General features: G+C 42.8%; 2 protein-coding genes across 2 annotated transcripts; both read left to right on the forward strand.

The window, feature by feature from the left end:
• The first annotated feature begins 20,738 nt into the window (after positions 1-20,738).
• On the forward strand, positions 20,739-53,646 carry LOC311137848 (protein mono-ADP-ribosyltransferase PARP3-like). The gene is given in 12 exon segments (XM_084172451.1): positions 20,739-20,782; positions 26,946-27,147; positions 38,887-39,012; positions 39,144-39,165; positions 39,168-39,313; positions 39,462-39,600; positions 40,344-40,570; positions 40,799-40,957; positions 41,184-41,270; positions 41,512-41,695; positions 51,569-51,712; positions 51,939-53,646. Coding segments are annotated over 11 exon segments (1,599 nt in total). The 5' UTR covers positions 20,739-20,782; positions 26,946-26,952; the 3' UTR covers positions 52,109-53,646.
• Positions 53,647-54,067: 421 nt separating this feature from the next.
• Positions 54,068-59,235, forward strand: LOC311138688 (putative G-protein coupled receptor). The gene is made up of 2 exons (XM_084173476.1): positions 54,068-54,453; positions 57,591-59,235. The coding sequence occupies exon 2, from the start codon at positions 57,669-57,671 to the stop codon at positions 58,962-58,964; it is 1,296 nt and encodes a 431-aa protein (XP_084029602.1). The 5' UTR covers positions 54,068-54,453; positions 57,591-57,668; the 3' UTR covers positions 58,965-59,235.
• Positions 59,236-72,089: the final 12,854 nt, after the last annotated feature.

The raw sequence follows: 72,089 nt of genomic DNA on the forward strand, positions 1-72,089 counted from the left end.
TGTTGTCTGGGGTTACACTCCTGACTCCGTATGTATTTCCCTGCCTTCACAACCGTCCATCTGGACCCGTAACGGATGTTCAAATTTACATACCCTGCACGCTTTGTATGAGCCAAAACATGATCCCAGGAGTTACATGGTGACATACAGACATATCGTCCCCAGGTTGTGAGACTCTTAGCCTGCCAATTGGCCAGATTCCCCACTTGGTCTATTAAGAACTTGAATGAGGCGTCCTTTCGTACAGTCACTAGTACTTCCCCTTTCCCTACGTCAAGCTGTCTTTTCTGCCTGTTTTTGCCTTCCCCGGGCATTACCTTCCTAAATTGAGTTAGGTTAACTACTACTTCTGGCGGGTCAGGAGGGGTGGGTGTGCTAGGAATATGGCTCCCACAATCAGACAGCCACCTACCGTCAGGAAACATGTAAATCCCCACCCTCATCCTGCGAACATGTCAGACACCAGAGGCCAACCCATTGCTTTACCTTCTATCGAATTCACACAGGGATGATCAGACAGGGTACGGGAATCTTCGTTAAGGAGCCAACCCCCGAGCCCTAGTGGTGATCGGTTCTTTCTCCTAACAAACTGTGTTTGTTCATCAGGTGTGGCTGTGTTTACCTTTTTGCAGTGTGTGACATGCACCCAGGTGGATCTTTCCGCAATTCTAACAGCAAAGGCCGTCACCAACAGGACCTGATATGGACCTTCCCAACGGGGCTGCTTCCAGTCTTTCTTCTTTAAGGATTGGATCCACACCCAATCAACTGGTTGGATAGAGTGGGTTACCTTTAGTTTTCCTGTGGGGCACAAAATCTTTGACATACGTGTTTGGTTAATGAACAATCTACTCATGTGTTCTGCCAATGTGTCTTCTGCCTCGATGTCTGCTTGTTCCAGTCTGCCTAACTCAAGCATTCTGTATGGTCTCCCAAATACCTTCTCAAAGGGGGATAACCCATCTTTATCTGGGGTTACTCTATTTTATTGTATTTATTATTTCACCTTTATTTAACCAGGTAAGCCAGTTGAGAACAAGTTCTCATTTACAACTGCGACCTGGCCAAGATAAAGCAAAGCAGTGCGATAAAAAACAACACAGAGTTACATATGTGATAAACAAAACATAAAGTGAAAAATACAACAGAAAATATATATATATACAGTGTGTGCAAATGTAGCAAGTTAGTTAGTTAGTGAGGGAGATAAGAGTCTCCAGCTTCAGAGATCTTTGCAGTTCGTTCCAGTCATTGGCAGCAGAGAACTGGAAGGAATGGCGGCCAAAGGAGGTGTTGGCTTTGGGGATGACCAGTGAGATATACCTGCTGGAGCGCATACTACGGGTGGGTGTTGCTATGGTGACCAATGAGCTAAGATAAGGCAGGGATTTGCCTAGCAGTGATTTATAGATGACCTGGAGCCAGTGGGTTTGGCGACGAATATGTAGTGAGGACCAGCCAACAAGAGCGTACAGGTCACAGTGGTGGGTAGTATATGGGGCTTTGGTGACAAAACGGATGGCACTGTGACTACATCCAATTTGCTGAGTAGAGTGTTGGAGGCTATTTCGTAAATGACATCGCCGAAGTCAAGGATCGGTAGGATAGTCAGTTTAACGAGGGCATGTTTGGCAGCATAAGTGAAGGAGGCTTTGTTGCGAAATAGGAAGACGATTCTAGATTAAACGTTGGATTGGAGATGCTTAATGTGAGTCTGGAAGGATAGTTTACAGTCTGACCAGACACCTAGGTATTTGTAGTTGTCCACATACTCTAGGTCAGACCCGCCGAGAGTAGTGATTCTAGTTGGGTGGGCGGGTGCCAGCAGCGTTCGATTGAAGAGCATGCATTTAGTTTTACTAGTGTTTAAGAGCAGTTGGAGGCTACGGAAGGAGTGTTGTATGGCATTGAAGCTTGTTTGGAGGTGTGTTAACACAGTGTCCAATGAAGGGCCAGATGTATACAAAATGGTGTCGTCTGCGTAGAGGTGGATCTGAGAGTCACCAGCAGCAAGCGCAACATCATTGATATACACAGAGAAAGGAGTGGGCCCGAGAATTGAACCCTGTGGCACCCCCATAGAGACTGCCATAGGTCCAGACAACAGGCCCTCCGATTTGACACATTGAACTCTATCTGAGAAGTAGTTGGTGAACCAGGCGAGGCAGTCATTTGAGAAACCAAGGCTATTTAGTCTGCCAATAAGAATGCGGTGGCACGCGTAGACAAGATGCCGTATTGAATAGAAATCGGTACAAAACACCTCAAGATAAAAACATAATATTCAAAATCAGTAAAATCAATATTAGCATTTCATATATTCGCAGTTAATATAATTCAATCTGGATAATAACACAAAACAGATCATAAGGCAAGAGAAACATATCGACAAATATTACAACAACACGCAACACCCAAACATGACTGAAGACAAGCGTGGAGAGCCAATCCCCAAAAGGAAACGCGACTCATCGACTGATACAGATGATATATGCTTTTCACCACTGGGTATGGTAAGTGTGGAAAGCGACCTGTTGAAGTCGATAAATGACAAATTGGGCATACTAGAATTGGTCAGTAAAGACGTAAAAGAGTTGAAAGCGAGTCTTCAAATGAGTGACGAAAAAGCTTTGGTAATGGAGAAAGAAACCAAAGAATTAAAAGTGACAGTCTCTAAAATGGAAACGGACGTTAGGGAACTAAAAAAGGAGAACAACCTTCTGAGAGAAGCCTTACTAGACATCCAAACTAGATTGATGAGGGAAAATCTAGTACTTACAGGTATTCAGGAAAAGGAGGGAGAAATAACAGAGAATATTATGAAGGACTTCCTGCATACAGCGCTACAAATCCCACTCGAGGCTGTTGATAAAATCCAACTCGAACGTGTACATCGTTTCGGAAAAAGAGGACAGAAATATGAGCGCCCAATCGTTGCCAAATTTGCTTTTTTTAAGGATAAAGCTATGGTGAAAAGCCTAGGAAAAAGACTTGCTGGCACGAAAATAGGCATGAATGATCAGTTCCCGAGGGAGATTGTAGAAAGGCGCAAAGTTCTGTATCCAATCTTCAAGGAAAACAGATTAAAAGGGAAACGTGTTGCACTAGTGGTCGATAAATTATATATTGACAACCAAATGTTCAGAGACACAAAGACTACTCCATGGCTATTCTAAAAGTTGTAATAGAGGAGTCAAATATTGGAGCACCTGATACTAGCAATGATAGGGATTGTAATATTAAATAACATTTATAGTAAGTATAGTCTTTTATAAAAGGATAAAACGATATAACAAGCAGAATAATACATCTTTAAATACAAATAATTAGAACATGGCTTTTTTGGTGGGAGGTTGTTGTTTTGGCGGATGGTTGTTGTGGTTGGTCCTGTGTTCTCTCTGGCGTCCTTTCCCCCTTGCGGCAGATGTGGATGCGGGTGCGTTTGCACGCTCGGCCCATTTCTTCCGCAGTCAACCATGTGGTGTGCATTTTTGTGTTTGAAAAGGTGTGGTGTTAAGTGAGTGAGAGGGGAAATGGTTGCATATCCCAGAGCCAACCGGGGGTCTATGAGCAGGGGTAGTGAGAGAGAGCATTCAATTTTGTGTAGATGAGGGATATACATTTTTTAATATAGTATACATCTAATCGAATTTTTCATTGTCCTATCATGATGGAAAGATCCCTAACCCTAACCCCAACCCTAACCTGGACACCCACCTGAGCGACCCATACACCAAAGAGAAGTTCCCATCTCTTTTATGGACCTGCTGTGAATATGCAGCCTAAACAGAGAAATAAATGCGGTCAGAGACCTACTTGAGCAGCACCGCCCCCTCAAGATTCTGAGCCTGCCTGGCAGGGTTGGTCCTACAAAGCCAGAGCCCCCTGATGGGAGAGCATAATATACAAGGAAATTCTCAAAGCTGCTAATGAGAACCTTGACGACCTTTTACCTAGCCGGTGGGGATTCCGGTGGGGTACGCCCACCCAGGTAGTGGCAGTGCTGGCAACACTGGCTGCAGTAACCCATGGGGAGGGGGTCACACTCGAACAATCAGAGAGGGGGTTTATCATTGTGGCCCAGGTGGCACAAAATAATCAAAGGTCTGACCGCATGGAGATGCTTGGGAAAATGGTTACAACAGGGGATCAGAGTGTTTGTGTCTCAGGTGAAGAGGGTGGATCTGATCTCCATCACCTAGGACTTGACATAGATTAAGTAGATTAATCAAATCTCACATTGTTATCAATTTCTGCTCAATCTGCATGCTTTCTCAATCAGCTTTAACTGTATGTGCACTCGTAAATCAAGTTATTTCTCGAGTTGGGCTCTGGGATATAACAGCCGTTGAGTGTCTGATTTTATGGTGGATTGTGGAGGAGGGGGGTTGAGTGTGTTGGAGTATGTGAGTGTGTGCTTGTCTGGCATCTGTTGTGGGGGGGTGGGGATGTTTGGGGGGAGGGGGGGTATGGGATGGACCACAGGAATTATTTGCTAGGATAATAATTGCTTGTCAATTAATTAAATGTAATACAATGGCAATCCGGGTTATATGTTAGAATCCTACGCGTGAACTGCCGACATTATTACGCATATTAATTGATAATGATGGAAAATAGGATATGCATAATAAAAAAAAAATAGTTATATAGATATATATACAGTGGGGAGAACAAGTATTTGATACACTGCCGATTTTGCAGGTTTTCCTACTTACAAAGCATGTAGAGGTCTGTAATTTTTATCATAGGTACACTTCAACTGTGAGAGACTGAATCTAAAACAAAAATCCAGAAAATCACATTGTATGATTTTTAAGTAATTAATTTGCATTTTATTGCATGACATAAGTATTTGATCACCTACCAACCAGTAAGAATTCCGGCTCTCACAGACCTGTTAGTTTTTCTTTAAGAAGCCCTCCTGTTCTCCACTCATTACCTGAATTAACTGCACCTGTTTGAACTCGTTACCTGTATAAAAGACACCTGTCCACACACTCAATCAAACAGACTCCAACCTCTCCACAATGGCTAAGACCAAAGAGCTGTGTAAGGACATCAGGGATAAAATTGTAGACCTGCACAAGCCTGGGATGGGCTACAGGACAATAGGCAAGCAGCTTGGTGAGAAGGCAACAACTGTTGGCGCAATTATTAGAAAATGGAAGAAGTTCAAGATGACGGTCAATCACCCTCGGTCTGGGGCTCCATGCAAGATCTCACCTCGTGGGGCATCAATGATCATGAGGAAGGTGAGGGATCAGCCCAGAACTACACGGCAGGACCTGGTCAATGACCTGAAGAGAGCTGGGACCACAGTCTCAAAGAAAACCATTAGTAACACACTACACCGTCATGGATTAAAATCCTGCAGTCCCCCTGCACAAGCCAGCGCATGTCCAGGCCCGTCTGAAGTTTGCCAATGACCATCTGGATGATCCAGAGGAGGAATGGGAGAAGGTCATGTGGTCTGATGAGATAAAAATAGAGCTTTTTGGTCTAAACTCCACTCGCCGTGTTTGGAGGAAGAAGAAGGATGAGTACAACCCCAAGAACACCATCCCAACCGTGAAGCATGGAGGTGGAAACATCATTCTTTGGGGATGCTTTTCTGCAAAGGGGACAGGACGACTTCACCGTATTGAGGGGAGGATGGATGGGGCCATGTATCGCGAGATCTTGGCCAACAACCTCCTTCCCTCAGTAAGAGCATTGAAGATGGGTCGTGGCTGGGTCTTCCAGCATGACAATAACCCGAAACACACAGCCAGGGAAACTAAGGAGTGGCTCCGTAAGAAGCATCTCAAGGTCCTGGAGTGGCCTAGCCAGTCTCCAGACCTGAACCCAATAGAAAATCTTTGGAGGGAGCTGAAAGTCCGTATTGCCCAGCGACAGCCCCAAAACCTGAAGGATCTGGAGAAGGTCTGTATGGAGGAGTGGGCCAAAATCCCTGCTGCAGTGTGTGCAAACCTGGTCAAGACCTACATGAAACATATGATCTCTGTAATTGCAAACAAAGGTTTCTGTACCAAATATTAAGTTCTGCTTTTCTGATGTATCAAATACTTATGTCATGCAATAAAATGCAAATTAATTACTTAAAAATCATACAATGTGATTTTCTGGATTTTTGTTTTAGATTCCGTCTCTCACAGTTGAAGTGTACCTATGATAAAAATTACAGACCTCTACATGCTTTGTAAGTAGGAAAACCTGCAAAATCGGCAGTGTATCAAATACTTGTTCTCCCCACTGTATAGAGGTGAAAGCATTGGAAATGCTTTTGGCGGTTAATCTGCTTCTGTTTTGTGGGTGGCACTGTGTGCTGTTTTCGATGGATGGGTCTTTGCCTCTCGGGGCCTTGGGGATACGGAGGGACGTGGGTGGGATGCTGATCACTGGGATGACGGCTCAACTTGGGATGGGGAGGGGCTTTAGCGGGGGAATTAGTGGAGAACAATTGAAGGGTTACTCCGTAGCAATGCAAATATCACGGTACAGCTATATGGACACTCAATCATTAAGCTATTTTTTATTGGTAAATTTACAAACATATATAATGATAAATAGACTTGAAACTTGTATCTCATTATGGTGTATGGTGAAATAAGTATAGCCAGTTATAATTGTAATGGCTTAGCTGATAATAACAAAAGAAGAACAATATTTACATGGCTCAAAGAGAAGGAATATAATATCTATTGTATACAGGAAACTCATTCAACAATTCGAGATGAAGTAGCATGGAAAAAAGAATTGTGGGGGGGGGGGGGGGGGGGGGGAATATACTTCTCCCATGGGCAAAGAAATTCAAAAGGGGTGATGATATTAATTAATAGTAATTTTGATCCGAATGTGCAAATCATCCAAATAGATACGCAAGGTAGATGGATTATTTTAAATATGTTATTGGACCATAAACAGATATGGCTCATTAACCTTTACGGACCAAATAATGATGATCCACAATTCTTTGACAATATATATAATAAATTATCAAGCCTGCAAGCAACTCAAGACAATATTATTATGGTGGGGGATTATAATACTGTTTTAAATAGCTCAATGGACCGTAAAGGAAATCACACCACAAACAATCACCCACATGCTCTTAAGGAAATTGTGAATGTCATGGATACATTAGAACTATTAGATATATGGAGGCTTAAATATATTGATCTAGTGAGATATAGATGGCGGAGACTGAATCAAGCTAGTCGTCTTGACTTCTTTCTTATCTCATTCTCGTTGGCACCAAAAGTAAAAAAAAGTGTTGATAGGGGACAGAATGCGGTCGGACCATCATATAATAGGCATATACATTACTCTTACTGAATTTCCACGTGGGCGAGGATATTGGAAATGTAATCAAAGCCTATTGGATGATAATTTATTTATAATTAGAACAAAGGAATTTATAACTGACTTTTTCCAACATAACATAGGTACAGCGAATCCCCTTATTGTATGGGACACCTTTAAATGTGCCTTTAGAGGCCATGCAATTCAGTACTCATCTCGAAAACAAAAGCAATTTAGGTCAAAAGAGTTTATACTAAGAAAGGAAATAGAAAGTCTAACAGAACAGATAAATGGCAATAAAAACTGTAACATAGAGGCTCAGAATAAATTAGAGGAAAAACAAAAAGAAATGGAGAAACTTATTCAAGAAAGATCAAGTGTAATATATTATAAAAATAAAGCAAACTGGATGGAATATGGGGAAAAATGCACAAAATTCTTTTTTAATCTTCAACATAGGAATGCTACCAAAAAGAACTTAATGAAACTGGTTACAATTGACGGAGTCACCCATAATTCACCAAATGATATTTTGAAGGAAGAAACAAAGTACTTTAAGCATATGTTTTCTTTTCAGTCGCCTCCATCTCCTCTAACTGAAGCTAATTGTAGAGAATTTTTTTCTATTGATAATGTCAAATTAACAGCCACACAGAAAGACTCATGTGAAGGTGAAATTACAGAGGAGGAACTTCTGGATGCAATTAAAGACTTTAAGTCCGGGAAAACTCCAGGGTTGGATGGCATACCAGTCGAGGTATACCAAACCTTTTTTGATATATTAAGAGGACCGTTATTAGCATGTTTTAACCACTCCTATGTAAATGGTAGATTATCTGACACTCAAGAAGAAGGTCTGATCTCATTATTACTGAAACAGGATACAAGTGGAAAATATAAAGATCCAGTCCATTTACAAAATTAGAGGCCCCTTACACTTCAGTGTTGTGATGCAAAAATCCTAGCAAAATGTATAGCGCATAGAATTAAAAAGGTATTGTCGGATATTATTCATTCTAATCAGACAGGCTTTTTACATGGAAGATACATTGGAGATAATATAAGGCAAGTATTGGAAACAATAGAACACTATGGAAAATATGGGAAACCAGGCCTGCTATTCATAGCAGACTTCGAAAAGGCATTTGATAAAGTTCGACTGGGGTTTATATATAAATGCCTGGAGCATTTCAATTTTGGAGAATCTCTTATAAAATGGGTCAAAATCATGTATTATAACCCTAGGTGTAAAATAGTAAATAATGGCTATTTCTCAGAAAGTTTTAAACTGTCAAGAGGAGTGAAACAAGGTTGTCCACTATCGGCATATCTATTTATTGTGGCCATTGAGATGTTAGCTATTAAAATCAGATCCAATAATAATATCAGAGGATTAGAAATACAGGGCTTAAAAACAAAGGTGTCATTGTACGCTGATGATTCATGTTTTCTTTTAAATCCACAACTAGAATCCCTCCACAGCCTCATAGAGGATTTAGATACATTTTCTAACCTCTCTGGATTACAACCAAATTATGACAAATGTACTATATTACGTATTGGATTTTACATTACCATGTAGTTTACCAATAAAATGGTCTGATGGTGATGTGGATATACTCGGAATACATATCCCAAATGAAATAAATGATCTCACTTCAATAAATTTTAATAGAAAGTTAGCAAAAATAGATAAGATCTTACTACCATGGAAAGGAAAATACCTGTCAATTTGTGGAAAAATCACCCTGATTAACTCTTTAGTATTATCCCAGTTTACCTATTTGCTTATGGTCTTGCCTACGCCTAGCGAACAGTTTTTTAAATTATATGAGAAAAAAATATTCAATTTTATTTGGAACGGCAAGCCAGACAAAATTAAAAGGGCATATTTATATAATGAATATGAATTCGGAGGACAGAAATGATTAAATATTAAAGTATTAGACCTATCACTAAAAGCTTCAGTCATACAAAAGTTATACTTAAATCCGAACTGGTTCTCAAGCAAATTAGTAAGATTGTCTCACCCAATGTTCAAGAAAGGCCTTTTTCCCTTTATTCAGATTACAACCTCTCACTTTCAGTTATTTGAAAAGGAAATAATCTCCCAAATATCACTATTTCTAAAACAAGCCATAGAAAGTAGGTTGCAATTTCAATGTAATCCTCCAGAAATGACAGAACAAATAATGCAACAAATATTGTGGTTAAATTCAAATATACTAATTGACAAAAAACCTTTATTTTTTGACAGAATGTTTAAAAAAGGTATAATCTTCATAAATGATATCATCGGTAGGACTGGTGGAGTTATGTCGCACATGCAGCTAACAAAAACATATGGAAATGTCTGCTCTACCCAAAATTACAACCAAATAATTGCAGCCTTACCGCAAAAGTGGAAGAGGAAAGTGGAAGGGGGAGAAAGTAAGGAACTTGTCTGTCGGCCTTGCATTAAAGAACATAATTGGTTAAGGAAAACTGTGATAAATAAAAAAGTATATAAGTTTCACTTAAGGACCAAAGGATTGACAGCCGTCCCATATAGATTGCAAAATAGTTGGGAAGAGATCTTTGACGTACCGATCCCATGGCATAGTGTTTATGAACTGACACGCAGAACGACACCGGATTCAAAAATTAGAATCTTTCAATTTAAATTATTATATAAAATTCTTGCTACCAATAGAATGTTATTTATATGGGGGATACAATCTTCCCAGCTCTGCAGATTTTGCTGTGAAGAGACAGAATCATTAGATCATTTGTTTTGGTTCTGTCCATTTGTAGCTTGTTTTTGGACACAGGTCCAGGAATGGCTAAAGGATTGCAATATTTACCTGGAGCTAACCTTGCAGATAGCATTACTGGGTGATCTGAAAAGTCATAGTCAATCAATCAATAATATAATAATACTTTTAGCAATTTTTTTTATTTTTAATTCACAATCTGTAGAAGCAATGAGAATAGAAAGGTTCAGAACTTTTGTAAAACATCACAGTACGGTTGAAATATATATGGCAAATAGAAATCCTATATGGATGGTGTTAAGAGATAGATGGGAGGTATTGAATAGAGTTGAAGGATGGGACTAATAACAAATAACATCAAATAATAACAAAGATAGCTAATAATGTAAGCATACTGTGTCCATAATAAGTATATAGGTTGTATGTTGGGAGCTTTTGGGAAAGAGCACAGTTAGAAAGATATGGCATATAGAAGCAAACCGGATGGACATCATGAAAATGATCGGAGAGGTTGAGAGTAGAAGAAGTTCAGGAGCAAAAAAAAATATATGTGTATATATATATATATATATATATATATATATATATATATATATATACATATAATAGAATTATTGTAAAATTAACTCTGTCCATAAGGTGTAGATAGTAAGTATAGACCGGAAGTAGAGGCCTGGGCATTGTTGTTCACTAATTTACTCCAAGTAGGGAAAGGATGGTGGGGTTGAAAAGTAATAAAGGGGAGTATAAATATAAAAAAAAAACATGGGGGATTGGAAGTGATGCAGACAATTACATTGATAGAAGATACAATCTATCTGCAATATTAAGCTGATCCATTCCCCCAGAAAAAAAAAAAAAAAAAGAATGCGGTGGTTGACAGAGTCGAAAGCCTTGGCCAGGTCGATGAAGACGGCTGCACAGTACTGTCTATTATCGATTGCGGTTATAATATCGTTTAGGACCTTGAGCGTGGCTGATGTGCACCCATGACCAGCTCGGAAACCGGATTGCATAGCGGAGAAGGTACGGTGGGATTCGAAATGGTCGGTGATCTGTTTGTTAACTTGGCTTTCAAAAACTTTTGAAAGGCAGGGCAGGATGGATATAGGTCTGTAACAGTTTGGATCTAGAGTGTCACCCCCTTTGAAGAGGGGGATGACCGCGGCAGCTTTCCAATCTCTGGGGATCTGCAGTTGCAGCGGAGGGTGCAGAGCTGGTGGCCGGGGTAGTGGTAGCCAGGTGGAAAGCATGGCCAGCCGTAGCAAAATGATTGTTGAAATTCTCGATTATTGTAGATTTATCGGTGGTGATAGTGTTTCCTAGCCTCAGTGCAGTGGGCAGCTGGGAGGAGGTGCTCTTATTCTCCATGGACTTTACAGTGTCCCAAAACTTTTTGGAGTTAGTGCTACAGGATGCACATTTCTGTTTGAAAAAGCTAGCCTTTGCTTTCCTAACTGCTTGTGTAAATTGGTTCCTAGCTTCCCTGAAAAGTTGCATATCGCGGGGGCTATTCGATGCTAATGCAGTACTCCACAGGATGTTTTTGTACTGGTCAAGGGCAGTCAAGTCTGAGGAGAACCAGGGGCTATATCTGTTCTTAGTTCTGAATTTTATGAATGGGGCATGCTTATTTAAGATTGAGAGGAAAGCACTTTTAAAGAACAACCAGGCATCCTCTACTGACGGAATGAGATCGGCATCCTTCCCCGATATCTGGGCCAGGTCAATTAGGAAGGCCTGCTCGCTAAAGTGTTTTAGGGAGCGTTTGACAGTGATGAGGGGTGGTCGTTTGACCGCGGACCCGTTACGGACGCAGGCAGTAAGGCAGTGATCGCTGAGATCCTGGTTGAAGACAGCGGAGGTGTATTTAGAGGGTAAGTTAGTCAGGATGATATCTATGAGGGTGCCCATGTTTATGGATTTAGGGTTGTACCTGGTAGGTTCCTTGATAATTTGTGTGAGATTGAGGGCATCTAGTTTGGATTGTAGGATGGCCGGGGTGTTAAGCATTTCCCAGTTTAGGTCACCAAGCAGTACGAACTCTGAGGATAGATGGGGGGCAATCAATTCACATATGGTGTCCAGGGCACAGCTGGGGGCTGAGGGGGGGCTGTAGCAAGCGGCAACAGTGAGAGACTTATTTCTGGAAAGGTGGATTTTTAGAAGTAGGAGCTCAAACTATTTGGGCACAGACCTGGATAGTATGATAGATCTCTGCAGGCTATCTCTACAGTAAATTGCAACTCCACCCCCTTTGGCAGTTCTATCTAGACAGAAAATGTTGTAGTTGGGGATGGACATTTCTGCATTTTTGGTGGCCTTCCTAAGCCAGGATTCAGACACTGCTAGAACATCAGGGTTGGCGGAGTGTGCTAATACAGTGAATAACTCAAACTTAGGAAGGAGGCTTCTGATGTTAACATGCAAAAAGTCAAGGCTTTTACGGTTACAGAAGTCAACAAATGATAGCGCCTGGGGAGTAGGAGTGATATTGGGGGCTGCAGGGCCTTGGTTAACCTCTACATCACCAAAGGAACAGAGGAGGACTAGAATAAGGATACGGCTAAAGGCTTTAAGAACTGGTCTTCTAGTGCGTTGGGTACAGAGAATAAAGGGGGCAGATTTCCAGGCGTTGTAGAATAGATTCAGGGCATTATGTACAGACAAGGATATGGAAGGATATGAGTACAGTGGAGGTAAACCTAAGCGTTGGGTAACAATGAAAGAGATAGCATCACTGTAGGCACCGATTGCGCCGGGCTCCGCGTGTATGGGGGGTGGAACAAAGGAGCTATTTGAGGCAGTTTGAGCTGGGCTGGGGGATCTACAGTGAAATAGTACAATAAGGACTAACTGGAACAGCAATAGGCAAGGCATATTGACATGGGAGAGAGGCATAAAGCAATCACAGGTGTTATTCGAGAGAGCTAAGACAACAACTGGTAATGGCGATGAAAGTTTGGGCTGAGGCTAAACAGATAAAACAGGACAGGGTACCGTGTAAAGGAACAGTCCAGCAGGCATCAGCTGTGCAGCTGAGTGATCATAAGGTCCAGTGAACAGCAATGTGAGTCCGAGAGCAGTTCGAATTGGTGCTACAGCACAGGCGATCAGGAAGCACGACTGTTGAATTCTGTGTGCTAGCGGGCCGGGGCTAGCAGATGGATCTTCATGGTCATTGCAACGGGAAGCCTGTTGAAACCACAGACGATTACGTCGGCAGGCCAGTCGTGATGGATCGGAGGGGCTCCGTGTCGACACTAGGAGGTCCCGTCCGGTTGACAGAGAGGTAGATAGCCGGGAGATGGGCCTGACTCAAGATTTCCCAAATGTAATAACCCCTAAGAGCTTGTCCGAAATACAATGTGTTGATGTCATATGATTACCCCCATACACTGTTCCTCCAACAGGATTTCTCATACCCGGTTATCTCCGGGACCTCCTTTGAGGATTTGCTTCCCATGATGGAAAAAGAAGAAATCCCCCCCCCCTGTTTCCTAACCTGCTCTACCATCCCCCCTGTTGACACATGGCTTTACCCATGTGTCAATATTTCCGCATATCAAAACAGTGACTTTAATAAAATTAATAATTTATCCTTATGCCAGACATTATCTCGTATGATTGCCCCTTTCTTTTTCCACATGTTCAATTCTTTATCCTGTCTTCTTTACTTGATCATGAATATAGGAAATATCTGTTTCCCCGTATATTGCTCCTGTCACCCCTCTTAATGTCATATTTCACTCATTTGCCTAAACCTATAAATAACAAACCCATTACCACTTTCCGGTAATTTACTGATTTAAACCAGTTGCATTAATTTATTAAAATATAAACCTATTGTTTAATAAATCCAGAACCTATGAAAAATGTTTACTACGCCATCAGCCTAATAGTAAAAACAATCTCCCATTGTTCAATGTGAACTGTCTGCATAACTCACTGTTGTATAAACAAGCTATTCAGACATCCGCTTCACATTACCCTCTGCTTCGTTTACTAAATCCTGGCATTAGTAAATTCTATCCACACACCACCAAAAACGAATAACATATTTGCATACACATAACTAGAAAGCATGAATTTAATACCATTCTTGCTTAAACAATGCAATTCAACATTTCTCATCACCCAATTTCTATTACTTTTTTCACACAGGAAACCCTCTACAATCTCTATCCTCTACCGCTGTCTTTCCATCTAACATTACTTTAACAGATAACCAATTATTTTTAAGTCATAGTCAAAACAAACAAAACATCTATTCCCAGAGATGCAACGTAAACTCCTATGTTATACTATCCGCCATGTGTTGCTAGGACAATCTCTTTCGTATAAACGTATCAATTAGACCAGTCAGTCAATGTTATCTTACATACTCTGCTTCCTTCCAACACTGCTTCATTATTCTTAGTGTTGGTTTAATAATCCTATTATTCTCTGAGTTCCCTTACTTCACTTCCCATGAATATAAGACACTCGCTTCTCTAGGCGTCGTAAAATACATCCTATTACCTCTGTTATCAACTAAAATTATATCCACCTCTTATGAAACCCCCAATCCGTCATTATTTAGAATACAGCAGATCTAGGCAACTGTCCTTTCTAAGTAGGCTACAAGTAACACCAAACACATGCTGTAGTTGACCAGCATATATTGAATTTATCTCCATAGTATTAATATCCAATGTAGTGATTGACATTACGCCACCATTCTCAATCCTTTATGTAGCAAACCCTTAGGCAACGAAAAAAAAAAAACATGACTACCATGCAAACGTTTCAAACCTTCCCTTCTACATCACCAAACCAGATACTCTGTAGTGTCCGTTCCAGCAACACATACCAGCAGATAATTGACACTCATAATGCCAGATTTATTCACTCTATGTGATTAAAATGGCAAATAAATCCCACTACTATCACAATTACAATGATTTGTCATCTTACCATCTGATACAAAATGACGTTCCTTCACTTACTACACCTAAGCTCCACTCTGATAATTAGCTTAATGGAAACCCTAAATTGGCTTTGTACAATATTATAACTTACGTCTTTAACCACATTACTTATGGTCAGTTTATTCCTTAATCCTTATCTCTATTACATTATCCAAATACGATACAAACTTAGAAAACCAATATTAATTATGTCTCACCCATGACGTATGTCTACGTTTGGGTGAGCAAGTTAATATATAATTATTATTCCAATTATTATTTTATGAAATCTCTAGCCTCTCATTCAACACAAATCCCCTTCATCAAATATACTCCCAGTAGAACCAACAAAGAACAGACTGTGATTTCCAGGACACTGCCCCTTTGTTCTGGCCTCCTATCTTCCCGAGAGTTGCCATGAGATACTCAACTCCCTTCAGGTCTCTCTTATTCCTCTTTTCTCTCCCGTTCTGCTCATGGTGAACGGCATACCTTTTAACCTCAATCAGTGTTGCTGTGCCCCAGCCAATCAGGGTATTTTTTATTGTTTGAGAAATTTCAGGCCTCATTCCGCTTAAAAAGGCTATTTTTAATTGTTGATGATATGGCCCATCTGCTACCTGTTTTTTTTTTTTTTTATCAGCATGTCTATGGTAGTAATCTCTGAGATTGTCACATAGTTGAGTAAGTTTATCTCAATACTCTCCGTCTACGGCCCACTGTAAAATAACTCTGTCCCCCCTTCCTGGGGTCCAGTCTCCCTTCACAGTTGCCCAACCCTTTCCTACCACTATCTGTCTCACTGCCCTTTCCAATTCCCCCGTGTTTAACTTAAACCTTGCAGTGAGCCCTTCCATATCTCTCCTGAATCCCTCTATTCCTGTTTTCGGGTGTACCACCCCTTCTACGGCTCGGACCACATCTCTCTGGGTCCATGCCCTGTATACATCTAAGGTTGCCGGGGCTCCCTCAGCCCCTGCCAATGGATTGGGTAAGGCTATCATTGGGTACCAGCCCCCTCCTACTCACTCATCTCCTGACTCATACTGACTCCCTCCTGAGCTCTGTTCTGAGTCCTCCTGTTCCTCTCTCCTTACTGGACTTTTATTGTGGGGTTTAAGTCTCCTCAGGGACCTGGGTTTTCCACCCTTCTGTCCCTTGATCCCCCTATTGTACCCTAATATACTAAAATTCCTTTACTATATTACCTCTGCTCCGATATGATAGATAGTTATTATAATGCTTAGTATTATTTCTATCATGTGACCTATGTGCTGTCTCCCACCCCTCATGTACGTCTACGTTTCGGGTGCGCAAGTCAGCACTTATCACTTTACTACCTAGACCCCTTCCCTCAGTCATAGAATCCTCCCAGAATCCTATAGACTGGTCACTATTCACTGATGTTACACTATTCTATGCCAGGCAGTGTTGTACACCCCCCAATATATCATTATATCAACAGCTTATTCTCCAAACTTCAGATAACCTCATTCTCATATTCACACGACTCTCACATCACATTCACAGACCGCTATTTCCCAACACACAATCAATATTCGTACAGGAATATTTTATTCTATAAAAGTGCCCAGATTTGGAATGTTCACCCTAGCACGTTTGATATCTCACTATGGTAAATTTTAACATAATCCTATATTACTTCTACATTTCCCAAATGTAATAACCCCTAAGAGCTTGTCCGAAATACAATGTGTTGACGTCATATGATTACCCCCATACACTGTTCCTCCAACAGGATTTCTAATACCCGGTTATCTCCGGGACCTCCTTTGAGGATTTGCTTCCCATGATGGAAAAAGAAGAAATCCCCCCCCCCCCCCCCTTTGAATAATTATATTATGACTGTTGATAGATTATTAGGTCTCATTAATATATCTATTTCACAAGTCAACAATTATTCCTTAATTGAAGATTCACCCCCGTTATATACACTGCTCAAAAAAATAAAGGGAACACTAAAATAACACATCCTAGATCTGAATGAATGAAATAATCTTATTAAATACTTTTTTTCTTTACATAGTTGAATGTGCTGACAACAAAATCACACAACAATTATCAATGGAAATCAAATGTATCAACCCATGGAGTTCTGGATTTGGAGTCACCCTCAAAATTAAAGTGGAAAACCACAATACAGGCTGATCCAACTTTGATGTAATGTCCTTAAAACAAGTCAAAATGAGGCTCAGTAGTGTGTGTGGCCTCCACGTGCCTGTATGACCTCCCTACAACGCCTGGGCATGCTCCTGATGAGGTGGTGGATGGTCTCCTGAGGGATCTCCTCCCAGACCTGGACTAAAGCATCCGCCAACTCCTGGACAGTCTGTGGTGCAACGTGGCGTTGGTGGATGGAGCGAGACATGATGTCCCAGATGTGCTCAATTGGATTCAGGTCTGGGGAACGGACGGGCCAGTCCATAGCATCAATGCCTTCCTCTTGCAGGAACTGCTGACACACTCCAGCCACATGAGGTCTAGCATTGTCTTGCATTAGGAGGAACCCAGGGCCAACCGCACCAGCATATGGTCTCACAAGGGGTCTGAGGATCTCATCACGGTACCTAATGGCAGTCAGGCTACCTCTGGCGAGCATATGGAGGGCTGTGCGGCCCCCCAAAGAAATGCCACCCCACACCATGACTGACCCACCGCCAAACCGGTCATGCTGGAGGATGTTGCAGGCAGCAGAACATTCTCCACGGCGTCTCCAGACTCTGTCACATCTGTCACATGTGCTCAGTGTGAACCTGCTTTCATCTGTGAAGAGCACAGGGCGCCAGTGGCGAATTTGCCAATCTTGGTGTTCTCTGGCAAATGCCAAACGTCCTGCACGGTGTTGGGCTGTAAGCACAACCCCAACCTGTGGACGTCGGGCCCTCATACCACCCTCATGGAGTCTGTTTCTGACCGTTTGAGCAGACACATGCACATTTGTGGCCTGCTGGAGGTCATTTTGCAGGGCTCTGGCAGTGCTCCTCCTGCTCCTCCTGCTGCTGGGTTGTTGCCCTCCTACGGCCTCCTCCACGTCTCCTGATGTACTGTCCTGTCTCCTGGTGGCGCCTCCATGCTCTGGACACTACGCTGACAGACACAGCAAACCTTCTTGCCACAGCTCGCATTGATGTGCCATCCTGGATGAGCTGCACTACCTGAGCCACTTGTGTGGGTTGTAGACTCCGTCTCATGCTACCACTAGAGTGAAAGCACCGGCAGCATTCAAAAGTGACCAAAACATCAGCCAGGAAGCATAGGAACTGAGAAGTGGTCTGTGGTCACCACCTGCAAAACCAGTCCTTTATTGGGGGTGTCTTGCTAATTGCCTATAATTTCCACCTGTTGTCTATTCCATTTGCACAACAGCATGTGACATGTATTGTCAATCAATGTTGCTTCCTAAGTGGACAGTTTGATTTTACAGAAGTGTGATTGACTTGGAGTTACATTGTGTTGTTTAAGTGTTCCCTTTATTTTTTTGAGCAGTGTATTTATCTAGAATACTGGCGCATGGGTTTTCTCTAGATAAACGTCTAAAAATGCCGAAGTTCACTTCCTTTTTGTGTACTATTGACAATCCCGGATTGAACGCAACACAAGGTTAGTTTATTTTTGGTAATTGCCTCAACTACCTGGAGTCAATTGCGGACCCACACTCCATTTTTGATCTTACGCCCCCCCCCCCCCCCCCCTCGTCTTATATTTATCTAGAATACTGGCGCATTGGGTTTTCTCTAGATAAACGTCGAAAAACGGGCTACCGGGATGTCGATCCCGTTTTGGATTATCGACGGATTACTACCCTCACTACAGCAGATTTAAACTGTTAATTTGTTAATTTTTTCTACTGCAGTTTCCAGATTTCAATCCCCCCAATCCATGAATAAAGATCACTGACCTTATCCTTGCAGCTGGGATCTCAATTTTGGTTGGATCTCGTCACCGTTCCTGTCGTTTCCAGTTTGCCACCGGCCTGTAATGAACCCCCAATATCAGAGGGCAGGTCTTTGTCTATACGGCTGTATCATCCGCCCGTGCACGGTTTTCGGTGTCCCCCGTGTTGAGATCCGGCTCGAAGGACCAAGTTGTCACAAGAATTTCTATCTCAATGTTTCAAAACTCTTATATTACTCAATCTGTATACCAGAGGTTGTAAATCTCTAATAAGCAGACAGTCTCCCAGCTTACAATTGTCAGATCTTTATTCAGAGAGTGCTCTACCCCCAAAATGGGTGCACAGTCTTTTTATACTCACACACACACACACACACAAGTTCTTATCATAGCCTACTCCTTGCTCAGGCAGGTTGCATTTTTTCACTATTCCCATACATAGTTATAGCGTTCTCACAATATTCTGCAAGCCTCTCACTCCCCCTCCCTGTGTGGTGACATCTGTTTTTGAAACTGGTCTCCTGTTATTGTTTTCAACGTTTGCACTTCTGCTTGCCTAACTACAAGACACAAATACTCTGTTGCTGGGCAAATATGCATCTTATATAAGCACATATGATTAACTCTAAGTTCTAGTCTTCTAATAGTCATACATTATTAGTTTAACTGAGGGTGTGACATTTTAGTCATATTTTACTCACACATTTCTTTATCAGTTTCTGAAGTATAATTCTGTATGATACGCATGGTTTTATCAAGTCTTCCTGCCCAAGATGCAGTAAACTCAATTAAGATTAAGACTTTTTAGGACTGAATAAGATGTGCAAACTAAGTACATGTTTATTTTCTTTCTTCCAGGACTGATGGAATGTCCGCTAAAGTATTTTTTTTTTTTACATGTTTATAAATTATTCTGTATCTCTTCCTTTGAAATGTTTTCTGAGGCAGGTGCCTTGGGAGAACAGTTAGTATAAAGATACCCGGATCCGGTTGTTATGGGAGCTCCCAAATTAAGTAAGGTCTGGTCATTTTGTTTGTTTTTACCTGTTCTGAATATTTGTTAGTGGTGTTAATACTGATTTATTGTGTGGGGTCGTTTTATTTTGTTTTTAGGGGGGTTTTCACGGGTTAGAAAGGATGCATCTTAAAGGACACACAAATTAAAATTTCTGAAGTATCTATTGTGTTTTTGTTGCACACATGTAAATTCTCTTGATAAGAAATGTCCTGAAAAACCCAATGTAAACCTGATACACAAAATGTTTTAAATGTTTCAAATATCTGTAAATAATGTATGTTGTACAAGAAACACTCACTTAATAGGGTTGACTGACTTCTGACCTCTGTTCTGACTTTCTGGTGATGCCTGATTACCCTCACTAGAAATACTAGAGACATGGGGTGAGATTTAAATAGGCTATGTAAACACTAATAATTAGGAAGAAGTTTATAATTTAGCAATAGTCCTATATGTGGTTCAGACCATGAAAAGGACAGAGAGAGAGCAATGCCCCTGAATGAGGGACACCTGTCTCTAGTCTATTTTACTATTTATTGAATTACCTTATGGGATACAATTAAGTTAAGACGGAGTTATCAAGGGTTGTAATTCAAATTGTTGTTGTTTTTTTTGGACGCATGAATCACGATGTGAGTCATGGATTACAGTTTCTCCTGTCCTATAGACTATTTTCATGGCGAGGAACCATTTAACATCAAGTTGTAAAATAGTGAACTGCTCCTTTAAAAGTGGAAGTGGCACTCTCAAACAGTCAGTGAGAGGTGTGTTTGTCAAAATATTTTGTGTTTGTGCTTCTTCTGACAGTGACTGCTCGAGCTGCCGATCACCTGCTCTGTAAGGTAAGTAGCAAGTCGATGAAGGCTTCCAAATTGTTTAGCTAGCTTCACATGTATATCAGCTGTAGCTACATCCATAGCCTCATAACGATTAGTGTGTGAACTTCTTGCTAGCAGCAGCGTTTAGCTGGTTCAGCTACACACACCCACACAATCAAGTTATTGGACTTTGCACCAAGCTAATTTAACTAGCTAGCTAAAACATTACTGAGGGGATGTTAATGGAAATCCAGCTAGGACAGCTGCTCTAGCTAGCTAGCTAGTTAATACTCTCAACCACCTCAGTGCCTCCTTTTCCATGTCAAGGAATTTACGGGCATGCCAGGGCTTGTCTGTGTCTGCTGCTTCTACTGTGGGTGTGTTCCTAAATTCAATCTGGAGTGCCAGAGTGGGCTCTGGGCGTTCACAAAATCAGAGCGTTGTCAGATTGTCTGTTCATAAATTCGCTCTGGCTATCTACTCCTATTTCAGAGCACTCTCCACTGAGTGTGCCAGAGAACAGAACAACTGATTAATTTACTTTTGCCCTTAACGTGTGGCCCAACAACATTGAACGCGTCTTTACTGCTTCTGAGGACTATCATTCATCTTTCATTGTAGTGTGTTGATTGTCAAGTTGCGTCAATTCGAATCTGGTATTGGAACAAAAGAGGATTCCCCCTTTTGACACCCACTAGGGTGTCACTCATTAAAATACAATACAAACAAAAATAATCACACTTTTATTAATAGGCAATAATGATAATAAAAAGGCCTTCAGTCCTTCCATCTACACCTAACTTGTACTAGGTTGGCTACCAGCCACCCAGGAACTTCAAACCTTCACACAAGGAAAGACAAACACAATAGTTAAAATGGATTCATAAAACATAAACAGGGAATTTTGATTCCCCCTTTAGACACCCACTAGGGTGTCACTCCACCACCTCACCAATAGCAAACCAAGGGTCATCCTTTGTCAACCCCATTTTCCTCCGAAAGCTAGACTCAGTGTCTGCATCTCCTTCTTGAGCCTCCAGCAAAGGCATCATACCAGCAGCATGCACGACATCTGTAACAGACTTTCTCAGACAAGGGATAATACAGGCAGCACAGCACACCAAAATTACAAACACAACAATTAGGGTCAGAAATCCAGTAACCACCAGCGCAGCATACTTACCAAACCACTCCCCCAACCAGGAGAACAGTCCGTTTCCCTCCATTCCAGCCATGCTCTTCATTTCAGCTGATAGTTTATCTAAACCAACTAGGGCTTCAGAGATACTCCCGTCAGGACTGGTATTGTTAGGGATAAACGTACAACAATGGCTTACCATTCTTTAGACACCACCCCTTTCTGCCTGATCTAGAGCCAACCTCTTTTTACTAAGTCATGAGTGGAATGGCGGATAATTGTTCAGAGATCCCTTTTGCTGCACCCCTAGTCTAGCCAATAAATCGTTGTTGGTCGTAACATATATAATTAATCCAATCCACAATTTTGCCTGTCACCCACCAAAAGAACGTGGTAGTAAACCCTTCCCCTAATTGTTTCATAGCTCGGTATCCATCCGATACCCCCCTTGGTATCCCAATCGCATCCATATAAATAGGGCTATTCTCCTTCTTGTTAAAACTCCTCCTACATCTGTTTAATACTTTGTTCCTGGTGACTAATTCTAACTAGCTGAACCAGTAGAACCAGGGCGCACGTATCTAGCCACCCTTTTGGAATTCTCTGCCTTATACTGCCTTTACTGGCACACGCCCACCACACATCGGTTACAGGGGCTGTAAGGTTTAGAATTCTCTCCTGTGCTTCCAAACTTAAGTCCGTCACATTACTACTATCTCCAATTGATAATTGGTGATGTCTTTGTTTCTCTTTACCTCCCATCTTGATGTTCAGTCCCGCCCGGTCTCATATCTCCAAGTGTGTCTAAACACTTGAGTCTAGGAACAATCCGTCGTGGGGGCCGAACACGAATATAATAGGATTTTATAATCCCAATTTGCTTATTGACATGTACCCCACCCGTTGGCTACGTCCCTAACCCTTATTTTGAATCTGACAGTCTGCCCTTCTCTGACTCCCATTTTGTAGGCCACTCGTCCTTGACGGTCAGTATGTCGTGTCGCTTCTCTTCTCTTTTACTTTTTAACAATGGTAAGGGCATAGCGTAATTGGTGGTGGATCTTGACATATCAAGACCATTGCCGAGACTATGATGCAGCTCAAGTCATCCATATTCCCAAAAACCGCCAACCCTCTCCTGTCCTCAGTCTTTCTGCTTGGTACTACCCCATACTCACACCCTGAGAACACACTACAGTGATGATAGGTCGGGGTAGGAGATCTTCATTAACAGAGGTGATCCCCAGACCCTATTGGTCCAGTTCTTCTCTCTAACTCTGCGTGTGTTCAGTGGTGCTTGCATGTGTTCTTACCTTTTTGCAGTGGGTAACGTGGACCCAGGTTGCTCTTTCTGCTATTCTAATGGCAAAGGCAGTGACCAATATAACCTGATAGGGCCCTTCCCAACAGGCCTGCTTCCAGTTTTTCTTCTTTAGGGACTGGATGCTCACCAGTCACCTGGTTAGATAGAGTGGGTCACCTTCTCCTTTAGTTCACCTGTGGGGCACAAAACCTCTGACATACGGGTGTGGTTAATAAACTATCTTCACACGTGTTCAGCTCTCAATTTCTATTTCTGACTGCATTCTCTTTCTAGACTGTATCTATTTATTTATTTTTTAAAGTATTTTGTCCTCTCCTTCGTATATATTTATTATTTAATCCTACCATCTACTATCATCCCCCTTTTGACACATGTTTTGCCCATGTGTCAATATTACCACCTACCTAAACAATCACTTAGGTAATATTGGTAATTTATCATCCAATTGCCATCCCTTATTTGTTAATTTTTTTTAGACTGTCCTTGCTTCTTTATTGCTCCTCCCACTTCCTTTGTCTTTTATGGCAGCTAAATTCGACTTTCATTCAGTTCAGAATCAATAGTAATCCAATCAATCAATCCCTTATCTTGTAAAAACACTCATGTTTAGTTCAAACTCTGTTCTACCCCGGCTCTCCCGGGCTTGACCTGAAGACTGATGGTTGGACATGACAGGTCCATACTTAAATATTTCAAACCTAACACAAACCCCCTAAATTTAACATAACAACCCTTTATAACCATCATACTAGGTGTGTTGTTTTTTATTTGAAAAACCAAATTTGAAAAACAACAACCACAAATAGCCAGGCCCCACTTAATTTGGTAGCTCACTTTTATGACCTAAATACTGCCTAACTTCACTACTGCTCCCCCTAGCCCTGGGCAACATTCCAATGAGATAAGCTAATCTCTTTCTCCTGGTTATACATTATGTTAACCTTCAATTACCATCAGTAATCTAAAGATGGTAGTACACACAAAACATGATACAGATATCCCCAGTCCTAACCCATCAATAATTGTTTGTATCAATCTAATTCCTCATAACTAATCCATAAAACCACTCAAAATTCCTAGAGTATACAATGATTATTTAATTGATTACCCTAAATCTGCTACATGTGATCTCATCTCAAATGATCCATTATCAATTATTTGATCAACCTCCTAGGAAAATCTGTCTCCCCTTCTATTGTTCCTGTTGAAGTGCTAAGTCAATAGTAGCCAATTCAAACACCTCACAATTTGGATCAAAGGGTTCTACTCTTTCTCCCTCAAGGACTAGTCACGCCTTATCTTCCTCTTCCTCACGCTCAAAGCTGGGAAATAGACGTCTGTTAGGCTTCTCTCTCTTTTCTTTCTTTCCTCCTCCCCTGGGTCTGCATTGAAAAGAGTTATGGCCTGTCTTACCACAGTATCTGCATGGGACCTCACACTCTCTGGCGAAATGCCCTCCTTTGTTACAGTTGAAGCATCGACCTCCCCCGCTGTAGCCTTCACTTTTCCCTGCCTTTACCCGCTATTTCCCCAAGAGTGTCCATTAGGTACTCTGCTCCGTTCTGCTCTTTCTTGGCTCTGTCCTGTCTGATATTCTTCTCATGATGGATTGCATGTCTCTCTGAGGCTATTACACAATTCAGTTATTTTCCCAACATACTCTCCATGATCGGCCCATGGCAAAAGTGTCCTCTGGGCATCCCCTGAAACCCATTGCCTTCTAACGGCAGCCCAAACCTTACTATTCCTGTTTTGGGGTGGGTCATTCCTTCTACCGCTCTGGCCACGTCCTCTGTGTTCATGGCCTCTCTGCTAAATGGCATATTATTATTATTATTATTATTATTATTACTGTATACATCTAAGGTTGCTGGGGCCCCTTTCATTCCCCGCCAATAGATTAGGTAAGGCTATCAGTGGGTACTGGCCCCCTCCTACTCTCTCTCTCTCTCACACTGCTTCTTTAAATTTACCCCTACGCGGTTCTCCCTCCTGTTTCCACTCGGAACAGGTTTTGTCTGTTTTTCATTTTAACGTAATATTTGTCCGTTATTTAAAGTACGTTAGTCTATTTATTTAAATCAAATTATTCCCACCTAATTAGTTAAAGTCGGTGCATATTTATATTTCAACGATAAACCAAATTATTTCAGTCTAATTATTTAACCAGTATTTTGCAGGGTCAAACATCAAACGTTACATTAAATAATAATCCAAATTGCTTCAACTTAATTATTTAAAACCAGTATTATGCTATGTCAAACATCAAATGTTAAATCAAATACTAAACCAAATTGCTTCAACATAATTATTTAAAACCAGTATTATGCTATGTCAAACATCAAACGTTAAATCAAATAATAAACCAAATTGCTTCAACATAATTATTTAAAACCAGTATTATGCTATGTCAATCATCAAACGTTACAGTTCAGTTATATCAGTTCAAACGTTTCAGTTTAGTCATACTAGTTATTCATTATTTTACCTTTATGTTCCCAATTTACTATTACTCCTTCCAACCTCGCCTCCTATTCCTCCTCCTATCTACAAAATACTCAGCCGAACCTAGCCGTACCCTCGTAGTTACGGACCTCGCCGGTGTAATTCTTCGAACCTAGCCGTACCCTCGTAGTTACGGACCTCGCCGATAGCAATTACTAATTCAATGATTCCCTATATCCTCGAACCTAGCCGTACCCTCGTAGTTACGGACCTCGCCGAGAGATTTCAGTATTTTCCCCGAACCTAGCCGTACCCTCGTAGTTACGGACCTCGCCGGTAGAACAATACTCTATGGTACCATGGTTTAACATCACATTCACCACAGGTTTGCATGTCACAATATGGTGCTTATCTACTCATAATAATTCGTATAATAATTCATAAATTTAGTTCACTTACATCAAACAGGTGTTTCACAAAATTAATTGTGCAGAACTTTAGTTATATAACAATAGGTCTCTGCTTACCTGTTTTTAGTTGTCCGGACTCTTTGTGAAACACACCGTCCAACGACAGCGATGTCCAATCGGCCGGACAATTCCCAGCGAAGTCCCTCTACCAGATCACGTCGTTGGTCACCAATTGTTAAGTTGCATCAATTCGAATCTGGTATTGGAACAAAAGAGGTGAACACACGTCTTTTAAGATATACTAGTATTTTAATTAATGCAAACACTTGAATGGTAAATATTATGTTCGTATATACGGGCTCACTGAAACACCACGCAGGGCAGACAGAGAACTAACTGTCCCAACCCAAAGTTATTATTTTAATACTCTGACAGAGATAGTTCCCGTTCAAAGCGGGCCTGTCAGAGTAGAGGCTGAGCGTGGTTTAAACATACTCAGCCTATCGTTGGCGCACTGGCTGGTCCCAGCCCCTTGGCGCTTCACTGTTGCCGGGCATTAGTTGTTTTTTGCAACTTGTCTCGAGAGTCAGCAACCCTCAGACATAGTTTCCTCTTCTTCATTGTTGCAGTACACATGTCCTTGAGCGGTTTAACAAAGAGGCAGTGTGTGTGTGTGTCACAAGTCTATCTCAGCCTCCCCCCTAACGGTTCCTCACATTAGTCACAGCTTGTTATGTTAAACAATCTATATCAGTACAGCACAAACCTATTATGTTTAATCATTAATGTATTCTTTTTAAGCTAGGCATCACATCTAATTATAAGAAAATAGATCCCAACATGATTCATAACATTGTTTCTCTTTTTGAGAGAAAGGATGGCACCAAAGAGAAGTGTTGCCTCTTCCACCAAAGCCACTGAAGAGGATGGAAAGAATATGAAGCAAGAGCCTGACACACCAAAGGATGCCTTTACCTCTGCCAAAGAGGCACTGAAGGTTGCAGGGCCACACGTTAAGGGCAAAAGTAAGGCTGATGAGAAATGCTTGCTGTCAGAACAGCACTCAGGAGAGGTGAGTTGGACATCATGTCATATCAAGGCAGGAAGTAGACCATTTATTGGGCTGCCTGTACCACCTATCAGACAAATGTATTATGTACTATTTCAACTCAAAAGTCCTCCTGTGCAGCCATTATTTTACATTTTAGTCATTTAGCAAATGCCTTTATCCACATAGAGTGCATTCGGAAAGTATTCAGACCCCTTGACTTTTTCCACATTTTGTTACGTTACAACCTTATTCTAAACTGGATTAAATCGTTTTTTTCACTTATCAATCTACACAGAATACCCCATAAAGACAAAGCAAAAACAGGTCTTTTAGAATTTTTTGCAAATGTATAAAAAAAACCTGGAAAGACTACATTTACATAAGTATTCAGACCCTTTACTCAGTACATTGTTGAAGCACCTTTGGCAGCAATTAAAGCCTCGAGTCTTCTTGGGTATGACGCTACAAGCATGGCACAACTGTATTTGGGGAGTTTCTCCCATTCTTCTCTGCAGATCCTCTCAAGCTCTGTCAGGTTGGATGGGGAGCGTCGCTGCACAGCTATTTTCATTCCGGGCTCTGGCTGGGCCACTCAAGGACATTCAGAGACTTGTCCTGAAGCCATTCCTGTGTTATCTTGGCTGTGTGCTTAGGGTCGTTGTCCTGTTGGAAGGTGAACCTTCGCCCCAGTCTGAGGTCCTGAGCGCTCTGGAGCAGGTTTTCATCAAGGATCTCTCTGTACTTCAAATCAAATCAAATCAAATTGTATTTGCCACATGCGTCGAATACAACAGATGTAGACATTACCGTGAAATGCTTACTTACAGCCCTTAATAAACAATGCATTTTTTTTTTATAAAAAAGTACAACAACAAAAAAGTATTCTGAAAAAAAGAGCAGAAGTAAAATAAAATAACAGTAGGGAGGCTATATACATGGGGGTACCGGTGCAGAGTCAATGTGTGGGGGCACCGGCTAGTTGAGGTAGTTGAGGTAATATGTACATGTGGGTAGAGTTAAAGTGACTATGCATAAATAATTAACAGAGTAGCAGCAGCGTAAAAAGATGGGGTGGGGGTGCAAATAGTCCGGGTAGCGATGATTAGCTGTTCAGGAGTCTTATGGCTTGGGGGTAGAAGCTGTTGAGAAGCCTTTTGGACCTAGACTTGGCGCTCCGGTACCGCTTGCCATGCGGTAGCAGAGAGAAGAGTCTATGACTAAGGTGGCTGAAGTCTTTGACAATTTTGAGGGCCTTCCTCTGACACCGCCTGGGATAGAGGTCCTGGATGGCAGGAAGCTTGGCCCCAGTGATGTACTGGGCCATACGCACTACCCTCTGTAGTGCCTTGCGGTCGGAGGCCGAGCAGTTGCCATACCAGGCGGTGATGCAACCAGTCAGGATGCTCTCGATGGTGCAGCTGTATAACTTTTGAGGACCCATGCCAAATCTTTTCAGTCTCCTGAGGGAGAATAGGCTTTGTCGTGCCCTCATCACAGCTGTCTTGGTGTGTTTGGACCATGATAGTTTGTTGGTGATGTGGACACCAAGAAACTTGAAGCTCTCAACCTGTTCCACTACAGCCCCGTCGATGAGAATGGGGGCGTGCTCAGTCCTCTTTTTTCCCTGTAGTCCACAATCATCTCCTTTGTCTTGGTCACGTTGAGGGAGAGGTTGTTATCCTGGCACCACACGGCCAGGTCTCTGACCTCCTCCCTATAGGCTGTCTCATCGTTGTCGGTGATCAGGCCTACCACTGTTGTGTCATCGGCAAACTTAATGATGGTGTTGGAGTCGTGCCTGGCCATGCAGTCATGGGTGAACAGGGAGTACAGGAGGGGACTGAGCATGCACCCCTGAGTGGCCCCCGTGTTGAGGATCAGCGTGGCAGATGTGTTGTTACCTACCCTTACCACCTGGGGGCGGCCCGTCAGGAAGTCCAGGATCCAGTTGCAGAGGGAGGTGTTTAGTCCCAGGATCCTTAGCTTAGTGATGAGCTTTGAGGGCACTATGGTGTTGAACGCTGAGCTGTAGTCAATGAATAGCATTCTCACGTAGGTGTTCCTCTTGTCCAGGTGGGAAAGGGCAGTGTGGAGGGCAATAGAGATTGCATCATCTTTGGATCTGTTGGGGCGGTATGCAAATTGGAGTGGGTCTAGGGTTTCTGGGATAATGGTGTTGATGTGAGCCATGACCAGCCTTTCAAAGCACTTAAATAAATAAATAAATTGGTCATTTAGCAGACGCTCTTATCCAGAGCGACTTACAGGAGCAATTAGGGTTAAGTGCCTTGCTCAAGGGCACATCGACAGGTTTTTCACCTAGTCGGCTCGGGGATTAGAACCAGCGACCTTTCGGTTACTGGCACAACGCTCTTAACCACTAAGCTACCTGCCGTTCATGGCTAGTGCTACGGGTCGGTAGTCATTTAGGCAGGTTATCTTAGTGTCCTTGGGCACGGGGACTATGGTGGTCTGCTTGAAACATGTTGGTATTACAGACTCAGACAGGGACATGTTGAAAATGTTGGTGAAGACACTTGCCAGTTGGTCGGCACATGCTCGGAGTACATGTCCTGGTAATCCGTCTGGCCTTGCGGCCTTGTGAATGTTGACCTGCTTAAAAGTTTTACTCACATCGGCTACGGAGAGCGTGATCACATCGTCATCCGGAACAGCTGGTGCTCTCATGCATGCTTCAGTGTTGCTTGCCTCGAAGTGAGCATAGAAGTGGTTTAGCTCGTCTGGAAGTCTTGTGTCACTGGGCAGCTCGCGGCTGTGCTTCCCTTTGTAGTCTGTAATAGTTTTCAAGCCCTGCCACATCCGACGAGCGTCAGAGCCAGTGTAGTTCGATTCAATCTTAGTCCTGTATTGACTCTTTGCCTGTTTGATTGTTCGTTGGAGAGCATAGCGGGATTTCTTATAAGTGTCCGGGTTAGAGTCTCGCTCCTTGAAAGCGGCAGCTCTACCCTTTAGCTCAGTGCGGATGTTGCCTGTAATCCATGGCTTCTGGTTGGGGTTCTTACGGTCACTTTGGGGACGACGTCATCGATGCACTTATTGATGAAGCCATTGACTGATGTGGTGTACTCCTCAATGCTATCTGAAGAATCCCGGAACATGTTCTAGTCTGTGCTAGCAAAACAGTCCTGTAGCTTAGCATCTGCGTCATCTAACTACTTTGCTCCGTTCATCTTTCCCTCGATCCTGACTAGTCCCCCAGTCCCTGCCGCTGAAAAGCATCCCCACAGCATGATGCTGCCACCACCATTTTATTTTTTATTTTATTAGGCAAGTCAGTTAAGAACAAATTCTTGTTTACAATGACGGCCTACACCGGCCAAAGCCGGACAACGCTGGGCCAATTGTGCGCCGCCCTATGGGGCTCCCAATCACGGCCGGTTATGATACAGCCTGGAATCGAACCAGGGGTCTGTAGTGACACCTCAAGCACTGAGATGCAGTACCTTAGACCACTGTGCCACTCTGGAGCCTCACCGTAGGGATGGTACCAGGTTTCCTCCAGACGTGACGCTTGGCATTCATGCCAAAGAGTTCAATCTTGGTTTCATGGTCTGAAAGTCCTTTAGGTGCCTTTTGGCAAACTTCAAGCAGTCTGTCATGTGCCTTTTACTGAGGAGTGGCTTCAGTCTGGCAACTCTACCATAAAGGCCTGATTGGTGGAGTGCTGCAGAGATGGTTGTCCTTCTGGAAGGTTCTCCCATCTCTACAGAGGAACTCTGGAGCTCTGTCAGAGTGATCATCGGGTTCTTGGTCACCTCCCTGACCAAGGCCCTTCTCCCCTGATTGCTCAATTTGGCCGGGCGGCCAGCTCTAGGAAGAGTCTTGGTGGTTCCAAACTTCTTCCATTTAAGAATGATGGAGGCCACTGTGTTCTTGGGGACCTTCAATGCTGCAGAAATGTTTTGGTACCCTTCCCCAGATCTGTGCCTCGACACAATCCTGTCTCTGAGCTCTACGGACAATTCCTCTGACCTCATGGCTTGGTTTTTGCTCTGATATGCACTGTCAACTGTGGGACCTTATATAAACAGATGTGTGCCTTTCCAAATCATGTCCAGTCAATTGAATTTACCACAGGTGGACTCCAATCAAGTTGTAGAAACATCTCAAGGATCATCAATGGAAACAGGATGCACCTGAGCTCAATTTCGAGTCTCATAGCAAAGGGTCTGAATATTATTGTAAAAATGTTATTTCTGTAGTTTTTTAATACATTTGCAAAAATGTCAAAAAACCTGTTTTCACTGTGTCATAATGGGATATTGAGTGTAGATTGATGAGGAAGAAAATGTATTTGATCCATTTTAGAATAAGGTTGTAACGTAACAAAATGTGGAAATAGTGAAGGGGTCTGAATACTTTCCGAATGCACTGTATCAGAGCCATAGTAAGTCAATTTTTGTGGGATTATTTAAGATACTCTTTTGAAGAGGTAGGGTTTCAGATGTTTTCGAAAGATGGGCAGGGACTCTGCTGTCCTAGATACAGGGGGAAGCTGGTTCCACTATTAGGGAAGAGCTTGAACTGGGCTGAGTGGGAGCTGCCCTCCCGTAGGGGTAGGAGGGCCAAGAGACCAGAGGTGGCAGAACGCAGTGCTCTGGTTGGGGTGTAGGGTTTGAGCATAGCCTGAAGGTATTGAGGGGCAGTTCCTCTTGCTGCTCTGTAGGCGAGTACCATGGTCTTATAGTGGATTTGAGCTTTGACTGGAAGCCAGTGGAGTGTGCAGAGGAGTGGGGTGGCATGGGAGAACTTGGGAAGGTTGAACACCAGGCGGGCTGCAGCATTCTGGATAAGTTGCAGGAGTTTGATGGCACAAGCGGGGAGCCAAGCCAACAGCGAGTTGCAGTAGTCCAGATGGGACATGACAAGTGAGTGGATTAGGACCTGTGCCGCTTCCTGTGTGAGGTAGGGTCGTACTCTACGGATGTCGTAGAGCATTACACTGCAGGAGTGAGTCACTTCTTTGATGTTTGCAGAGAATGACAATGTCACACCAAGGTTCTTTGCACTCTGGGTGGGGGACACCGTGGAGTTGTCAAGCTAGGGCCTAGAATCGAGCCAGGGGGACACCAGTATCAATAATACATGGTGCAGACACAGATCCACTCCACGTCACCTGGTAGGAGCGACCTGCCAGGTAGGATGCAATCCAAGAGTGTGCAGAGCATGAGACGCCCAGCCTTGAGAGGGTAGAGAGGAGGATCTGATGGTTCACGGTGTCGAAGGCAGCGACTGGATGATGAGAACAGAGGAGAGAGTCAGCTTTGGCAGTGCGGAGAGCCTCTGTGACACAGAGAAGAGCAGTCTTGGTTGAGTGACCTGTCTTGTAGCCTGACTGGTTAGGGTGAAGAAGATCGTTCTGAGAGAGATGGCGAGAGTTGGTCAGAGACAGCATGCTCAAGTGTTTTGGAAAAATAAGAAAGAAGGGATACCAGTCTGTAGTTTTTGACATCGGAGAGGTTGAGTGTTGGAAACCAACCGGTCTGGACATTTTTAAAGTCAGAGGGGACGCAGCCAGGGGTCAGGGATGAGGGAATGGGAGAAGTTTCCCAGAGATTGGGAGAAGTTTCCCAGGGATGGTCTGGAGAAGGGAGGAGGGGATGGGGTCGAGCGGGCAGGTTGGTGTGCGGCCGGACCTCAGTAGACGCAGGATTTCATGTGAAGAGAGAGGGGAGAAAGAGGTCAAGGCGTAGGGCAGTTCTGTGTGAGTGGGACCAGTGAACTCAATAGGCTGAGTGAATGAGGAGCGGATGTCGTCAACCTTCTTTTCAATGTGAGTGGAGGGGTGGAGGATTAAAGCTGCAATATGTAACTTTGGGCGACCCGACCAAATTCATATAGAAATGTGAGGTATAGATCTGTCATTCTCATTGAAAGCAAGTCTAAGAAGCAGTAGATCTGTTCAAAGTGCGCTACTTCTATTCTTCCCGTGCTTAAGTTTTGTTTTTGCGTCTTTTACTTTCGGTTTTGTACACAAGCTTCAAACAGCTGAAAATACAATATTTTTGATTATGGAAAATATATTTCACAGCGTTTTAGATGGTAAAATGATTCTCTACACTATACTTCCTTGTTTTGTCACATAAACAGAAATGAGGGAAACTATTAGAATTTTGTCAACAAGGAAATGGTGAAGCAAATTCTGCATAGTGCATCTTTAAGGAGGGAGAAGGTGGAAAATGGTTTCCTAGCGTTAGAGGCGGAAGCTTGACATTTAGAGTGATAGAAAGGGGCTTGAGCAGCGGATACAGAGGAAGAAAAGGTAGAGAGGAGGGAGGGAAAGTATAATAAGTCCTCCAGAAGTTTAGTTTTCCTCAATTTTTCTGTAAGCTCGCAATGAGTCACTCAGCCACGGAGCAGGAGAGGAGGGCCGAGCCTGCTGGGAGGAAAGGGGACTGTGCGAGTCATAGGATACGGAAAGGGAGGAGTGTAGGGTTGACGAGGCAGAATCAGGAGAAGGATTTAGCAGAAGGGAGAGATTATAGGATAGGTTAGAAGAGGCTGGTGGGAGGAGATACAGGAGGACTGGCTCATTGTAATTGCTGGAATGGAATATATGGAATGGTAGCAAACGCATGAAAACAATGCATTTGACTCCGTTCCATACATGCCCTTCCAGCCATTACAATGAGCCCATCCTCCTATAGCTCCTTCCACCAGCCTGCTCTGATTGAGGTACTTTGAAAGTGTTACTGTGATTGAAGCGCTTGTCACAAAGACAGTATAGGCTATGACAATGAAGGGCTTTGTGAGGTCAGTTCAACCACACCCTTCGGTTAGAGTATGAAAAGGCTAATTTACATTATACAAACCATGGAAGTGACATGTAGGGTACAGTAGCAGTTTCCGTTGGAGGGAAACTCCCTGAGCGATAGGTACTGTATACATTTGGCCCCTGCATTAACCTAATAACGAAAGGGACTATGCTCCTGTATCCTTGTTCAAGACATGGGGGCGGTGTTGCAGTCTATATTCAGAACCTATATTCTGTCTCACCTAAAGCCTATTCTTGTGGGAAGCTGCTATCCACCACCAAGTGCTAACAGTCAGTATCAGGATAATATGTGTGAAATGCTTGATAATGTATGTGATATCAACAGAGTGGTATATTTTCTGGGTGATTTCAATATTGACTGGTTTTCATCAAGCTGCCCACTCAAGACTTCAAACTGTAACCAGTGCGTGCAACCTGGTTCAGGTTATCAGTTATCCTACCAGGGTAGTTACAAACAGCACAGGAATGAAATCATCAACATGTATTGATCACATCTTTACTAATGCTGCAGAAATTTGCTTTAAAGGATTATCCAATTCCATCGGATGTAGTGATCACAATATAGTAGCCATATCTAGTAAAACCAAAGTTCCAAAGGCTGGGCCTAATATAGTGCATGAGGTCATACAATAAGTTTTGTAGTGATTCCTATGCTGATGATGTAAATAATATTTGCTGGTCTGTGGTGTGTAATGAGGAGCAACCAGACGCTGCACTTGACACATTTATGAAATTGCTTATTCCAGTTATTAATAAGCATGCACCCATTAAGAAAATTACTGTAAAAACGGTTAAATCCCCTTGGATTGATGAGGAATTGAAAAATGTGTATGGTTGAGAGGGTTGAGGCAAAAGGAATGGCAAATAAGTCTGGCTGCACAACCGATTGGCAAACGTACTGCAAATTGAAAAATCATGTGACTAAACTGAATAAAAATAAGAAACTATACTCTTAAAAAAAGATAAATTATATAAAGAATGATAATAGAAAGCTTTGGAGCACCTTAAAGGAAATTTTGGGCAAAACGGCAAACTCGGCTCCATCATTCATTGAATCAGATGGCTCATTCATCACAAAACCCAGTGATATTGCCAACTACTTTAATGATTTTTTCATTGGCAAGATTTGCAAACTTAGGCATGACATGCCAGCAACAAACGCCAACACTACACATCCAAGTATAACTGACCAAATTATGAAAGACCAGCATTGTAATTTTGAATTCTGTAAATTGAGTGTGGAAGAGGTGAAAAAATGATAGTTGTCTATCAACAATGACAAGCCACCGGGGTCTGACAACTTGGATGGAAAATTACTGAGGATAGTAGCGGACGATATTGCCTCTCCTTTATGCCATATCTTCAATCTAAGCCTACTAGAAAGTGTGTGCCCTCAGGCCTGGAGGGAAGCTAAAGTCATTCTGCTACCCAAGAATATTAAGCCCCCTTTACTGGCTGAAATAGCCGACCAATCAGCCTGTTACCAACCCTTAGTAAACTTTAGGAAAAAATGGTGTTTGACCAGATACAATGCTATTTTACAGTAAACAAATTGACAACAGACTTTCAGCACACTTATGGGGAAGGACATTTAACAAGCACAGCACTTACACAAATGACTGATGATTGGCTGAGAGAAATTGATGATATAAAGATTGTGGGGGCTGTTTTGTTAGACTTCAGTGCGGCTTTTGACATTATCGATCATAGTCTGCTGCTGGAAAAACGTATGTGTTATGGCTTTACACCCCCTGCTATATTGTGAAGAAAGAGTTACCTGTCTAACAGAACACAGAGTGTGTTCTTTAATGGAATCCTCTCCAACATAATCCAAGTAGAATCAGGAATTCCCCAGGGCAGCTGTCTAGGCCCCTTACCTGTTTCAATCTTTACTAATGACATGCCACTGGCTTTGAGTAAAGCCAGTGTGTCTATGTCTGCAGATGACTCAACACTATATACGTCAGCTACTACAGCGACTGAAATGACTGCAACACTTAACAAAGAGTTTCAGAATGGGTGGCAAGGAATAAGTTAGTCCTAAATATTTCAGAAACTAAAAGCATTGTATTTGAAACAAATCATTCACTAAACCGTAAACCTAATCTAAATCTTGTAATGAATAATGTGGAAATTGAGCAAGTTGAGGTGACTAAACAGCTTGGAGTAACCCTGGATTGTAAACTGTCATGGTCAAAACATGTTGATACAACAGTAGCTAAAATTGGGAGAAGTCTGTCCATAATAAAGCTCTACTCTTCCTTCTTAACAACACTATCAACAAGGCAGGTCCTACAGGCCTTAGTTTTGTCGCACATGGACTACTGTTCAGTCATGTGGTCAGGAGCTACAAAGAGGGACTGCCCAATTACAATTTGCTCAGAACAGGGCAGCACAGCTGGCCCTTAAATGTACACGGAGAGCTAACATTAAAAAATGCATGTCAATATCATGTGTTGACAAGCTGAATGCACCGAGCGGTCTGTTTAAACTACTGGAATATAGCTCGGACACCCATGCATACCCCACAAGACATGCCACCAGAGGTCTCTTCACAATCCCCAAGTCCAGAACAGACTATGGGAGGTGCACAGTATTACATAGAGTAATGACTACATGGAACTCTATTCCACATCAGGTAACTGATGCAAGCAGTAGAATCAGATATGTATATATATATATTTTTAAACACCTTATGGAACAGCAGGTACTGTGAAGAGACACACACACAGGTACAGACACATGCGTACACACGCTAGCACACTCACTCTACACATACGGTACCAGTCAAAAGTTTGGACATACCTACTAATTCAAGGGTTGTTCTTTATTTTTACTATTTTCTACATTGTAGAATAATAGTGAAGACATCAAAACTATGAAGTAACACATATGGAATCATGTAGTAGCCAAAGAAGTGTTAAACAAATCAAAATATAGTTTATATTTGAGATTCTTCAAATAGCCATCCTTTACCTTGTTGACAGCTTTGCACACTCTTGGCATTTGCTCAACCAGCTTCACCTGGAATGCTTTTCCAACAGTCTTGAAGGAGTTCCCACATATGCTGAGCACTTGTTGGCTGCTTTCCTTCACTCTGCCGTCCGACTCATCCCAAACCATCTCAATTGGGTTAAGGTCGGGGGATTGTGGAGGCCAGGTCATCTGATGCACCACTCCATCACTCTCCTTCTTGGTAAAATATCCCTTACACAGCCTGGAGGTGTGTTGGGCCATTGTTCTGTTGAAAAACAAATGATAGTCCCACTAAGCCCAAACCAGATGGGATGGCGTATCGTTGCAGAATGCTGTGGTAGCCATGCTGGTTAGTGTGCCTTGAATTCTAAATAAATCACAGACAGTGTCACCAGCAAAGCACCCCCACACCATAACACCTCCTCCTCCATGCTTTACGGTGGGAACTACACATGCAGAGATCATCCATTCACCCACACTGCGTCTCACAAAGGCACAGTGGTTGGAACCAAAAATCTCAAACTCCTTCTTCTTCTCAAAAATTTCCAACGGTCTAATGTCCATTGCTCGTGTTTCTTGGCCCAAGCAGGTATCTGCTTCTTATTGGTGTCCTTTAGTAGTGGTTTCTTTGCAGCAATTCGACTATGAAGGCCTGATTCACACAGTCCACTCTGAACAGTTGATGTTGAGATGTGTCTGTTACTTGAACTCTGTGAAGCATTTATTTGGGCTGCAATTTCTGAGGCTGGTAACTCTAATGAACTTATCCTCTGCAGCAGAGATAACTCTGGGTCTTCCATTCCTGTGGCGGTCCTCATGAGAGCCAGTTTCATCATAGTGCTTGATGGTTATTGCGACTGACCTTCATGTCTTAAAGTAATGATGGACTGTCGTTTCTCTTTGCTTATTTGAGCTGTTCTTGCCATAATATGGACTTGGTCTTTTACCAAATGGGGCTATCCTCTATATACCACCCCTACCTTTTCACAACACAGCTAATTGGCTCAAACGCATTAAGAAGGAATGAAAATCCACAAATTAACTTTTAAGAAGGCACACCTGTTAATTGAAATGCATTCCAGGTGACTACCTCATGAAGCTGGTTGAGAGAATGCCAAGAGTGTGCAAAGCTGTCATCAAGGCAAAGGGTGGCTATTTGAAGAATCTCAAATATAACATATATTTTGATTTGTTTAACACTTCTGTGGTTACTTTATGATTCCATGTGTGTTATTTCATAGTGTTGAGGTCTTCACTATTATTCTACAATGTAGAAAATAGTAAAAATAAAGAAAAACCCTTGAATGAGTAGGTGTGTCCAAACTTTTGACTGGTAGTGTACATACATTGTAATATTGTTGTAAGGTGGTATTATACATTTTGTATTGTAGATATGTAGTGGTGTAATAATGTTATATGATTTACTGTTTTATATTTTGTTTTATGTGTGATGTAAGTGCCTTATGTGTTTAGACCCCAGGAATAGTAGCTGCTGCCTTGGCAACAGCTAATGGGGATCCCTAGTAAATACAAAATACAACATTTTGCTCTGTTGTAATGAGTGTGTGAGGTCACATATCTACTGTACTGTACATGCTGCATACAGTTATAGCGGTTTCAAAAGACCAATGTGATGCTGTGTGTGTTACTCAATTATATGTTGCAGAATCTGATAAACTGTCACTAGCTATAGGTATTTGACTTAATGATTTGTTTGATCAGCCTTGGAGTCACATCAGTAGGATAGACTGTGCAGTGCAAATGTTCAATGGGTCGGCAGGTAGCCTAGCGGTTAAGAGCATTGGGCCAGTAATCAAAAGGTCGCTGGTTCACATCCCTGAGCTGCGGAGGTGAAAAATCTGTTGATGTGCCCTTGAGTAAGGCACTTAACCCTAATTGCTCCTGTGAGTTGCTCTTGATAAGAGTGCCTGCTAAATTACTCAAATGTAATGTGGAAACATGACCTAAATCATGTTCCCCACCCACAGGTGTATGAAGATTATGACTGCATGCTGAATCAGACCAATATTGGAAATAACAACAACAAGTTTTATGTCATTCAAGTGTTGGATATAGCTGCCTGTTACTACTGCTGGACCAGATGGGGGAGAGTGGTAAGCTTAATTACAGACAAAGACAAGATGGTAGTTTGCTACACATTCCTGTGTCAACTTTAGTAAATCTAAACTATTCATCTCTTGAGCATCCAGGATTGAAGCACTAAATCCTTTCTCCTCCCCTACAGGGGGAAACAGGACAGTCAAACCTGTCAGCCCAGACAAAGCCATCAAAGACTTTGAGAAGAAGTTCAAAGACAAGACGAAGAACAGCTGGAAGGAGCGGGACAACTTTGTGTCTCACCCGTGGAAGTACACCCTTATAGAGGTGGATGGAGACCAGGATAAAGAGGTCAAGGTAACGGTGGTGTGCTGGATCTCAGGACTGCTAGGGACTCTGATAGATAGGTGGTCAGACTGCAACTTTACACTGACTCTCACTCATTATTGCTTTGCTGTGTCAATTTGTTATCTCTCTATAACATGCTCTCGTCTGGCTTTTGCAGGTGGACAATGTTGATGGGAAGATTGTCAAGGGGCCCAAAAACATCCTGCCTTGCACCCTGAATAACCCCACACAGAAGCTCATCCATCTCATCTTTAGCAACGACATGTTCAAAGAGGCCATGGAGTGCATGGACCTAGGTGGGTGTCAATCTCAGTCCAGCCCACCACCTTTACCGCTACAGCACTGAATCAATCCTCTGTTCCTCAGTCATTAAGCATGGGTGGGGTCTGTCTATGTACATTTTTTTTACATTTTTAGTCATTTAGCAGACGCTCTTATCCAGAGCGACTTACAGTTAGTGAGTGCATACTTTTATTTTGTAATTATTATTATTTTTCTTCTTTTTTTTCTCTTTTTTTCATACTGGCCCCCCGTGGGAATCGAACCCACAACCCTGGTGTTGCAAACGCCATGCTCTACTAACTACATCCCTGCACATGTTCTGTTATGTAACATACCTGTTTGACTGGACTGCTTGTTGTATTGTATTCTACTCTCAGTGGAATTATACACAGTACTTGGCTGTTAAACTGAAGTCTCTGTGATCAAAGAGGTATCCTAAATCATTAACTAGAGTCATTTAAATAGAGGGTAAAGCCTGGCGATCTGGAGATAAATGTCTAATCCATATAAAACCCAGTCTGTCTGATCAATAATGTAAATGGCGCCTGACTGTACAATTTATTGTTTTGGGCTGAAGCTTATTCAGCTGTGTTGCGAGTTCCCCAACAACCACCTTGACCAACGTAGAGGAGAGCAGTCAACATAAAGCTATGTAAACTGTGCAGTTGTTTAACATATGAACTCAGACAGAGCGGTAATATGTGTATAATCATCATCTCCTCCCTGGTTGTCGCGCTCTCTCTCTATGGACCACCAGACATAAAGAAGATTCCCCTGGGGAAGCTGAGCACGCTGCAGATCGCCAAGGGCTTTGAAGTGCTGGAGGAGATTGAGGGAGCCATGAACGCCAGCCGGACCAGCATGACCAAACTGGAGGAGCACTCCTCCAAGTTCTTCACCACCATTCCACACAACTTTGGACGCACCAGGCCCCCGGTCATCGACAGCTCTGAGATCATAGAGAAGAAGAAGGAGTTGCTTCTGGTGAGATCTACTTGATCAACTTGTACTTAATTAGATCTGACACAGTATTGTGCTTTGTGGAATGACATTGATATTGGTCAGTACTATTTAGGGCCAATAGTTTTTTTTTTATAGCCTACAAGAAGGACCCAGAGTTTTGGTAAAAGGTACAACTCCTGGCCGTAACCATGATGAGTAGTCTTGTCCAGGCCTGATCCCATCTCTCCTTCCTCCTGCTGCTCCCTGCAGGTGCTGGCTGATATAGAGATAGCCCAGAACCTGAAGGCTGAGACTGAGAAGACCCAGGAGCTGATGGAGGTGGAGAAAGTACCTCATTCACTGGACCAGAACTATCTGTCTCTCAACTGCAAACTCTGTCTACTAGATAGAGAAACACAGGAATTCAAGGTACAGTCGCCTCTAATGGAAGTTACATTTTATACAAACACGGCTGTATTGTTGTAGATGTAAAAATCATAGTCATACAAAACTTTAGTGATACTGATATACTCATTGTGGCATTGCAATATTGGTGACTCTATTTACTGAGACAAGACGATATACAATATTATTCTCTGTGGTCTAAAGTAACTATTGAGCTTCCATTGTATTTCCATTCTTGTCTAATTTAAAGGTAATTGAGAAATACCTGAAGGCCACTGCACATAGCCACAGCCAGCCAAAGATTATAGATGTCTGGGAGGTAGAGAGCGAGACTGAGGTGGGTAACACATGACACAACTACTTCATCATAATAATGTTAGCATGTAATACAGCGTGAATTTGTATTGATTCATTACTTATTTGGTGTGAGCTTGATTGTTGTAATGAAGTTGAGAATTTCTTCTTTTTTTGGCTAAAAAGTACACGGGTCCCTCTATTAAAGTGACTATGTTTGTGCGTTAGGTCAAGGATTCTGTACTCCTATCTACATATCTGTGTGTGGGTATTGTTTTCGGCAGGCGGAGCGGTTCAGGGAGAATGACAGCCTGGAGAACCGACGTCTGCTGTGGCACGGCACCAATGTGGCGGTGGTTGCGGCCATCTTGAAGGGTGGCCTGCATAGTCACTTCATGCCAAAGTCAGGGGGCCGTGTAGGCAGGGGTATCTACTTTGCCTCGGAGATCAGCAAGTCTGCCAAATACGGTGAGGTTCTACCCCAGCATTACAGTGCATTCGGAAAGTATTCCGACCCCTTGACTTTTTCCACATTTTGTTATGTTACAGCCTTATTCTAAAATGGATTTTTTATTTTTTTACATTTTCCTCTATACCCCAAAATGACAAAGCAAATGGGGAATTTAAAAAACGGAAATATCACATTTACCTAAGTATTCAGACCCTTTACTCAGTACTATGTTGAAGCACCTTTTGCAGCGATTACAGCCTCACGTCTTCTTGGGTATGACGCTACAAGCTTGGCACACTTGTATTTGGGAGTTTCTTCCATTCTTCTCTGAAGATCCTCTCAAGCTCTGTCAGGTTGGATGAGGAGCATCACTGCACATTTATTTTCAGGTCTCTCCAGAGATGTTCGATCGGGTTCAAGTCTGGGCTCTGGCTGGGCCACTCAAGGACATTCAGAGACTTGTCCCGAAGGCACTCCTGTGTTGTCTTCGCTGTGTGCTTAGAGTCGTTGCCTGTTAATACTGCTGGACCAGATGGGGGAGAGTGGTAAGCTTAATTTCAGACAAAGACAAGATGGTAGTTTGCTACACATTCCTGTGTCAACTTTAGTATATCTAAACTGTTCATCTCTTGAGCATCCAGGGTTGAAGCACGAAATCCTCTCTCCTCCCCTACAGGGGGAAACAGGACAGTCAAACCTATCAGACCACTCCGTCAGCCCAGACAAAGCCATCAAAGACTTTGAGAAGAAGTTCAAAGACAAGATGAAGAACAGCTGGAAGGAGCGGCTTTTTGGCAAACTCCAAGCAGGCTGTCGTGCCTTTTACTGAGGAGTGGCTTCAGTCTGGCCACTCTACCATAAAGGCCTGATTGGTGGAGTGCTGCAGAGATGGTTGTCGTTCTGGAAGGTTCTCCCATCTCCACAGAGGAACTCTGGAGCTCTGTCAAGAGTGACCATCGGGTTCTTGGTCACCTCCCTGACCAAGGCCCTTTTTTCACTTGATTGCTCAGTTTGGCCGGGCGGCTAGCTCTAGGAAGAGTCTTGGTGGTTCCAAACTTCTTCCATTTAAGAATGAAGGAGGCCATTTTTGTTCTTGGGGATCTTCAATGCTGCAGACATTTTTTGGTACCCTTGCCCAGATCTGTGCCTCGACACAATCCTGTCTCGGAGCTCTACTGACAATTCCTTCAACCTCATGGCTTGGTTTTTGCTCTTGGGACCTTGTATAGGCAGGTGTGTGCCTTTCCAAATCATGTCCAATCAATTGAATTTACAACAGGTGGACTCCAATGAAGTTGTAGAAACATCTCAAGGATGATCAATGGAAACAGGATGCCTTGTGTGTAGATTGATGAGGAAAAAAATGAATTTAATCAATTTTAGAATGAGGCCGTAACGTAACAAAATGTAGAAAAAGTCAAGGGGTCTGAATGTTTTCCGAATGCACTCTAGGACAGACACTTCAAAATAAACTTCCTTTAGTTTTTTAAGTGTCTCTCCTACAGTGCATTCGGAAAGTATTCAGACCCCTTTACTTTTTCCACATTTTGTTACGTTACGGCCTCTCGGGGGGCCTACGGATCCGGGGGGACGGGGGTGGTCTGCCGTTCACTGGAATGAAAACCCAACTTGGAATGGGGAGGGGCTTTAGCGGTTGGAATAGTGGAGAACAATTGGAGGGTTACTTAGTAGCAATGCAAATATCATGGTACAGCTATATGGACACTCAATCACTATGGTACTTTTTAATGGTACATTTAGAAACATATATTATGATAAATAGATTTGAAACTTGTATCTCATTATGGTAGATCGTGAAATAAGTATAGCGAGTTATAATTGTAATGGCTTAGCAGATAATAAGAAAAGAAGAACAATATTAACCTGGCTCAAAGAGAAGGAATATAATATCTATTGTTTACAGGAAACTCATTCAACAATTTTAGATAAAGTTGTGTGGGAAAATAACTCTGGGGGCGGAAATATACTTCTCCCATGGGCAAAGAAACTCAAAAGGGGAGATGATATTAATTAACAGTAATTTTGATTTTAAATATGTTATGGGACCATAAACAGATATGGCTCATTAACCTTTCAGGACCAAATAATGATGATCCACACTTCTTTGAAAATATATATCATAAATGTTCAACCCTGCAAGCAATACAAGACTCTATTATTATGGTGGGAGATTATAATACTGTTTTAAATACCTCAATGGACCGTAAAGGAAATCACACTACAAACGATCACCCTCATGCTCTTAAGGAAATCATGAATGTCATGGATATATTGGAACTAGTGGATATATGGAGGCTTAAATATCCTGACCTAGTGAGATATACATGGCGGAGGCTCAATCAAACTTCTTTCTTATGTCATTCTCGTTGGCACCAGAAGTTTAAAAAGTGTTGGTAGGGGACAGAATGCGGTCGGACCATCAGATAATTGGCATATACATCACTCTTACTGAATTTCCACGTGGGTGAGGATATTGGAAATGTAATCAAAGCCTATTGTATGATAACTTGTTTTTAACTACGACAGAGGAATTTATAACTGAATTCTTCCGACATAACATAGGGACAACAAATCCCCTTATTGTATGGGACACTTTTAAATGTGCCTTTAGAGGCCATGCAATTCAGTACTCATCTCTAAAATAAAAGCAATTTAGGTCAAAAGAGTCCATACTAACAAAGGAAACAGAAGGTCTAACAGAACAGATAGATAGCAATAAAAACTGTACCATAGAGGCTCAGAATAAGTTAGAGGAAAAACAAAAATAAATGGAGGAACTTATTCAAGAAAGATCAAGTGTAATATATTATAAAAAATTAAGCAAACTGGATGGAATATGGGGAAAAATGCACCAAATTATGTTTTTATCTTCAACATAGAAATGCTACCAAAAATAATTGACTGAAATTGGTTACAAATGACGGAGTCACCCATGATTCACCAAATTATATTTTGAAAGAGGAAGAAAAGTACTTTAAGCATATGTTTTCGTTTCAGTCTCCTCCATCTCCTCTAACCGAAGCTAATTGTATGGATTGTTTTTCTATTTTTTTCTATAATGTAAAATTAACAGCTGTACAGAAATACTAATGTGAAGGCGAAATTACAGAGGAGGAACTTCTTGATGCAATTAAAGCCTTTAAGTCCAGGAAAACTCCAGGGCTGGATGGCATACCAGTTGAGGTATACCAAACCTATTTTAATATACTCAGAGGACCGTTATTAGCATGTTTTAACCACTCCTATGTAAATGGTAGATTATCAGACATGCAACAAGAAGGTCTGATTTCATTATTACTGAAACAGGATACAAGTGGGAAATATAAAGATCCAGTCCATTTAAAAAATTGGAGGCCCCTTACACTTCAGTTTTGTGATGCAAAAATTCTAGCTAAATGTGTAGTGCATAGAATTAAAAAGGTATTGTCGGACATTATTCATTGTAATCAGACAAGTTTTTTACATGGACGATACATTGGAGATAATATAAGGCAAGTACTGGAAACAATAGAACACTATGAACAATCTGGGAACCAGGCCTGCTGACTTTGAAAAGGCTTTTGATAAAGTTCAACTGGAGTTTATATACACTACCGTTCAAAAGTTTGGGGTCACATAGAAATTTAATTTTTTCCATGAAAACATAAATTAAATTAGTTTGAATAGGAAATATAGCAAAATGAATAGGAAATGTAGTCATTGACAAGGTTAGAAATAACGATTTTTAATTGAAATAATAATTGAATCCTCCATTTGCAGCAATTACAGCCTTGCAGACCTTTGGCATTCTAGTTGTCAATTTCTTCAGGTAATCAGAAGATATTTCACCCCTTGCTTCCTGAAGCACCACCCACAAGTTGGATTGGCTTGATAGGCACTTCTTACGTACAATACGGTCAAGCTGCTCCCACAACAGCTCAATAGGGTTGAGATCTGGTGACTGTGCTGGCCACTCCATTATAGACAGAATACCAGCTGACTGCTTCTTCCCTAAATAGTTATTGCATAGTTTGGAGCTTTGCTTTGGGTCATTGTCCTGTTGTAGGAGGAAATTGGCTCCAATCAAGCGCCGTCTACAGGGTATGGCATGGCGTTGCAAAATGGAGTGATAGCCTTCCTTCTTCAAGATCCCTTTTACCCTGTACAAATCTCCCACTTTACCACCACCAAACCACCCCCAGACCATCACATTGCCTCCACCATGCTTGACAGATGGCATCAAGCACTCCTCCAGCATCTTTTCATTTGGTCTGCATCTCACAAATGTTCTTCTGTGTGATCCGAACACCTCAAACTTCGATTCTTCTGTCCATAACACTTTTTTCCAATCTTCCTCTGTCCAGTGTCTGTTCTTTTGCCCATCTTAATCTTTTCTTTTTATTGGCCAGTCTGAGATATGGTTTTTTCTTTGCAACTCTGCCTAGAAGGTCAGCATCCCGGAGTCGCCTCTTCACTGTTGACATTGAGACTGGTGTTTTGCGGGTATTATTTAATGAAGCTGCCAGTTGATGACCTGTGAGGCGTCTGTTTCTCAAACTAGACGCTCTAATGTATTTGTCCTCTTGCTCAGTTCTGCACCGGGGCCTCCCACTCCTCTTTCTATTCTGGTTAGAGCCAGTTTGCGCTGTTCTGTGAAGGGAGTAGTACACAGCGTTGTACGAGATCTTCAGTTTCTTGGCAATTTCTCGCATGGAATAGCCTTAATTTCTCAGAACAAGAATAGACTGACGAGTTTCAGAAGAAAGTTAATTGTTTCTGGCCATTTTGAGCCTGTAATCGAATCCACAATTGCTGATGCTCAAGATACTCAACTAGTCTCAAGAAGGCCAGTTTTATTGCTTCTTTAATCAGCACAACAGTTTTCAGCTGTGCTAACATCATTGCAAAAGGGTTTTCCAATTATCAATTAGCCTTTTAAAATGATAAACTTGGATTAGCAAACACAACGTGCCATTGGAACACAGGACTGATGGTTGCTGATAATGGGCCTCTGTACACCTATGTAGAAATTCCATAAAAAATCAGCCGTTTCCAGCTACAATAGCCATTTGCAACATTAACAATGTCTACACTGTATTTCTGATCAATTTGATGTTATTTTAATGGACAAAAAAAATGCTTTTCTTTCGAAAACAAGGACATTTCTAAGTGACCCCAAAGTTTTGAATGGTAGTGTGTATATATGCCTGGAACATTTTTATTTTGGAGAATCTGTTATAAAATGGGTTAAAATGATGTTACCCTAGGTGTAAAATAGTAAATAATCGCTACTTCTCAGAAAGTGTCAAGAGGAGTAAAACAAGGTTGTCCACTATCTGCATATTTATTTATTATGGCCATCGAAATGTTAGCTATTAAAATCAGATCCAACAATAATATCAAGGGATTAGAAATCCAGGGCTTAAAAACAAAGGTGTCATTGTACGCTGATGATTCATGTTTTCTTTTAATTCCACAACTTGGATCCCTCCACAGCCTCAGAGGATCTAGATAATATTTCTAATCTCTCTGGATTACAGCCAAATTTTGATACATTTACTATATTAAGTATTGAATCACTAAAAAATACAACTTTTACATTACCATGTAGTTTACCAATAAAATGGTTTGATGATGATGTGGATATACTCGGTATACATATCCCGAAAGAAAGAAATGATCTCACTCCAATCAATTTTAATTGAAAGTTAGCAAAAATAGATAAGATCTTGCTACCATGGAAAGGTAAATACCTGTCTATTTGTGGAAAAATTACCCTGATTAACTCTTTAGTAACTATTTACTTATGGTATTGCCTACGCCTGATCCTGGCGCCGATGAAGATGGGGCCTCACGACTAGCTCTTAGGAAACTTTGCAGTATTTTTTTTTAATGTATTATTTTTTACATTATTAGCTCAGAAAGTGTTTTGCATCATTACATACAGCCGGGAAAAACGATTGGATATCAGAGCGGCGGTAACTCACCAGCATTACGACCAGGAATACGACTTTCCCAAAGCAGATCCTTTGTTTGCTCTCCCTAGGGCAACTGAACTGATTCCAGCGGCTGACCCAAAACATCGCCGGCGGAGGAGATGCACTCGGAGCAGCCTGCTGGTTCGACTTAGGAGGCGCATACCACCCACCACTTCCAAGTATCCTACTCGCTAATGTTCAATCTTTGGTTAACAAAGTCGACGAACTACGGGCAAGGATTTCTTTCCAGAGAGACATCAAGGCCTGTAAACTACTCTGTTTCACGGAAACATGGCTCTCTTGGGATATTCTGTCGAAATCGGTCCAGCCAGATGGGTTCTCAGTTCATCGCGCAAACAGGAATAAATATCTCTCCGGGAAGCAGAAGGGCGGAGGTGTGTGTTTCATGATTAATGACTCATGGTGTAATTGTAGTAACATACAGGAACTCGAGTCCTTCTGTTCACCCGACCAAGAATATCTCACAATCAAATGCCGACCGTATTATCTCCCAAGAGAATTTTCTTCGGTTACAGTCACAGCTGTGTATATCCCCCTCAAGCCGATACCACGGCCCTCAAAGAACTTCACTGGACTTTATGCAAACTGGAAACCACATATCCTGAGGCTGCATTTATTGTAGCCTGGGATTTTAACAAAGCAAATTTGAGGACTAGGCTGCTGAAATTCTAGCAACATATCGACTGTTGTACTCGCGCTGCTAAAATCCTCGACCATTGCTATTCAAACTTCCGGGATGGTTATAAGGCCCTCCCCCGCCCTCCTTTTGGCAAATCTGACCACGACTCCATTTTGCTTCTCCCTTCCTATAGGCAGAAACTCAAACAGGAAGTACCCGTGCTAAGGACTATTCAACGCTGGTCTGACCAATCGGAATCCACGCTTCAAGATAGTTTTGATCACGCGGACTGGGATATGTTCCGGGTAGCTTCCGAAAATAATTTTGACGAATACACTGAAACAGTGACTGAGTTTATCAGGAAGTGTTGTGCCCTCTGTGACTATTAAAACCTACCATATCCAGAAACTGTGGATAGACGGCAGCATTTGCGCAAATCTAAAAGCGCGAACCACCGCATTCAACCATGGCAAGGTGACTGGGAATATGGCAGAATACAAACAGTGTAGCTACTCACGCCGCAAGGCAATTAAAGTTAGATTAGGCAATTAAAATCAGTATAGAGACAAAGTGGAGTCGCAATTCAACGGCTCAGACACGAGACGTATGTGGCAGGGTCTACAGACAATCACGGACTACAAAAAGAAAACCAGCCACGTCGCCGACACCGACGTCTCGCTAAACAAGCTAAACACCTTCTTTGCCCGCTTTGAAGATAACATAGTGCCACTGACGAGGCCCACTACCAAGTACTGTGGCCTCTCCTTCTCCATGGCCGACGTGATTAAGACATTTATGCATGTTAACCCCCGCAAGGCTGCCGGCCCAGACGGCATCCCTAGCCGCGTCCTCAGAGCATGGACAGACCAGCTGGCTGGTGTGTTTATGGACATATTCAATCTCTCCCTTTCCCAGTCTGCTGTTCCCACATGCTTCAAGATGGCCACCATTGTTCCTGTACCCAAGAAAGCAAAGGTAACCGAACTAAATGACTATCACCCTGTAGCACTCACCTCTGTCATCATGAACTGCTTTGAGAGACTAGTCAAGGATCATATCACCTCTACCTTACCTGTCACCCTAGACCCACTTCAATTTGCTTACCGCCCCAATAGATCCACAGGTGATGCAATCGCCATCACACTGCACACTGCCCTATCCCATCTGGACAAGAGGAATACCTATGTAAGAATGCTGTTCATTGACCATAGCTCAGCATTCAACACCATAGTACCCTCCAAGCTCATCATTAAGCTTGAGGACCTGGGTCTGAACCCCGCTCTGTGCAACTGGGTCCTGGACTTCCTGACGGGCCGCCCCCAGTTGGTGAAGGTAGGAAACAACATATCCACTTCGCTGATCCTCAACACTGGGGCCCCACAAGGGTGCGTGCTCAGCCCCCTCCTGTACTCCCTGTTCACACATGACTGCGTGGCCAAGCACACTTCCAACTCAATCATCAAGTTTGCAGACGACACAACAGTAGTAGGCTTGATTACCAACAATGGTGAGACCGCCTACAGGGAGGAGGTGAGGGCTCTGGGAGTGTAGTGCCAGGAAAATAACCTCTCACTCAACATCAACAAAACAAAGGAGATCTTGGGAATTGTACAATAAAAATTCTGCAGCATTGAAGGTCCCCAAGAGCACAGTGGCCTCCATCATTCTTAAATGGATGAAGTTTGGAACCACAAAGACTCTTCCTAGAGCTGACTGCCCGGCCAAACTGAGCAATCAGGAGAGAAGGGCCTTGGTCAGGGAGGTGACCAAGAACCCGATAGTCACTCTGACAGAGCTCCAGAGTTCCTCTGTGATGATGGGAGAACCTTCCAGAAGGACAACCATCTCTGCAGCACTCCACCAATCAGGCCTTTATGGTAGAGTGGCCAAACAGAAGCCACTCCTCAATAAAAGGCACATGACAGCCCGCTTGGAGTTTGCCAAAAGGCCCCTAAAGGACTCTCAGACCATGAGAAACAAGATTCTCTGGTCTGATGAAACCTAGATTGAACTCTGGGACTGGGAGACTAGTCAGGATCGAGGGAAAGAAGAACGGAGCAAAGTACAGAGAGATCCTTGATGAAAACCTGCTCAGGACCTCAGACTGGGGCGAAGGTTCACCTTCCAACAGGACAACGACCCTAAGCACACAGCCAAGACAACGCAGGAGTGGCTTCGGGACAAGTCCCTGAATGTCCTTGTGTGGTCCAGTCAGAGCCCGGACTTGAATCCGATCAAACATCTCTGGAGAGACCTGAAAATAGCTGTGCAGCAACGCTCCCCACCCAAACTGACAGAGCTTGAGAGGATCTGCAGAGAAGAATGGGAGAAACTCCCCAAATACAGGTGTGCCAAGCTTGTGGCGTTATACGCAAGAAGACTCAAGGCTGTAATCGCTTCCAAAGGTGCTTCAACAAAGTACTGAGTAAAGGGACTGAATAGTTATGTTAATGTAATATTTACGTTTATTAATTTTTTTATACATTTGCAAAAAAATCTAAAAACCTGTTTTTACTTTGTCATTATGGGGTATTGTGTGTAGATTGAGGGGGGAAAAAACTATTTAATCTATTTTAAAATAAGGCTGTAACGTAACAAAATATGGAAAAAGTCAAGGAGTCTGAATATATCTGAGAGATATAAGGAAGATCAGGAATAAATTTTTTGGGATACATATTTAACCCCTTTTTTTGTGGGGGGGGGGGGACGGGGGGGGGGACGGACACATTTAACTACTTCCATGTATACTTCCATTCATTTTTGAAACTCTTACCGGGCTACCTTCAGACAAGTCTTGTGAGGCCTGTGGTTGTCCTAGAGCAAAACAACTGACATGTATGTGGTCGTAAGAGGGGCCATATTAGTGTGTAGCCCAAACTGTTCAGACGCTACAAACAGAAGTTGGCAGATTGGCGATATCGACTTCAAACGAGTCCCAGGATGCTTATGGGGGTAGAGAGCCTTATCTCTCCATAGAGGGTTCATAATAGTTTTTGTCGGCCAAACCGTTGAGACGCTACAGACGTTTTCGTGAGAAGTCCGATTTTCGGGATGTCTCCTGGTCTGACAAACACCTCTCTAGCTCTGCCACCTTTCACCGCAGATGCGGATGGCCGACATCGGTGGATGTTGTGGATTGAGACGCAGCCCATGCAAAAAAGCATATCTAGCTTATTATGCTAATTTGATTTCCGCAGGGGTGTGGACAACGACTCTAGGCGGTTTAAAGGACCTCCCTAACAGCCATGTCTCTGTGTCCTTTCCCTGTGTAGTGCATACGTCTAAAGACACAAGGGTGATGTTTCTGAATGATGTGGTGCTAGGGAAGGAGCACACCATCACTAAGGACGACAACTCCCTGAGGAAGGCTCCTGCGGGCTACGACAGCGTGGTGGCTAGAGGACAGGTGGAACCAGGTACAGCACCACCACTCACAGCTCACCCCTGGTCTAAGACCAACTCACTCCCTTACCCTGGTGACAATATCCATTCACTGTTATTGTCTCAGCCATGGCCAGTCTGTCTCCATATATACTCTAATGAAGTGGTCACTGTATGTCTAAACATCTGGTAGATGGTCAGACGAAATCCAGAAGAAGGCATCAGTATGGTTGTGTAGTAAACACTGTTGTGTTGTTTCAGACCCGTCCAAGGACATCTTCCTGACTCTGGATGGTAAGCAGGTGGCTGTGCCTCAGGGTAAACCCACCAAGCAGCCCCAGTACAAGGACAGCTACTTCTGCAACAGTGAGTACCTGGTCTACAAGGAGAACCAGTGTCGCATCCGCTACCTGCTGGAGCTCAAGTTTTAACTGGAGACAAGGAGAGAGGGAGGAGGCACCTATGCCCTCTAGGAGATGGTATGAAGAGTATTATTCAAGTCATTAAGGTTTTTGTTATTAATAGACACCTCTGTCACTGAGTGCAATATCCAACCAAAGTTCCCTATAATATCAGATATACTCTGTGCCTTATCCTTTATAGTATCCTAACAGGCTTTGAGTGAGCAGTCTTCCATGGTCAATTGTATTTGCCTGTTGGCAGTTTTATTCATAACCTGAGTGTCCTGTGTGGCTCAGTTGGTAGAACATGGCACTTGCAATGCCAGGGTTGTAGGTTCAATTCCCATGGGGGACCAGTACAAATGAAAATGTTTGTATTCAGTATTGTATTGACTAAAATGTAAAAAAAAAAGAATAATACTTATTGTAATTCTATTAGTCTAGAATATTTACTTTGAACAGACAAATACTGTGGTTAGATTTTCAATGTAATTGTGCTATTTGGCAACTGTCATTTTTGTTATGGGAGGACTATACTCTTTTCCTTTACTGGATATAAAGTGTGAATACTGTACCTTTTACTAATGCAATACAGTACCTACCTGTATCTTTGTTCTGCACATTATCTGTTTAATTTCGCTCTGTATTTCCTACTCTGAATATACTTGTATAAAGCTTTTTATTTTCACCCACCTACTTTAGGTGAAAAAATATACTATATGAATGTTAGTGCATGCAACATAATTCAATACAGAATATATATGCTGTATCGGCATGGAGTAAAATGCCTGATTGAGGGAATAACTGTAGAGATGATCTCCATGTTCTGTATATGTCAACAAAAGTTTGATTTGACTATACATTAGTGTGTGTCTATGAAGGAGAAGATGCAGCTTTGCCAATCTATAATCCCAGTGCACTGTTTTTGTTCATGTGTTGCCTATCAATGCTTTGAAAGTGCCTGTGGTGATCAATGTGCTTGTCTCAGTTTATGGAGTGGCCTGGGCCCATATTCACAAAGCGTCTCGGAGTAGGAGTGCTGATCTAGGATCATTTTAGCCTTTTATATCGTAAAGAATAAGTGATTCTAGATCAGTTCTCCTACCATGAGACACTATGAATACGGGGCCTATTTATTGCACACAGCAGCCTGTTAAGAGAATGTCCTTCTGCCTCCCCACCAGGAGGTGCCACTAGTGAGCACTGTCTCAGACCCTGTTGAATGTAACCACCTCAGCCTTTTTGCATGTGATCTATTTACTTGAACTCATGATACAGGCTCAATAAACAAAATGACCCTCAAGCTAGCAGTCAGACCTCTGTCTGTTGCCTATCTCTCTCTCTCTGCAGGTTTTCATCTTGATTTTTCTTAGTTTTATTATTGTGCCCTGCTCCCAGTGTTTTCTGCAAAATAACTAGTTATACCTCAGCGCTTTTGATGTCACTGTTGGTTGACACTGTTTAGTGGTTGTTGCCCAACATGTTTTTAATACACTGTATATGCACAGTTGGATCTGGTGACCCCATTCAACACTTACAGCATTTCAATTAAACAGCATCACCAACACACACAGTTGCCATTACAGTTTCTTCCTAACACTCAATTTTGAACATTGTCATCCAAAGATTGATAGAATTGTCATCACCACAGCTGGGTCAATTACTAAATGAATAGATGATAGTTCAGGAAAATATTATACCAAATTGTTTTAATTAACCTTCACTCTGAGTAATGTGATATTTGGTAAAAAATAAAATATTTGTCTCTAAATAATACAAAAACACATAGTTGGAAAAGGCCATGTTAACATGTACTGTACATGCCAGTTGCAGTTATTATTATTCTATTATTGTTACCACACAGCTGGTGCCAGTATTGTGAATGGTGTGCTCTAGGACCCAGGGAAGACCTGACTCTTGAGGGGACAGTGGAGTGTGTGTCTGAATTTTTTTTTTTCACACAGCACACAATGTGTGACAGTCACTGCCATACACAGTGATTGAGTAAAAGGAGGAGGGTTGAGAGAGAGAAAGGGCATCCTCTCACGTTTATCAGGGACTACACTAGTGTCCCTCTGTTACCCCAGCCTGGTCTGGACAAGGGATATTCCCTCTGGAGTACACCTATACCAGAGACTGAACTTCAAAACCTCTGGACAACCCACTCTGGCTACCTCTACCTGGAACCCTCACCAGTGTGGAACTTGTCCTGCTCATCCAGTGGAAATACCAACTGTAACTGGTCTACCTGGACCTTTTCAGGTCTACTCAACTGAGGTCTCCTCACTAAAACAACCTCTTGGATATCCAGAAAGTACGAATAAAAAAATCCTTATCTCTTTTAATTGGACTGGACATATCATCTAATATTATGGGTAGGTTATGAGACTTATTTGATAATTTTACTCATTTTGACTCAGAGTTCCCATCTCCATAACATACATCTGCCACAGGATGCATGGCTAACAGGTGTACATTATGTTAGATGCACTGTGCACTTGATCATACAGTGTAATCACATGAACGTTTCATCACATTGTTATAGATTAGCTGAGAGTTGAGGGAACAAGCTATTTTAAGTAATTTTAGAAAATATCCATAATATATCTGCAGTAATAGTAGAATTATAATGTTTCACAGTATTACTTACCCGCGAGTGTTGTGATTGGCTGTGATATTCGCCTATTGATTTCTCCCGCCGGGCTGTCATTTGTTGTCAAAATGGGAAAGCTGTTTTGACTTTGTGTCTGTGTTATTTAGTGGAATTCAGGCCAATGTAGGAATCGCTCTGTCATTTCCTGGTTGCTAAAATTCTACACTGTTCGCTCAATTTCAGTTTATGTGAGAAAACAACCACTTAATAGTGTAGGGAGTCATTGTACCATCTACACAGGAAGCGGCACAGGTCCTAATCCAGGCACTTGTCATCTCCCGTCTGGATTACTGCAACTCGCTGTTGGCTGGGCTCCCTGCCTGTGCCATTAAACCCCTACAACTCATCCAGAATGCCGCAGCCCGTCTGGTGTTCAACCTTCCCAAGTTCTCTCACGTCACCCCGCTCCTCCGCACACTCCACTGGCTTCCAGTTGAAGCTCGCATCTGCTACAAGACCATGGTGCTTGCCTACGGAGCTGTGAGGGGAACCGCACCTCCGTACCTTCAGGCTCTGATCAGTCCCTACACCCAAACGAGGGCATTGCGTTCATCCACCTCTGGCCTGCTGGCTCCCCTACCTCTGCGGAAGCATAGTTCCCGCTCAGCCCAGTCAAAACTGTTCGCTGCTCTGGCACCCCAATGGTGGAACAAGCTCCCTCACGACGCCAGTACAGCGGAGTCACTCACCACCTTCCGGAGACATTTGAAACCCCACCTCTTTAAGGAATACCTGGGATAGGATAAAGTAATCCTTCTACCCCCCCCCCCCCCCCCCCAAAAAAAATTAATAATAATAATAATAATAAAACATTGTAAAGTGGTTATCCCACTGGCTATAAGGTGAATGCACCTATTTGTAAGTCGCTCTGGATAAGAGCGTCTGCTAAATGACGTAAATGTAAATGTAAATCACTGTGAAATATATTTTCAATAACAAAAATATATAATATTTACAGCTGTTTGAAGCTGGTGGGCCAAAACCGAAAGTAAGTAGAATTTCTTTGATTTCCTCTGTGAGTGGAAGGTTGATGTTGGTCAGTGTTTGGATAGAAAGGAGGGCAGACTTACATAACCCTGCATTTATGGGTAAAAACATCACAATCCCTCCATTGGCCTGGTGCCCCACACAGTATCTAATGTGCCCATTACTATTATCTACTTAGTGTTCCCCAAATCCATGCTATACAGACACACCATGTAGCAAGGAGTAAGGACTATAGGTTTCAGACAAACTGTTGTAAGTGCTTTATCTGAACTCAGAATCAACTTTCACATCTGTTTTTCTTCTCAAAACAGTAAAAATGCATGTATTTTCAGTCCTTAGCAGAGATAAATGTCTTGGTTTTACGTCCATGTGATCTGGTAGTTTGGCTTGTCCGATAACCTCCAAGCAGTGAACTAGAGGGGCTTCAGGCCAGGGCAGGGACCCCCTTGTGACTAAAATGCTCTAGTAATGTAAATCATAACCAACATTTTACAAATTAATTAGCTTTTTTTTTTTTTTTTTTTACTATGTTCGATTATATCAGACTGATGTATTTGGACATGTTTTTTCTAATCAAAGTGAAATTATATAATTTAGAAATACTATCAATAAATGTAGATTTCGAGAGGTGACTCAGGTAAATTTATTGGCGAGCGTTGTGACATGCTGTTGGACATGAACGAAGGCCTTAGGCAGTCTTACCCTCTGTTTGGGAAACCCTGATAGAGCTTACTGTTAGTGAGCAACTGAAACCATCAGGCTTACCAAAAGTCTTTGTTTTCCCTCTCTTATCTTCAGTACACACACATACTGTAGCGTAGTGTAGGATGGGCCTGGATGGGAGATAAAGTTGCTTTGACATAAACACAGCTATTCTTACTTTTATTTTACCCTAAATGTTAATCTCAGCTCTGTTAAAGTACACTAAAGTACACACTTTTATTGATCATAGTGATTCAGGAGTTACATTAAAACAGGGTTATTTACCCCACCAACATTAGACAACTATTCAAAAAGCCCTAAAATTGCTGAAATAAGTAAATCAAATCAATGATGAGCGAATAGTCAGATTAACTGATAACGGACACAGACATGGTGGCGTAGCAGGAAGATCATTATGCCGTGAACCAAGAGGTTGTGAGTTCAAATGCCAGGGGACGACATGTTGAATAATAATTACTGTATAAATGAACATGCACAATGTAATCATGTATGTGTCAAATATGTAAGTTGAAAACACTATGTTAAAAGCATTGTTTGTTTGTGTCTCTGACCTTGCCAACAAACAAAGAGCTGTGAATGGATCAGTGCTTCACCAATCAGAGTGTTGATGGGCTCATCCACAGTAACAAGGGGTGATGTGTAATGATGAAAATTATTTTGGGGGGAGAATGTTTCTTTGGGACCATCAGGCGACGTCCTGACGACTGATACACAGGAATGTTCTTGCAACGTTCCCATGAAAAGTGTCTAGAACATTAATATTTCATATTCTGAGAACATGGCAACCATGTTCTGTGTACGTTTGGTGGGATGTTGATGGAATATTCTCCTAACCCATAGAAAACTGGACACAGGAATGTTCTTGCAACATATTAATATTGAATATTCTGAGAACATGGTAACCACATTCTGGGTAAGTTCTGTTTGACATTAAGGGAATGGTCTCTTGGAAACAGTCCTTGCAGATCACTGGAACAGTCCTTTGAAAACAGTAGGTAATGACCAAATGAGACTTTTAAGGGAACGTTCTCTAAAGTTGTGGGAACGTTTGTTGTTAGCTGGATAGATGTAAACCATCTGTTAAGCTGCATTAGCATGACATTTCAAGATCATATAAACATTTTTATTGTGTTTTTGTCTGTGTAACAGGACATATCCTAAAAAGAGAAGAAAGTAAACATTGCAATCGGGCCTGCTGCTGTAATGATGACTAGTCTTCTGTGAACTATGGAGAAGTCTGGTCCGATGCCGGCTTCTATTCCCAATCGCACAGGGGCCAACCTCACAACCAGCCTATGGGGACCCAACCCCACAGTTCCTGCAGAGGTGAGAGTGGTCACCAGCTCCCAGTCTCAGATCAAGGATCTGATTGGGCTGTTTGCAATGGTGACCCTTAACCTCATCGCCCTTTTGGCCAACACTGGAGTCATGGTGGCCATAGCCCGCGCCCCTCACCTGAAGAGATTTGCCTTTGTGTGCCACCTGTGTGCAGTGGACCTGCTGTGTGCCATCCTCCTCATGCCCCTGGGTATCATCTCCAACTCGCCCTTCTTTGGCACTGTGGTGTTCACCGTGCTGGAGTGCCAGGTCTATATCTTCCTCAATGTGTTCCTCATCTGTGCCTCCATCCTCACCATCACCGCCATCAGTGTGGAGCGCTACTACTACATCGTCCATCCAATGCGCTACGAGGTGAAAATGAGCATCAACCTTGCCATTGGCGTCATGCTCTTCATCTGGGTAAAGTCCATCCTGCTGGCCCTGGTCACCCTGTTTGGCTGGCCTGCCTACGGGGCCCACAGCTCCATCGCTGCCAACCACTGCTCCCTCCACTGGAGCCACAGTCGGCTGAGGAAGGTGTTCGCTGTGCTCTTCAGCTTGGTGTGTTTCCTGCTACCCGCCGTGGTCATCTTCGCAGTCTACTGTAACGTGTACAAGGTGGCACGCTCGGCTGCCCTGCAGCACACACCCGCACCCACCACCTGGGCCTCGTCCAACCCAGCCAAACGTGCCAACCGTTCCGACTCCATCAACAGCCAGACCACCATTATCACAACTACCTGCAGCCTGCCCCAGAGACTATCCCCCGAGAGGGCCTTCAGCGGGGGTAAGGCTGCCCTCACCCTGGTGATCATCGTGGGCCAGTTCCTGCTCTGCTGGCTGCCTTACTTCTGCTTCCACTTGCACCTGTCCTTCAGCTCATCTCTGCAGAGCCCCGGAGATGTGGAGGAGGCTGTTACCTGGCTGGCCTACTCCTCCTTCGCTGTCAACCCTTTCTTCTATGGCCTGCTCAACAGGCAGATCAGGGAGGAGCTGGTCAAGTTCCGGCGCTGCTGCTCCTCCAGGCCGGTGGAGCTGGGTGCCTCCAGCCACGAAGGCTCCCTGCAGGAGAACTTCCTCCAGTTCATTCAGAGGACCAGCAGCACAGCCGACACGTGCTCCAGCAGCACCAACTCCAGCCCCAGGAACACTCTGGACCAGGGGGTCAGGATCCCTGGACAGATACCAGAGGAGCATGGCTAAACACAGCGGACAACACACTTCAACATGGATTATTAATATTGACAGCCCTCGCTCCTCGTAGCACCCAGAGTTTGTGACCTGACCAAGACAAACTCTGGAGCCTAGTGAAAGCCTATAGGGCTCTGTGGTTTTTCTGGTCAGTTTACATGTATGCCTCTGAATAGGGGCTTATTATTTATTGGTATAACGGGATTTATTCAGGTAAGGTCCCCAACACAAGATCATAGTGTCGTTGTTTTAATGTGAAATATTAAATTATTGTGATTACCTTTTACTATTGTTTCATTACAGGCCTAAACCTAAACTTTATGTAAAAATGTATGATTATTTTATGCTTAGTTTGTATAAATTATATGTTCTGAAATAACATTTATGGACATATCTGAGTTTACTCATGTTTCCAATGAACAGTGAGGAATGCTGTAGGAATACTTATATTTTCACATTTTACAGCAGCCATGTAAAGTTTCTCATTATGTTCTTGCAATAACACGTTATTTAAATAAAGTGACAAGCATCAGTACAATAGTAATAAAATTAATTAATATTTTCTAATAATTCTATCCATCTTACAGTGAAAAACAATGTGTCATGTGCAAGTATATATCAATGCAAGTGATAAGAGGCAAAACTAGTACACAACATCAAAACAGCAACATGGAGATTTCAAAATGGAAGCATCCACCATGAATTGAAAGGGACAACTAATATAGCCTTAAATGTTGTCTGTGCTTGTCGCCATGGAAATGCAGTGAGGCAACGACACATAGCAACAAGGTCCTCTGCTACAGTGCAGGATGCTTGGCTTTAGATCCAGATTGGGAGAGCAGAGGGAGAGAGAGAGGAGCCTGCTCTTCACATAGGGAGGAATTCAGACCCGAGTTATGTGTGCGTAAATTGAACTTAATTCCCTTTTTATGCACTTTTCTCTCTACACATACAGTATTCTGACCTTGAACTTAAGCATGGGGAAACGCTTGTGCCAGCCAGCTATTTGTTTGGGGTGGAGATATGCATATTCTGACTGACTTAATTCCCTCACAATTCCACCACCTTTAAGCACGAGGAAACCATGAATAAGGTTGAGCAACCTGTCGGTTCCAAGTGGAGAAACATCTGCTTGATTTTTTTTAGCAATTGTAAATATAAATGTAAATTGTTTTAGATCTATTTTACCTCATGATCATTGGAGACAAATGTGAAACCAGTCATATTTCAGCAAACTGAAAGCATATCAACATGACAGGTATTTAAGCCCTTTTCCCACAGTGAAGTATGAAATGCTTTGCCATGCAGAATTTAAATTGTATGTCCTTAAAACTTGCAGGGATGAAATTTGGAGTACCAAGCTATAGGCTTCTGCAGCCTATGGGAAGCCATGCGCAAATGACAATATAACGGCGAACCTACTGAGTTGATTTATGTGCTCTAGAATGTTTAAATTATATGCCCAGACTCTTTTAACTGAGTTGGAGAGTGGCGCCGGAGAAGATGGCTGATGTTTTACAGCCCTCAAACCAATTGTACTATTATGTGTGTTTTTTCGTGTTATTTGTAATTTATTTTGAACATAATGTTTCTGCCATCGTCTCTTATAACCAAAAAGAGCATCTGGATATCAGGACAGCGATTACTCACCTCGTATTGGACGAAGATTCTTTCTTCAACGAGGCGGCCGCAAAGGATATCCTACAGACACCCGACAAGGCCCAAATCCCTGTCATTTGCATGAGAAAGAGACGGAGATATCATGAACGTAGGTCAGGGTGCCTTGTAAGGATCCAACGGCGAGCGAGTAAACTGCCTCTCCCATCAATCCTACTAGCCAATCTTCAATCATTTGAGAATAAATTGGATGACCTAAGATTACGATTATCCTACCAATGGGACATTAAAAACTGTAATATCTTATGTTTCACCGAGTCGTGGCTGAACGACGACATGGACAACATACAGCTAGCAGGCTATACGCTACATCGGCAGGATAGAACGGCTGACTCCGGTAAGACAAGGGTCTGTGTATATTTGTAAACAACAGCTGGTGCACAAAATCAAATACTAAGGAATCTCGAGGTTTTGCTCGCCTGAGGTAGAGTATCTTATGATAAGCTGTAGACCACACTATTTACCAAGAGAGTTTTCATCTATATTTTTCATAGCTGTCTATTTACCACCACAAACCAATGCTGGCATTATGATTGGACTGAATGAGCTGTATAAGGCCATAAGTGAACAGGAAAACGCTCATCCAGAGGCAGCGCTCCTAGTGGCCGGGGACTTTAATGCAGGGAAACTTAAATCCGTTCTACCTAATTTCTACCAGCATGTTAAATGTGCAACCAGGGGAAAATAAACTCTAGACCACCTTAACTCCACACACAGAGACGCATACAAAGCTCTCCCTCGTCCTCCATTTGGCAAATCTGACCATAACTCTATCCTCCTGATTCCTGCTTATAAGCAAAAACTAAAGCAGGAAGCACCAAGGACTCGGTTAATAAAAAAGTGGTCAGATGACGCAGATGCTAAGCTACAGGACTGTTTTGCTAGCACAGACTGGAACATGTTCCGGGATTCTTCAGATAGCATTGAGGAGTACACCACATCAGTCACTGGCTTCATCAATAAGTGCATCGATGATGTCGTCCCCACAGTGACCGTACGTACATACCCCAACCAGAAGCCATGGATTACAGGAAACATCCGCACTGAGCTAAAGGGTAGAGCTGCCGCTTTCAAGGAGCGGGACTCTAACCCGGACGCTTATAAGAAATCCCGCTATGCCCTCCGACGAACCATCAAACAGGCAAAGAGTCAATACAGGACTAAGATTGAATCGTACTACACTGGCTCTGACGCTCGTCGGATGTGGCAGGGCTTGAAAACTATTACAGACTACAAAGGGAAGCACAGCCACGAGCTGCCCAGTGACACAAGACTTTCAGACGAGCTAAACCACTTCTATGCTCGCTTCGAGGCAAGCAACACTGAAGCATGCATGAAAGCACCAGCTGTTCCGGATGACTATGTGATCAAGCTCTCCGTAGCCGATGTGACTTTTAAGTAGATCAACATTCACAAGGCCGCAGGGCCAGACGGATTACCAGGACGTGTACTCCGAGCATGTGCTGACCAACTGGCAAGTGTCTTCACTGACATTTTCTACATGTCCCTGACTGAGTCTGTAATACCAACATGTTTCAAGCAGACCACCATAGTCCCCGTGTCCAAGGACACTAACTTAACCTGCCTAAATGACTACCGACCAGTAGCACTGACGTCTGTAGCCATGAAGTGCTTTGAAAGGCTGGTCATGGCTCACATCAACACCATTATCCCAGAAACCCTAGACCCACTTCAATTTGCATACCGCCCCAACAGATCCACAGATGATGCAATCTCTATTGCACTCCACACTGCCCTTTCCCACCTGGACAAGAGGAACACCGACGTGAGAATACTATTCATTGACTACAGCTCAGCATTCAACACCAGAGTGCCTTCAAAGCTGATCACTAAGCTAAGGATCCTGGGACTAAACACCTCCCTCTGCAACTGGATCCTGGACTTCCTGACGGGCAGCCCCCAGTTGGTAAGGGTAGGTAACAAAACATCTGCCACACTGATCCTCAACACGGGGGCCCCTCAGTGGTGCGTGCTCAGTCCCCTCTTGTACTCCCTGTTCACCCATGACTGCATGGCCAGGCACGACTCCAACACCATCATTAAGTTTGCCGACGACAAAACAGTGGTAGGCCTGATCACCGACAACGATGAGACAGCCTATAGGGAGGAGGTCAGAGACCTGGCCGTGTGGTGCCAGGATAACAACCTCTCCCTCAACGTGACCAAGACAAAGAGGAAGGCCCTCAAAATTGTCAAAGACTCCAGCCACCCTAGTCATAGACTGTTCTCTCTGCTACCGCACGGCAAGCGGTACCGGATTGCCAAGTCTAGGTCCAAAAGACTTCTCAACAGCTTCTACCCCCAAGCCATAAGACTCCTGAACAGCTAATCATGGCTACCCGGACTATTTGCACTGCCCCCCCACCCCACCCCATCCCCCTCTTTTACGCTGCTGCTGTTTATTATTTATGCATAGTCACTTTTACTCTACCCACATGTACATATGACCTCAATTACCTCGACTAGCCGGTGCCCCCGCACATTGACTCTGTACCGGTACCCCCCTGTATATAGCCTCCCTACTGTTATTTTATTTTACTGCTGCTCTTTAGTTATTTATATTAATTAACACTTTTTTTATTAGCCATTTTTCTTTAAAAAACGGCATTGTTGGTTAAGGGCTTGTAAGTAAGCATTTCACTGTAATGTCTTCACCTGTTGTATTCGGCGCATGTGGCAAATAACATTTGATTTGATTTGAATATTAGGGATCAATTAAATAAAGCCATCTAAATAAACGCATATTCGTCTACTTTTCAGCACCAATTGGTAGATTTAAAAACACTCTTGATCTTGTAGATTATTTAGGGTTAAAAAACAGGTTTGGGGAGTCTTTACGCACAAAATATATTGGTGAATCAAAAATACAGTGGTAAATTGCTATATTTAATTGTTTAATCAATGAAATATTGGAAGGTGAGAAAAGTGTACAATAGGAGTTGAAAAATTTTCCTAAAATCTACCCTAATACTCACTAATCATTGAACTGTGATGACAATGGCCCAGTCCTCTTGACAACAACAGCCACAGCATTCCATAATGATTCAAATAGGCTACATGTCCCAAATTATTGCACAAGTTGTAATATATTAGCCTAATATGATCCCCTATTGCTAGCGAGCCTCGGGAGACCAACCACACAAATGTGACAGAGGAAAGAAAGGTACACTAACGATGTAATTGAATGATGCAAAATTGAAGGAAAGGAAAACAAAAGTGACAGTTATAAATGTATGTGGGTATTACTAACGGTGGCTTCCGATAGTGGCTAATATTTAACAGGATTCAAGTTGTAAAAAAATAAAATAAATCAAATCAAATCAAATGTTATTGGCCACATGCGCCGAATACAACAGGTGCAGACATTACAGTGAAATAATTACTTACAGCCCTTAACCAATAGTGCATTTATTTTTAATAAAAAAGTAAAATAAAACGACAACAAAAAAGTGTTGAGAAAAAAAAGAGCAGAAGTAAAATAAATCAAATCAAATCAAATCAAATCAAATTTAATTGGTCACATGCGCCGAATACAACAGGTGCAGACATCACAGTGAAATGCTTACTTACAGCTCTTAACCAACAGTGCATTTATTTTTTACAAAAAAAGTAAAAATAAAACAACAACAAAAAAAGTGTTGAGAGAAAAAAGAGCAGAAGTAAAATAAAGTGACAGTAGGGAGGCTATATATACAGGGGGGTACCGTTGCAGAGTCAATGTGCGGGGGCACCGGCTAGTTGAGGTAGTTGAGGTAATATGTACATGTGGGTAGAGTTAAAGTGACTATGCATAAATAATTAACAGAGTAGCAGCAGCGTAAAAAGGATGGGGTGGGGGGGCAGTGCAAATAGTCCGGGTAGCCATGATTAGCTGTTCAGGAGTCTTATGGCTTGGGGGTAGAAGCTGTTGAGAAGTCTTTTGGACCTAGACTTGGCACTCCGGTACCGCTTGCCGTGCGGTAGCAGAGAGAACAGTCTATGACTAGGGTGGCTGGAGTCTTTGACAATTTTGAGGGCCTTCCTCTGACACCGCCTGGGATAGAGGTCCTGGATGGCAGGAAGCTTGGCCCCAGTGATGTACTGGGCCGTACGCACTACCCTCTGTAGTGCCTTGCGGTCGGAGGCCAAGCAGTTGCCATACCAGGCGGTGATGCAACCAGTCAGGATGCTCTCGATGGTGTAGGGAGTAGGGAGGCTATATATACAGGGGGGTACCGGTGCAGAGTCAATGTGCGGGGGCACCGGCTAGTTGAGGTAGTTGAAGTAATATGTACATGTGGGTAGAGTTAAAGTGACTATGCATAAATAATTAACAGAGTAGCAGCAGCATAAAAAGATGGGGTGGGGGGTGGGGGTGGGGGTGGGGGGGCAGTGCAAATAGTCCGGGTAGCCATGATTAGCTGTTCAGGAGTCTTATGGCTTGGGGGTAGAAGCTGTTGAGAAGTCTTTTGGACCTAGACTTGGCAATCCGGTACCGCTTGCCGTGCAGTAGCAGAGAGAACAGTCTATGACTAGGGTGGCTGGAGTCTTTGACAATTTTGAGGGCCTTCCTCTGACACCGCCTGGTATAGAGGTCCTGGATGGCAGGAAGCTTGGCCCCAGTGATGTACTGGGCCGTACGCACTACTCTCTGTAGTGACTTGCGGTCGGATGCCAAGCAGTTCCCATACCAGGCGGTGATGCAACCAGTCAGGATGCTCTCGATGGTGCAGCTGTATAACTTTTTGAGGATCTGAGGACCCATGCCAAATCTTTTCAGTCTCCTGAGGGGGAATAGGTTTTGTCGTGCCCTCTTCACGACAGTCTTGGTGTGTTTGGACCATGATAGACAATTGGTGATGTGGACACCAAGGAACTTGAAGCTCTCAACCTGTTCCACTACAGCCCCGTCGATGAGAATGGGGGCGTGCTCAGTCCACTTTTTTTTCCTGTAGTCCACAATCATCTCCTTTGTCTTGATCACGTTGAGGGAGAGGTTGTTATCCTGGCACCACACGGCCAGGTCTCTGACCTCCTACCTATAGGCTGTCTCATCATTGTCGGTGATCAGGCCTACCACTGTTGTGTCGTCGGCAAACTTAATGATGGTGTTGGAGTCTTGCCTGGCCATGCAGTCATGGGTGAACAGGGAGTACAGGAGGGGACTGAGCACGCACCCCTGTGGAGCTCCCGTGTTGAGGATCAGCATGGCAGACGTGTTGTTACCTAACCTTACCACCTGGGGGTGGCCCGTCAGGAAGTCCAGGATCCAATTACAGAGGGAGGTGTTTAGTCCCAGGATCCTTAGCTTAGTGTTGAGCTTTGAGGGCACTATGGTGTTGAACGCTGAGCTGTAGTCAATGAATAGCATTCTCACGTAGGTGTTCCTCTTGTCCAGGTGGGAAAGGGCAGTGTGGAGCGCAATAGAGATTGCATCATCTGTGGATCTGTTGGGGCGGTATGCAAATTGGAGTGGGTCTAGGGTTTCTGCGATAATGGTGTTGATGTGAGCCATGACCAGCCTTTCAAAGCACTTCATGGCTACAGACGTGAGTGCTATGGGTCGGTAGTCATTTAGGCAGGTTATCTTAGTGTCCTTGGGCACAGGGACTATGGTGGTCTGCTTGAAACATGTTGGTATTACAGACTCAGTCAGGGACATGTTGAAAATATTCTTGAAGACACTTGCCAGTTGGTCAGCACATGCTCGGAGTAGACGTCCTGGTAATCCGTCTGGCCCTGCGGCCTTGTGAATGTTGACCTACTTAAAAGTCTTACTCACATCTGCTACAGAGAGCTTGATCACATAGTCATCCGGAACAGCTGATACTCTCATGCATGCTTCAGTGTTGCTTGCCTCGAAGCGAGCATAGAAGTTATTTAGCTCATCTGGTAGGCTTGTGTCACTGGGCAGTTCGCGGCTGTGCTTCCCTTTGTAGTCTGTAATAGTTTTCAAGCCCTGCCACATCCGACGAGCGTCAGAGCCGGTGTAGTACGATTCAATCTTAGTCCTGCATTGACTCTTTGCCTGTTTGATAGTTCGTCGGAGGGCATAGCGGGATTTCTTATAAGCTTCCGGGTTAGAGTCCTGCTCCTCGAAATCGGCAGCTCTACCCTTTAGCTCAGTGCGGATGTTGCCTGTAATCCATGGCTTCTGGTTGGGGTATGTACGTACGGTCACTATGGGGACGACGTCATCGATGCACTTATTGATGAAGTCAGTGACTGATGGGTTACCTTCAGACAAGAACCCGTTCTCTCAATTTAATCTAGTGAGTCTGTCGAGAAAATTCTAATTAAAGGTACACATATTTAAAGGAATGGCCAGTATGAAAAATGTATGCACTCACTAATTGGAAGTCGCTCTGGATAAGAGCGTCTGCTAAACGACTAAAATATAAAATGTTAAGATAAATGTACTGAAAACCCTATTGAATGAAAACTCCACGAGACAGTCTGTTAGCCATCAAGTAGGAGGGTTTTCAGCAGTTGAATTAAATGTATTTTGTGCGCGCAAGGGAGCCACATCTGCAAAGCCCGTTACGCACAGGTAAAACATGTCTGAATACCAACCTCAAATCAAAACGCAGAAAAAAAGGCATACATTTCCTAAGTATGAATCGGCTCCATAGTGTCTGATTTACACACAGCCAATAGCTACAGACAGACAGACAGACAGAGCCTTATTACCATCCGAATAGAGTGGAAAGACAGGCCAGGATAAGACTCCTCAGTGAGTGAACCTATACCTGAGGATGTGGACCACTATATTAGAGTGACACAGTTCCAGTGAGAGATAAACAGTGAATGTCCAATGGAAAATCATTACTAAGTGATATGAACGGTCTGGGAGTGATGACACTGTGTCATTTTATGACCGCTCCCTATCTGGATTGGGGCTATCACAAACAGGGGAAGACTCAGGGCAGTTTGTTCCCAAATAATGAAAAACAGCATGCTGTCTGGCATCGCCATGGAACAGGAGTATTTGTGTATTATTATGCAACCTGGGTTGTATGACCGACCAGTCGATGCATTAGGAAGAACAGGGAGGTAATCATCAAACACACCCACACACCAGACCTGGGTTCACTTGTCTGTGTATTGGAGTATTTTCACTAAGTATTTTCACTAAGTTAACATATGTCATTGTTTTAAGATTATCATCTCATGGATCATTTAGGTATTGGATTTTAGTACCCTTTCAGGTATATATATATAAAAACATATATATGAATTGACTTTACTACTATAGCCCATAGAAACACATTGAATAACACATTCTAGGAGATATAAGAAAGCTCAGGAAATATATATTTTTACACGTATTTAACCCCTTATTTTTGTTGCCACAAAACTGCCTCCATACTTCCATTTGTTTGTATGGGTTACCTTCAGACAAGTCCTGTGACACTTGTGGGGGTCGTAGAGCAAAACGGAGAACACCATTGGGTTTGTTGGCCAATTCGGACACTACGGAAGCTTTTGTGAGAAGACCGATTTTCGGGATGTCTCATGGTCTGACAAACATCGCTGTAGCTCGGCCACCTTCCACCGCAGATGTGTTAGGCCGCCATTTGCGGATGTAGAGGATTGATATCTCTAGCTTAAACTGACACATTTTGATGGGGATCTTTGTATTATGTTACTTAGATTAATGCACGGGTGCGTCAATTGACTCTTAATTAATGTTATTTTATGTTACACTGACAATAAAAACAATACCATCTATAATCTAAAGCAACAAGTGGATTACAGTAGATTGTGTAGGTTTCAAAGGGCTTCAATATTTTGCCATTATGGTCTAAAAACATATCATGATTATCATATTGCCTATAATATTACACAATAGTCCAGCACTTAAACCTTCCAAGCTGTTGTTGTGGGGATCAAAACAGATGAAAAAAAAGCAAGCAATGGAGAAGGTTCCAACATGCTAAACAAACCTCATCAGAGAGACAGATACAATAGAGCTAGAGGCACACTCAGATCTCTTAAAATTAAAAACACTATAAAAGTGTTGTTGTGATTTGGGATTTATGAACGTGAGAATCCCAAGCAGGCACGATGAAAACAGGATCAGACTAGAAATAGAATGTGAGTGGATGTCGAGACGGAGCGTGTGATGGAGATTAAGGCCAGTCCTCTCCTCCACCATGCAGATCTAGTCTCTGCATGAGATGTCCAAGGTGGCTGGGGAAATAGAAGAGACACAATGGAGCTAGTCAGACTTAACAGCTCCATCCCTGTCTTCTGGTTACAACACAACAACACAACATAAAAACTCTCCTCTGTACAGTAGGCAACCTAATGTAGCGTTTGCTTAATGTGAGCTTGTGCCTGAACAGATGGGTTGGCAAAGTATTACAAGGGCACACCCATAGGGATAACGGTGTGGTGTATGTGGGTGCCGGGTGTATAAAGTGCACACCAGCTGGAGACACAGGTGTGAAGTGCAGGACACTGTGCTCTGAATTCGTCGCTCAAATCCACTTAATCTGGGGTCGGATGAAGGAGTGAGCTGGTTTTTGGGACAGATTTACAGGACAGTGTGGATTTGCCTGTCCTTTTACAGACACACTTAATGGAGTCCATTTAGACAGACAGCTGGCCCTAGATACAGTATCTGTTACAGTTTGGGAACCCTTTTGAGACAAGTGTTTCTCTGAGCTGATTGGAACAGATCCAGATGTTGTCGTCTCACTGTCTGGCTGCCAGGCTATTTCACTGTCCTGTTACGCAACAATTAGACCCTCCCTCATCAGTTGGATTGGCAAAGACCAGCCATCTCTGATTTAGCAGCTTTCCCACCTGAAAGTTTACTATAGAATACTACAGTACTTACTATAGAATTCTGTAGTAAACTGTAGTATACTGTAGAATACCATACTACACATTGTAGTATCCCTCGATCAAGTGTAGTACCTACTATGTGGGCCTCCCGAGTGGCGCAGTGGTCTAAGACACTGCATCGCAGTGCTAGCTGTGCCACTAGAGATCCTGGTTCGAATCCAGGCTCTGTCGTAGCCGACCGGGAGACCCATGGGGTGGTGCACAATTGGTCCAGGGTAGGGGAGGGAATGGCCGGCAGGGATGTAGCTCAGTTGGTAGAGCATGGCGTTTGCAACGCCAGGGTTGTGGGTTTGATTCCCACAGGGGGTATGAAAAAAAATAATGTATGCACTCACTAACTGTAAGTCGCTCTGGAAAAGAGCGTCTGCTAAAATGTACTATAGAATATTGTTGTATATTGTAAATAGCCAAAACACCACACTTTATTTTACTATAATAAATACTACAGAATTTAATTTACATATACCCTGACCATTCCCCTCCCCCATATCCCAATTTGTGCCACACATAAGTGTCACGACTTCCTCCGAAGCTGCCACCTCTCCTTGTTTGGGCAGGCTTTGGCGTTTGTCGTCACTGGCCTTCTAGCCATTGCCGCGCCGCATCTCATCATTCCATTGGTTTTGTCTTGTTTATTACACACACCTGGTTCATATCCCCTCATCAGTACCTGTATAAGTGTTCCCTCTGCCTCCTTGTCTTTGTGTGTGATTGATTATTGTGGAGGATAGTGAAGCTCGGTGGAGCTCCGTGTATTTTGTATCGCTGGGATATTTCCCTGTGTGCCGTGTATTTTCCAGTGCGCCTGTTTTGCGCACTAGAGTATTTTGACGCATTTCTGCGTAACTCTGTAATTGCGGAATAAAGCCTGTTATTCTGTGATTTACCCTCCTGCACCTGACTCCTTCGACATCACCTCATCACAATAAGTGAGAAACCTACATGCCATGTACAGTGAGGGAAAAAAGTATTTGATCCCCTGCTGATTTTGTACGTTTGCCCACTGACAAAGACATGATCAGTCTATATCTAGTTTTAATGGTAGGTTTATTTGAACAGTGAGAGACAGAATAACAACAAAAAAATCCAGAAAAACGCACATCAAAAATGTTATAAATTGATTTGCATTTTAATGAGGGAAATAAGAAAGAAAGATCAGAAAGATTTATGGCTCCCAGGTGTCTTTTATACAGGTAACGAGCTGAGATTAGGAGCACACTCTTAAAGGGAGTGCTCCTAATCTCATTTTGTTACCTGTATAAAAGACACCTGTCCACAGAAGCAATCAATCAATCAGATTCCAAACTCTCCACCATGGCCATGACCAAAGAGCTCTCCAAGGATGTCAGGGACAAGATTGTAGACCCACACAAGGCTGGAATGGGCTACAAGACCATCGCCAAGCAGCTTGGTGAGAAGGTGACAACAGTTGGTGCGATTATTCGCAAATGGAAGAAACACAAAATAACTGTCAATCTCCCTCGGGCTGGGGCTCCATGCAAAATCTCACCTCGTGGAGTTGCAATGATCATGAGAACGGTGAGGAAAGCCCAGAACTACACGGGAGGATCTTGTCAATGATCTCAAGGCAGCTGGGATCATAGTCACCAAGAAAACAATTGGTAACACACTACGCCGTGAAGGACTGAAATCCTGCAGTGCCCGCAAGGTCCCCCTGCTCAAGAAAGAACATATACAGGGCCGTCTGAAGTTTGCCAATGAACAGCTGAACGATTCAGAGGAGAACTGGGTGAAAGTGTTGTGGTCAGATGAGACCAAAATTGAGCTCTTTGGCATCAACTCAACTCGCCATGTTTGGAGGAGGAGGAATGCTGCCTATGACCCCAAGAACACCATCCCCACCGTCAAACATGGAGGTGGAAACATTATGCTTTGAGGGTGTTTTTCTGCTAAGGGGACAGGACAACTTCACCGCATCAAAGGGATGATGGACGGCGCCATGTACCGTCAAATCTTGGGTGAGAACCTCCTTCCCTCAGCCAGGGCATTGAAAATGGGTCGTGGATGGGTATTCCAGCATGACAATGACCCAAAACACACGGCCAAGGCAACAAAGGAGTGGCTCAAGAAGAAGCACATTAAGGTCCTAGAGTGGCCTAGCCAGTCTCCAGACCTTAATCCCATAGAAAATCTGTGGAGGGAGCTGAAGGTTCGAGTTGCCAAATGTCAGCCTCAAAACCTTAATGACTTGGAGAAGATCTGCAAAGAGGAGTGGAAGAAAATCCTGTGTGCAAACCTGGTGGCCAACTACAAGAAACGTCTGACCTCTGTGATTGCCAACAAGGGTTTTGCCACCAAGTACTAAGTCATGTTTTGCAGAGGGGTCAAATGCTTATTTCCCATATTAAAATGCAAATCAATTTATAACATTTTTGACATGCGTTTTTCTGGATTTTTGTTGTTGTTATTCTGTCTCTCACTGTTCAAATAAACCTACCATTTAAAGTATAGACTGATCATGTCTTTGTCAGTGGGCAAACTTACAAAATCAGCAGGGGATCAAATACTTTTTTCCCTCACTGTATAGACCATATTGTTTTCACTACAAGTTATAGAAAAGAGCAGAGTGCTGAACTATCTTTTTAG

The sequence above is a fragment of the Coregonus lavaretus genome (assembly GCF_964263955.1).
Source record: "Coregonus lavaretus genome assembly, chromosome: 12".
NCBI lineage: Eukaryota > Metazoa > Chordata > Actinopteri > Salmoniformes > Salmonidae > Coregonus > Coregonus lavaretus.

Excerpts from the sequence above, each read along its gene's own strand:
- LOC311138688 (XM_084173476.1), top strand. The coding sequence starts at position 57,669 with ATGGAGAAGTCTGGTCCGATGCCGGCTTCTATTCCCAATCGCACAGGG.